The following is a 65,168-nucleotide window of genomic DNA, read 5'->3' on the forward strand; positions in this document are numbered from 1 at the left end:
GAAAATTTAAATATTCAGATACAAAAGAGGCAAAGGTAGAATCTAACGGCTAATTTTTCCTCATCAATTGTCATCATTTGAACCATATCTCACAGAACAATTCACAGGACTTTCTGTCACCCGGGTGATGGTCTTGGAGGTTGAAGAAATAGATCACATAAGATGAATAAATTCCATGATAGCTAGACTAGTACCGATACACATTGTTCCTGTGGGCAATTGTTTCATCATAAAAACGAGATCTTTTTGCTATTGTTCTTCACTGATTTGCAAAATACTATTTCTTTAACACACCCCTCTGTTTTCATAGATGTAAACGAATGTGACAACAGTGTGTGTCAGCAAGTATGTGTTAACACACCAGGATCATATGTGTGTACTTGTGATACAGGATATCATCAGCTTGGAGGTGCAACTTTATGCACAGGTTTGTTTAAAAACAATATTTGTCAGTGTATTATGTTTATGCAATGGGAACATGGTCATGTATATAAGAAGGAAGGGTAAAGTTCCCAGGTCAAGTTGTTCATATTATGACTTGTTTTGCTTACATATAAATGCGTACGTGCACCATGCACATTACATATTTTATTCCTTTAACTTTAACCCACTTTTTCAGATATTGATGAATGTTTGCTGTCCAATGGTGGATGTGCTCATGCTCACAGCACGTGTGCCAACACAGATGGAAGTTTTGTATGCAACTGTAATGCAGGATATCATCACAGACAACAATATGACGATAAAACTTGCTTCGGTAGGTGACTTTGAATATGAAGTTATGCACTATGTAAGATAACTCAAAATCAGGTTATTGACACTTGTAACTTCGATGAACAAATTCAGGCGATGCTTGAAGTGTGATAATTTACATGTACATTTTGTAAATTTAAACATTCTGGTAACAGATTTTAGGGATGTGGATTAAACTGAATCAGTGTGAATGGATAGTATCACAAGCTAAGAAGGTGACAGATATTGGAGTCACAGTCAACATGCTACATATAGATCTAGACCAAACCATATGTACATGTGCACATTGTGTTGTTGTGAAAATATTTTCATACCTGCAAGTCAAACTACAAAACTGAAAAAATAGAAATAGTCAAGTGTGCTCCTTTATTTCATGTTATCAGCCAACAATGTTATTTGTGAATTGCATGGAATTTCATGAGCGGGAAAGTGTGTTGTTAAAATTACTCTCTGAACTTGAAATTACCACACTCATTTTACTTGCAACTACATCACTAATACATGCATTACTGTTTTTTCTAGATATAGACGAATGCATCGATGATAATGGAAATTGTGAACAGTTATGTGTCAATATGCCAGGGACCTTTGATTGTCAATGTTTTGCCGGTTACTATCTGCTCAATGGACTCTGTACAGGTATTTTGCTTTACATGATATACACATGACAGCTTTTTTTTAGTCTTAATTTAAGTTGGTTGTATACGTGTCCGTGATAAAGGTTATATTTATATGGAAACATTGAAAGGATAACTAAAATGCTTTTAATACCGAAGGCAACTTCGTATGTGAATTTGTTCAACATGCATTTCATATGTTCTGTTATTGTTTGATAGTGTATTTGAAAGTTACAGTATGATTAGTGTATGTAAAGTTATGAAAATAATATATACTGACAAACAGATTAAGACATTGATTATTTCAGATTTACTTTGCATTATAGTTTCATAATGGTAGATGTATAAACTACGTATGATCTAAACTTAATACCTCTATTACGTAATTCATAGTAACATACTTTTAGTCTACTTTCTTGTCTCCTTTTAATTCATAAAAATAGTATGTTTTCTCTGGGTTTTATATTTTATAAATGCAATTATGCTTTTTTAGTACAACTGAACTGAGGTTCAGTAGTGCTATAGGGATCGCCCGGCGTCTGTCTGTCTGTCTGTCTGTGTGTGTGTGTGTGTGTGTGTGTGTGTGTGTGTGTGTGTGTGTGTGTGTGTGTGTGTGTGTGTGTGTGTGTGTGTGTGTGTGTGTGTGTGTGTGTGTGTGTGTGTGTGTGTGTGTGTGTGTGTGTGTGTGCGTGTGTGTGTGTGCATGTGTGTGATGTGTGTGTAAACAACTTAAAGTCAAAAACCGCTGAACCGATTGCCATGATATTTGGTGGGTCCATTACCTTGGGTGTCTAGTTGGGAAATTGTTCAAATCAAAATGATCGCATCACAGGTGTGTGATTTGGGTAAAAAAATGTGAATTTTGGTCAAAAATCTTAAACTCAGAAATTACTGGGCAGATTGGGCTGACATTTGGTGGGAACATTCTTAAGGGGGTGTAAAGTAATATTTGTTCATAACATGATGATTCCATCAGTGATATGCAAATTAGGGCTAAAAATGTGTCTTTTTGGTTAAAAATCTATAATTCCAAAACTACTGAGCAGATTGGGCTGAAATTTAATGGGAATACATCTAGGGATGTATGGATGAAGAAATATTAAGCATACAATGATTCCATCAGTGATATGCAAATTAGGTGTACAAATGTTCATTTTTGGTCAAAAACTTATATCTCAAAAAGTACTTGGTCACCAAGTGTGAAACTTGGTGAGATGATTTTGAAAGTGTTATTCTGCAGATTTTCTTCAAAACATTTTGACAAAATTGGCCCTAGCGACCATGACCACGCCCTTAGCAACAACCAAATAGCAGTATATTTTGGCCAAATAACATCTGGTAGGCAAATGAGTAAACATTCAAAAAGTGTATGCAAATACCCTAGCAACCATGACCACGCCCATAGCAACAGCCAAACGGTCGTGTATTTCACAAAGATAACAACAGGGATTAATAGACAATTGAATAAACATTCAAAAAATGTATGTAAATTTGCTTAGCAACAAGATCACGCCCATAGCAACTGCCAAATGATCACACATATATTGCAAAGATAACAACAGGATTAATAGACAATTGAATAAACATTCAAAAATGTATGTAAATATGCCTAGCAACAAGACCACGCCCATAGCAACAGCCAAATGATCACATATATTGCAAAGATAATATCAGGAATTCATACACAAGTGAACAAAAACATACAAAAATGTATGCAAATATATCTAACAACATGACCACGCCCATAGCAACAGCCAAATGATAGCATATATCGTAAAGATAGTTACATGGTTGGATAGGCAACTGGATAGTCATTCAACAAATGAACACTTATTGTTAGCATGGACTACCATATGGATAAACATTTTTAAAAACTGTACAGTTGTGCTACAACGCCATTGGCGGTATTTTCTGATTTCTTTGTGCCACAGATTTCTAAATTATGGTATAAAAGATTGGCAGATCAATACATTATATAATAGGCTGCCCTGTTTTTGATATTTTTGCCAGCCTGAGAGGTCCTTTTTACATGCTGGGGTGAGTGACATCAGCGAGACTGTTAACTATAATGGATATTTTACTTTCAGACATTGACGAATGTTCCGATGAACATCATCATGGTGGATGTGACCAAACCTGTGATAATGAAGAAGGAAGCTTTCTCTGTTCGTGTGAGTTGGGCTATCGTCTTGACGCAAACGGAAAAACATGTTCAAGTAAGTTTGAGTACTGTGTCTGAATACATGTTAGCATTTATTAGTTACCATATCTTTAATAACATCCTTAAGTAGCCTGTTAGTTCTTTCTTATACCTTTCTTCAAGTGAAACCCAGTTTAAGACAACATGGAAAAAAAGACAATGCAAAAACATTGTATTGCCCAGAAAAGAACATACACATTTAAATATGCAAACATATCTGTTCAGATAATGCAACCTTCATGACATTAAGAGTTGTATATAACTATTGCGTACCCGCTGTAGGTGCTGTTTACATTAATGTTTGTAAAGGTAAAAACATCTGAAGTGATATAAAATTCTAAATGTTACTATTATGTCATTGTTTGTTACTAAGAGTTTATTTTGATGTTTTAAACTTGAACTTCTGTACAGCTCATAACCCATGTGATGATGACACTCATGGATGTGAGGATATATGCATGAGTGAAAGAGGAGTGGCCAGTTGTTTATGCTCTCCTGGATACAGCCTACAAGCTGATGAAAAGTCATGTGAAGGTATGTATTTACCTGTTTTATATAATCCTTTGACATAACCGCTACAAGAGAAAAGTCCTCTGACACTGCCAGTTTGCTGCAAACAACATCATTAACTTTTACAACTCTGCTGTCACTGAAAATTCAGTGACTGTATTTTACGTTGGTCAATGATGCTTTTAAAACAAGTGGGAGGGAACAGAAGGGGTTAAAGTACACAGGCAAATGGTAAATGATTATATTTGGAATGTTAGGTAGATGCTTGATAAACTCTTTAGGGTATTGAGGAAAGTGTTTGAACTTTGAATTTTTTTTTCATTTCCTTTTAGATATCAACGAATGTCTGGAAGGAAGTCACGATTGTGGTCAAATTTGTAATAACATAGATGGGACTTATACTTGTTCGTGCCGGCATGGTTACATCTTGCTTGGGGATAACACTTGTCAGGGTGAGTAACTGTCTTGTTTATTCAAATGTTATCTTACTTTGAGACACATGAATCAAATCAATAATGGTTACATAATGAGAAATGAAACGATATTGTGTGAAAGTATATAACCAGTATGGTTCTAAATTTTAAAACAGTTCTGTTCAGTTATGATAGGGTGGCTTAGCTGGTAATTATATCGTATCCCTAAACTCTCACACCTATAGGCCAATCTGATTAAAATCTGATGTGGTGAAAGTGGCTGAGATGCCTTCTATTTCCATCGTTTTGTGTCATTTGTATGTTCTGGGTGATCACCGCGTGGGAAGGTGGCGATCACCCAGAACAAAACAAACGATATTAAACAATGGAAATAGAGGTAAATGAAGGCATCTAGCCGCTTTCACCACATCAGATATTAATCAGATTGACCTTCCTATTACATGTTTACATTTTCCTGGTTGTGGTCGCCTCCTCTACCAGGAAAATATAAACATCAGGTCACTGAATCAAGCAAAAATACTGAGGTAAAAATAACAATGAACGATTAGCCGACATCTAGATAAGATTTTAATCAGACTGGGGGGTGGGGGTGAGGGTAGGGGTGTGTGGTGGACATTATGAGGTAGGAAGTTCCAAAAATGATGTATGGAAAAGACAATTGAATTTGTTGCTGCTGATAAATACAAAATAATGAGGCGAAGTACAACTGGGACAACTTTTGAAATGGCAAAACCTGATGATATATTGGCTGTTAATTTATTATTCTCAATTGTAGATATTTGTTCCCCAAATCCATGTCACCATGGGGGTAGATGCTTAATTAATGATGACGATAGTACAGCATGCGATTGCACAGCTACTGGATATGGTGGAGAGCATTGTGAAAATGGTCTTATAACACTATCAGACATGTCCTCATTGATAGTCGGAGAAACATACACCTTAACAATTAGAGCTAAACCTGACAAAGATCTAACCATAATTCCAATATCTGAAAATGTTTTGTTTAATCCTGAGAGTGTCACACTAACTTCTCCTGAAACATCCGTTGAACTAGAAATTACAACATTAATGTCTGGGCAGTTACCCATCACACTGCAAGTATTTGGTTCAAGTTCTTCAGCCTATCAATCTTCTCGCGTTGCATCGGTCAAAGCTTTAACGACTCATGAGAAGTTTGAAATTGCAGAATTTACTTTGCCAACAGGCTGCTATGAAGAAATATTATTCCAGTGCCCTGCAGCATTATCCCTTAGTGTATCAATTTCATCAACATCAATCTGGTATGCCTTGAAAGGAAATCCCAATGTAAAATTCACATTTGGAATATCGTTTATTGAAATCAACAGTTTGAGTCTTCCTTTATCTTTGAAGGGAATACAAATAATCAAAACAAATTCATTCAGAATTGCAAGTATAACCTCAAGTTTCACCCCAGCAGATGGTATCGAATTATCTTTACCACTTGTGACTGGAGATGACTGCTTGAAAGATGAACTTACATTGTATGACATTCAGGAGTTCATTCGAACAAATTCATTCGTTAATGATATTTTGCATGAATTAGTCAAGCTATTGCCATCTTGGATACAGATAACCAACTCAGAGTTTGAATACTTATCATTGCATGGTATTGATACAAGTATTGTGCATGGGGAAGAACTTGAAGAAATAGATAGTTGTCGTGGGGCTCCAGTCTTTGATTCAGATTTATACGCTAATTTGCAATTTCACACTTCAACAAACATATCAATCTTTGGCAATGCTGTTAAGATGCCTCCTCCGCTAGCCGGTAAACAGTTTTGTCTGATCATTGACCTATGTAACAGTATCTTTGGAACAGTTATTCTAATGTTACCAGAAGGTTCGCGTGAAGTGTTATCCCAGCTTCAAATTCTACAGGTGCTTTCAGAGAAGAACATCGATATTGAGGTTGAAGGGATAGGGTTGTCCTTCAGTAAAGATTTAAAAACCATACAATCCAAGATAAAATTGTGGAATGGCGATGGTCACTTTTTCTACAAACAACCATCAGCATACAATGTTTGGACAAGGGTGTATGTTTCAGTGAGTGACTTGTTTGATAGCAGTGATAAGATCGGGTTTTCCATGATGGGTCATTTAGATGTTATGCTTTCTATACAAGACCTTCAAAAGGTAACATATTTTGGTTTATATGCCACACCTAATACAAACAAAAGTTGGTAATTTTGACACACTATACTATAATTGTCTATTATCTATAGCTATCACAAGAAGATTAACCGCTTTGTATTAAAAATATATAACCACAGTAAGACTTATCACTTGAACGTTCCCTTCATTATCAACCAATGAAATAGTCATGTATACATGTGCACGTATGTAATAATATTGACATGAGTGGAACAATCATCAATGAAACATATAAGGTGATCAGTGACATGTGTTTATACTTACATTAGTCTTATCTCTGATGTTGTTTTGAATAAAGTGGGTAATTAAGCTACATAAATATAAGGTGTATATAGTCCATTTTTTTATCATGGAAGAGAAGTTTTTCTTGATTAGCGTGACATACTTTTATGTAACAAAATATTTTTCATAGGAAATCATAGTATAGCCCTGTTTTCAAGAGAAGATAATTTACATTGTGATGTTTTCTTATTATCATTACAGGTTCTTAGTCATGTCTTTGCCACACGTTGGGATGCATTGATAGCATTTGAAAGTGAGGTAGATATGGAAATACGATTCCGTGTATTTGGTAATGTGGTCAGCATTCATCTGAAAGGTCTACAGAATGATGTCGATGCATACCTTTCCCTTGGAGGTAGGATTCTCTATGAGGAATATATATGAATTTGTAATGTGTATTGTCATCATCAAGCACAGGTCGCATTGATTTATCGTGTGTGTACAGCTACAAAAATATTATTTTTAGCCACAAGTGATGCGATGTACAATAATTTGAGTAAGTTATTCATGTACCTAATAAAACATTTTTTTTAAAAAACCCAGCAAGTTCAGATTTAAATGTTTAGTATTAACATATTCTACAATCATATTTTATAGGATTTGATAGACAATGGTGCGGTGTAACAGCTGATCCACCAGGACTGTTTGCCCGTGTCAATTTCCATGGCAATCCGTTTGAAGGTTCACTGCTTGGAGAGTTATTTAAGGTTCACATTGATGTTTCGGGATACATGTTTCTAAATTACGATGTTTCTACTAAAATCACTGGTCGACCGAACGAAGCCATCGTTACTTTAGTGCAAACACTTGTAACAAGTGTATCAGAACTTTCAACTGTAGTGGAGAACTTCATCGATGATAGCATTGATCTTGTGTCAGATGCCTTTGAGGAGAGTATTAAGGATTTCAAACGCATGGTAGGTGAGACCCGTCAAGAGGTTCGAGATGCTGAAATTGCCATTTCTAATGGTATTTTGAAAGGGGTTCCAGACATAATAACACCTGCCAGGAACTTGATAGTAAACTTGGAAGTACGATGGAAAGATCTGAAGGGTGATATGGCATTGCTGCTCAAAGCACTACATGTTGGTGTCATTACACACATCGATGATAAAGTCAACCAAATAAGAAAAGATGTGGACAATATTGTCACAGCTTACATAAAAGATGTTTTCAAAGTAAAAGCAGATTACTCGGCAGTGGGAATAAAGTGTGTTGTGGATTTGAATGTCGCAGGAATATCAATTGCAGATGTAAATATTGAATTAGTACATTCATCGCATTTGGGACAATGCAGTCAATTCAGCAATTTATATGAAATCTTTTTGGAGGAAGATGCAACTAGAGGCTTCTTAATAATCTCATTGCCATTTCAACTTGGTACTTTTGTCACTTTACATGGTGGTGGAGAATTTGCATTTGCAAGTGAAAGTGCAAAGTTCCTCTTCCGGTTGACAGCCTCAGTTAAAATCCTTGGTATAGTGAACACTGGTGTAAACCTGTTCATTAGTGAACAATTCATTTATGTTCAAATTGATGGTCGTATTTGGAATGTTTGCTATGCAATTGTTTCTTTGCGAATGCCAGTGACTGTACCATGGCCTGATCGTAAATGGATAGCTGCTGGTGAGTTTGGATTCGGAGTCAAATCCTATCCCATGATGATGACAGATGCATTGATACGGGGTGCGAACAGATTTGGACAGAACGCGAAAGAGAGACTCTCCAGGGCTCAAGATACTCTTACAAAGGCCCAGAATCGTGTTGAAAAGGCTAAAGACTGGTTGGACGAAAAGAAAGCAAAGGTTGATGAGGCCCAGGTAGTGTTCGATAGAGCTATTGCAGCCCTTCAAAAGGCCCAGGATAAAGTAGATGATCTCAAAGAAGCAGCAGAAGATGCAATTGACTGGTTGAGACAAAAAGAAATTGACATCGACAAACTTTGTAAGATTAAAACATGTAAATATTTATGCATACCAGGATTTAAAGGGAAAGGTTTGAAACGGAAATGGGATGGATGTAAAAGAAAAATATTAAATCCCATATGTGTAGTTGCTAACCTACCATGTCGTGTACTCCGAGCAGCTGCTCTGGCTGTTCTCAAATTAGCACAAGTTGCTGTACAGCTTGCTATAAAATTACTTGATGGAGCTAAAGTTTTGCTTCAGGGAGCACAGGTTGTTGTTGACAACTCAAGGATCATTCTTGATGTTGTGAAATTTGCATTTGATCTTGCCAAATTAGGTTTGACAGCTGTTCAAGTTGCCCTGCAAGCTGCCAAAGTTGCACTTGAGTTAGTCAAGATTGCTGTCGCCGCTGGAGTTGAAGCATTCAATTTCATTGTCAGGTATGGCATAGGTTCTATTGTTGATATACGCCGTGCACGGTTTGAAATTGAAATTTCAACGCATGATGTGTTTGTCTTTGAGGTCGTTATTGAGGTAAATCTTTTCAAACTTGGATTTAGAAGTGTCAAGGTCAAAATCAATTTTAAAGACATCATTAGAAGCATTGCGTCTACTGCAAGACAACTCATCCAGAGGTTTGCTAAACAGCTCCTGCCTGGTGGTAGAAGAAAGCGATCAATAGAAGACCTGTACTATAATGTCACTGAACAATTTAACAACATGAATGCTGAAAATGAAACTCTGGATGTCATTGAACCCGAGATGGAATTTTTAAATTCATCAACTATTGAGGTTACTGCAGAAAATGAATTACGAATCATGTGGTTTGAGGAAATGTGCGCAAGGTCTACCAGGTTAGCAAATTTTCTGGTTGAAGCAATGACAACACTTAATGATATTGCCATGGATTTTAGCACTGCAGTAGACAACATGACAGATTCAACTGTCGATTTTGATGATATGATCATGAACATAACTACACTAAATGCAAGTAAGAGTGAAATCAATATAACAGAGGCGTACGTAAGCTACAATTTGACTGAGGAAGAAATTGATGCAGTGCTGACAAGTACGAATCTTACCGAAAATCCTGTGATAAATGAAACCATAAATCTTCTGACAACAGCAAGAGATGCCAACATCGAGGAAATGAACATTGCGGCTAATTTTGAAATTGTTCCACCTTGGATACAGGAGATGCATAACTTTACCCAAGAAGTATTCTCTGAAGAGGAGTGTGCTTCTTTTGAAGATTGTCTATTCGTAAGTTTTGATCAACTTCTTGAGCTTTATGAAAACATTGACCTGCCAAAAATAGATGAGGTGAAGGAAGTCTTGACACGTGCTAAATCGCAGTTCTTTGCTGTGGTCGACAACAGTACTCTAAGATTAGAAGACGCAAAGTCTATATCATCAGAGGTCCTGGAATCGTTACAAGAAGCAGAAGATTTGAAGATATTCTGTGCATCCCCACCAGTGATTGAAAACCATCCCTCAAATATGACTGCCCTTAAAGGCGAGACAGTGATTTTTGAATGCAGTGCTGTTGCAGATCCTAATCCGTCGTATTGGTGGTACAGAGATGGTTTGGTGGTAGCAGCAGCAAACACAGTCAGTACACTTGAAATCACATCGGTTGATGAACAGAACCGAGGATGGTATGTCTGTAAAGCTGGAAATCATATCGTGAATGTAACTACAAACAAGGCTTATCTTGATGTCCATGAGATTCCTCGCATTATTCACAACTTAGATGGAGGTACTGTACTTCAAGGTCAAGAACCTGGACTGGTATTCCATTGCAATGCATCTGGCTTCCCAAAGCCAAGAATCCACTGGCACAAGTCCACTGATCGTGTGGATTACAGGGATCTTGACATAGACTCGGAATCTCTTGTTCTCACCAAGCCTCGTTTAGGTGACAGTGGTTGGTATAAGTGTGAGGCTGTTAATATTGTGGGAAAGGACACTGCCTCTGAAATGGAGTTGACAGTCCTTGCTATCTCACCTGCAATTCCAGTTATCAGTCTGTCATTTGGTTTTTACAATTCCCTCCTTGAACCAACAATTAGTGATATTACTAGAAATGTAAGAAGCAGCGGCGATGAGGATACACCTTATGACCTGAGTGATGAACTGGTTGGTGGGTTAGTAAACCTACTGCATATTGATAAAAATAGATTTGATGTCATCGATGTGAAGATTTATACGACTACAGCAGATAACATTGACGGCCTAGGAGTTGTAAATGTCATTGGACTAATAAGGTCAATCACATCAATTGAGAGTGTACCATATGCTGAATTGGAAAGAGCCTTTAAAAGCTCACAAGATAACCTGTGGTCTCTGGCCACCTTGATAGAATATGCTTCATTCGAAGAAGCAAGATTGTTCGAAAAAGATGGACTGGTTGTCAACTTGAAGAGTGGATCTATCCAAATATCCATGGCTGACTCGAAGTGCCCAGCTGGATACGGTGTATATGATGAAAAGACATTCATATGTGGTAAGCATAAAAATGAGCTTCGATATTGATTATTTTGTTAATTCTAATGAAATTGAAGTTGGTTTGTTGAATCAACAAGTTGAATTTATAATCAGAATTTATTGTAATTGACATGATTAAGAATTACTACTTTGTATTCAGGGAAAAATGTATAAACTTTAGTTATCGCTTAATATTTGAAGATATTATTCTATGTTACATATTGGGTATGTCTAATTTAATTTAAATGTATATATGTGCAATGACATTCTTTCAGCCTATCATTCAAGAACCCCCCCAAAAAAACAAACAAACAAAACAACAACAAACAAACAAACAAAAAGAACAAAACAAAACCAAAAAAAAAAAAAAAAAAAAAAAAAAAACCCAAAAAACCCCCAAAAAACAATAAAAAAACACACCACATCTTCAATCTCAGAATCAATGCATATATTTGGTGTGGTAATTATGACTATAACTATACATGTTTTACTTTTCAGTTGCATGTCAGCAAGGGTACTACAGAAGTGATGGTGACAATTCCATGGAATGTATGCCTTGTCCTGTAGGATATTACCAACCCGAAGTAGGCAGTTCACTATGCTATCCCTGTCCTGATGGTTTTACAACGACTGGTGGTGGATCAAACAGTCTGAGTGAATGTAAGTACCCATTTAGTTGGCCACAACCTTGATTGATTGAATAAGCTTGCTCCAGTAGAGTTAGTTGGAGACAGTCACTAACTGACTAAATAAATGGTGACTAGAGGAATTGCATCTATCAATCTACTTTGTATATGATGGCTGATTTGTTGGTCATTTTATAGATTGCAAGGAAAGCATTGTCTTTTCAATTGGGCTTCTATCTAAGCTGCAAATAGCATTACGTAGAATACATGGTATGGATTTTCATCTTTGCCGCATATGTTGGCTATTGTGTTTCCATCATTTAAATTTTGCTAAAGCTCATGCAGTTTTCCTCTTTTGTGGATGGATTATTTTAATAGAAAACTATGACTTTTATCTAGGTACTGTTGAAATCCCAGCTCCTGAGATTAGTATCTCTTCTCTCCCTGTAAGTATATAATGTGTTTTGCTTCTATATGTTCCACTGCATTTGTTCCATCATTGGTTTTCTGTGTGTGTCATCAAAAACAAATGACATGTGTTTTAGATGAAAGAGAGAGAGAGAGAGAGAGAGAGAGAGAGAGAGAGAGAGAGAGAGAGAGAGAGAGAGAGAGAGAGAGAGAGAGAGAGAGAGAGAGAGAGAGAGAGAGAGAGAGAGAGAGAGAGAGAGAGAGAGAGAGAGAGAGAGAGAGAGAGAGAGAGAGAGAGAGAGAGAGAGAGAGAGAGAGTATGTGTGTGTGTGTGTATTGTGTGTCTGTGTCTGTGTCTGTGTCTGTGTCTGGTATGTGTCTGTGTCAGAAATGTAACACTATTTTACCTCCAGATCTTTCTCCATCAAAACAAACACATTACCTTAATTAGAGATTCACATTCTTATTTTACATTGCAGACTCCAGTGCATGGGAATAATAATGTTATCATAATAGCAACTGTGAGTTGCATAGCATTTGTGTCAGTCGGTAAGTAGTTTTTTTTTAATTGTTTAACCCCTTTATATATTAGTAGCATCATCCAACAATGGATGGCGATGCGTAATGTAATGAAATGGAATGTATGTGATATTCCAAGGCAATTGCACTAAAGTACCGGCGCTTCAAGTGAAGTGTGAGTCAAATCAGTATACGAGTTCGTAGATGATAGTGAATTCATAATGAATGATTGGAAATGTTAATTAATACTTCATATACAATGGCTCTGTACATTAATTTCGATTGTTTGTATTGATTCATAGTCGGAGTTTCTGTTTTCATCATCATCAAGAAGAAATTATCCAGGAAACACGGGAAAGTATCCCCTCCAGAAAACTATCAAGGTGTAGAAGAATTGGTTTCTGTGGATGACCAGGCAGGTAATCAGACTCCGGCTGTTGAGAGAGATATGAAACTGGCTTGGATGACTAAATCAGATGAGACAGAAACTTAAAGAGCTATTGACTGTGTCCCAATATCCCTTTTTGTAATAAGATGATCTCAACCCGCTACCCAAAATAATCTTGTTAGTTAGTGTCTTGTTCAATTATAAATTACAGTGTACAATTTTATTATTTGGAATATTTGTACATGTATAGCTAATCACTATATGTGTGTTTAATACTACACATTAAAAAAGTTTCTCAGAAATTTCCTCAGAAGTAATTTGATATAACACTGCAGATGATCACATAACATTATCATACACATTTACTAACATTTTATATGATATAGTTCTATTGTTTACTAGAATTGAACAATTGGACAAAAAGAACCGTTCATTGTTTGATTGCAGTCCAATCCAATTTAATACATTATTATATCAAGTTTACTGAGCTGATGATGCTCTGTGCCAAAACTATTCTCAGTCATAACTTTTGGAAAAGCTATGAATTTGGTTTTGTTGAGACCATCCAGTTTTCATTTTAATAGACAGTGGTATTAATGTTTATCCAAGTCTTCAAAGTTTGAATCAATCAATCAATCAATCAATCAATCAGTCAATCAATCAATCAATCAACCAACCAATCAATCAGTTAATCAATCAATCAATCAATCAATCAATCAATCTATCGACCAATCAATTAAATCAATCAATTAATTAATCAATCAGTTAATCAATCAATCAATCAGTCAATCAATCAATCAATCAATCAATCAATCAATCAATCAATCAATTAATTAATTAATTACAATACATAGTTGACTCTAATATGCATTCATACTTAATCTGTCAGTCTCATGACAACTTAATCCACTTTTTCCCAACTTGTAGTTTTTAATTTGCAAACAAATTCCCTCAGGTAGAAAGAGGATTAATCTCACAAGATTCTGAATTGAAATGAGTTTTTAATGTTCTTCTTTTGGGAACAAGGGTTGTGATTTGTTTGTATTGAAAACATCAAAAAAACAGTGAAAACGCTAAATAATTTGAAGGTAATTACACAAATTTTGTTAAAGATGGCGAATTTTAAAAGATACTTTTCTTGACCTTCATGTAATGTATTTTAATAACTTTTGTAAGTACATGTCATCACTCTTTGTTCAAAGCTTTGTCAGTCAGTCAAAACAATGGAACAATTTTGGGATACATTTAACAAGTTGCATTGATGAGTGAATGCAAAATTCAAATTACATGTAAAACAAAATTGAACCATGAAACTGTGAATTGTATTTTCAAAATTGCCATGTTTTTTTTTTGTAGTTAAACATAAAAAGCATATGTTGTGTGTATTCCAAACCAAATCATCATAAAAATATGATGAGGCATTTCAATAAGCAAAGATCTACACACTAAAAGATGATTTAGTCACAGTAGCTACTAAGTTTTTTATGATACTTTAATAATCACTCAAATGAGAATAAACATAACCAAGTATCCATATACTTACCATTCATTCTTTGTTAAAAGTATGTAATATTAAATTTGTCTTAATAATATTTCAAGTTTACGAGGGATTTAAGGTTGTCAAGATTTTATACCATATCAACATAACTAAACTTATAACGACAGCCCCAGTCAATGTTGGGACAGATCTAGTCTGTATAAAGTGGCACAAGGTGTGTTTATAAGCTATTCAACTTGACTGAAAAGTTACAAAAAACAAGCATACTAGTAAAATAATGTTAATGTCAATGCATGCCTTCATTATGGGTACTGAAATCATACCCTGGCATTGTTTGCCCACTTCACAGCATAATAATGACCTCCCTGACATATTTAGTTTATGTATGATAAATTACTTCATCGAATCATTTATGAATTATTCATGAGTACCTGGTTTGAGTCAACAATAAGTGATGGTTAAGTATGTTTCAGTAATTAGAATGTGACAGGTAGCTTTTAAGCTACAGCAAAGATTACACCCCACAATCCTATAAACTCAGCTTGTGCCCTTTTAACTAGAACTCTGCATGAGTGTTGTGTTTGTGTTTTGAAAAAAAAACTAAATTGTTTACTAATATGAGGGGTTGAATTTACATGACAAATTTGAACTAATACTATGTGTCTAAATATGACAGTTCAATTTCTACAGAATGATGAATTACATCACAGACCATTTCCAATGTTACATTATGTGGAGTGTGAAACATAAAAAGGGTAGAAATAGTCTGGGGGAGAGAAATTGTAATTCCTGTGCATTGAAGTCACATCATGACGAACGCTCTCAAGTGTGCAACTTTAGTCTAAAAGTCAGTCGGCCATTTTTTTTTTTTTGCAGTCATGATGGGCTCAAACATTATTGTCCTACCTTACATATCTGAGACATATGTGACACCAAATAATAGTTACACCGAGTTATCATGGTTGATTCATTGTTACTGATTGCCCTTGTAGCTTTCCTAAATTGCAAATTGAAATGTGAAATTCATATTTACTGTATGCCGATTTTTAATGAAATAAACCCATTGTCCGAGTCATAATATACTAATATGAGAGAAGTAACTCAAAGAAAGCACGTTAAGTACCCTGTGATTTACAAGATATTTTTGGCACTTAAGCCTGTATATATTCCCAACTACATATTTCAAAGTATGAAATATTCATATAATTCGTCATGATGTGACAAACACAGTGTTATGAAAGTGTCAAATCTCTGGTCAAACCCTGTCATAATATTAACCAAGCAATGTCATTTTTGCTGATGAATTTATTGGTGGAGGTGATGTTTCCTTTATGTCATGTTAATAGATTTTATAAAATTACTAATGTGTAAATTGAATAAAAAGTTCTAACCAAATGTTTTATTCTCTATCATTTTATTCTTCACACAAATTTCACACATGACTAACCAAATTGCTTGGACTGACACATCACAATTTTAATACTGTGAAATACACAATTTTCATGTGGGTAATATTTGCAGTACCATTTTCAGCCCCTTAAAAAGAAAATACTTCATAATTAGACCTACCCTGCTATGTGTAAACTCTTGCTGCCATTTAAAGCTGTATTCTAGTATATAAAACACAAGGAGAGATAGCAGCTATTTGTTTTAGTGGAACAGGATCCAATTGAACTCACAAACGACAAGAGAAACGTCATATTGCTTTGCCTTTAATGAAAAACTTCTAGACCTGACACAGGTTTGTACTTGAATTTCCATTTGAAGGTTTCTACTTTGCTAACGTCAAAACACATCTTGCTGATCCTCAGTTGTGCACCATTGTACAGCAGGCTCTGCACCTTACACACTTAATTGAAGATGATTGCAATCCACTGGGGTCAAAGTTGAGAGCCACTAGGTCAAAGGTGAAATCCGTTGGGTTGAAGTATGACATCATTAAAAGAAGACAGATAGTCATAGCAATAACAGACTAAAACACATATAGTATACACAAATCATACAAAGCAAAAACACAAAGAGATTTTGTTATATTAGTTTTAACCTTTATTATAAGATCAATACAAACACTGTCACCTGTAGAAAAATATTTCAAAAGATAATAACATCTCAATCAAATTCATTTGGCTATTTACAATATATCCGAAAAACACATACACACTCAACATACAATCGGTGGATTGGTCTCTTTTGGCAGATTTATATTCAAACAGAAAATTTCACCCTGGTTTCACCTAGCAAAACAAAACAAAATCAATTTGCTTTCAGAAGTGTGGATTTAAATAAATCTTCACATTTTGATGTGCAAAAGTATAGAAACAAACTTTTGTAAATGGCTATACCCCAAATTATTATCATTTTTAGATATGCACGTACAGTTTTAATACAAAAATCACATGGCTGAAATCAGAGTGGTATTATTTCAAAATTTGGACTTGAAGACCCAGTTTGGATTAGGATTAGGATTAACATCTAGGTGTGAAAAAAGTTGTCTGACAAAGCTATAGAAAAAGTTGGTCCAGAACAAAAGAGAAATCCTACGTAACTCTTATATGGTTTCACTGATATCATAACACTAATATGAGAACCTGGGATTGAAACATTGGCCTTTAACACAGCAAATGACATCACTGAAGAACACTGAGTCAAATACACAGGGACATGTTTCTCTAGTCTGTTTTTGAACCATAACAAAATGTAGGAGACAAGAAACACTGGGATTAGGGATACTATGTTGATGACTTTTTACTTGAGGCTTTATCCGATGCAAATCTGTGATCATATGAAAAGCTTGGTTAAGTGTCCTTCAAGTGTGTCATAATATATCTGATGGTGATTACACCCCCATAAAACTTAAAACTCTAATAAGGAATGGACTTTGAGTACAAATAAAAGGAATATAACATTATCTGAAGAGATAAATATTATTTGCCAATATAATGAATTATCAAAACATACTTATTATGTATCTTTAAATTTTAGCATTTTTATGTTCCAGTAAATGTTCACCGATACTGAATGAAATTGCATGTAGTGTTCATATAAGTCACCATCATACCAATACTGCACTTTCAAAAACAAAAGTCACAGAATTTGACCAAATGAACTACAGAGGGCGGTATTCACATCGGTGATTCGACATCTCTGTATGGGAAGAAGCAAGTTTGATTACATCATTTGGCAATTTGATCCTTATATAAGACAGTAAAGTATCTGTTATTAACATAATTTTACAAAATTGGCAAGAGAATTTACATATTTACAATACATAATTTGGCATTTAAACTAAGATGCTACCCAGTAATATGCACATATTAATACTGTGTTTACATTCAGAAAAGTTATATTAAGGCTATATCGGTTCGATATTAATACATTTATAGTTTGTACAGTGCCACTATAAAATATGACCCCTGAATATTATATTTGTTGGCACCACATTAGAAATATTTACATTAAATATGTATACATAAATGGCTAATTGCAAAACACAAATTTTGTCTTTCATACGTACATGAAGTGACTTCATCTTCCAGAGAATCACAAAGTCTCTCTTGGGCAATATCCCCAATTCTGATTCTCTACACTAATTATTCAAATTTTCTTTCAATATGCACTGCTTTTAAATTTAGTGATATTTAAATTCTACCACAGTTCTCCCCCTGTATATCACTTGGATTAGTCTCGGTTACCCAGACAGACTCTTGCCGCTGGGGGCTCTGCCTATGAGACCTCCCCCAAGTGAGAGTCCATTCAGGAAGCACCGATCAGAGCAGTGCATGCTGGGAAATACTTCATGTGCTACATTGTAGACTAAACAATTTAGATACTTTCGTGACAAGTTATCGCTTCTCAAGCATCATACATCTAAACTACAACAAACAGGGTTCGTAAGCCCATTGTTTTATGACTTGGAAGAAATGTACTATGTGATGGTTTCCCCAGATTCTCGTCTGGGTGGTCTCGTAGAAGAGACCTCCCAGCAGCGAGAGTCTGGGTAACCGAGACTAGATTCGGATTGAAAAGTATCACTCTTGTTTACTTCTCTATTGCAAATATCAATTTTTCCCCAAATTCGAAAAATATAAGTCACAATTTTTTAACAGTAGTGTTCCCCCTGTAACATTTTTTCCTGACAATTCAATAAAATGTCAGTTTATACATTCTAGTCTGACTTAGCACACAGGTTTGTTTGATATTTTGTTCACAGAAAAAAACAGACACAATCTTCAATATCACGAGAATCAAGTATTCCAACTACTTTCCAAATACTTCCCCCCCCCCAAACATTCCGATTGCTATTTTAGTGAAAATAAATTTTTGTGAAAATATTTAGTCATATGCATTCTATGCATCCCATCTGTTATTAGATAAAATAGACAACAATAATCTGTTATTCCAAATTTCCAAAATTACAATCTCTTTCCGATAAAATACTTCACAGAAGCTGGTTCTACTACTGTACAATATGAGAAATTTGAAATGTACATATTTACATTGTAAATCTATTTCTGACAATTTTATCTGAGATTTGATGGATTTTTTTTTTACCTCCATCTTGAAAATATTTGATTGAATGATGACTCTAAGCAAGTTCACATGCATCAATCAACCTTTTCTTTTTCACCTGACATAGACATATTATATTTTCAGAGATTCAAGTTCAAAGTTATTGCTTCTTAACATTACTAAAATTCAGTATGCTACATCTTGGTAGTATATGAGTCAACCATTGTAGAGACATTTATCAAGTTCATCTGTATAATGCAAAGTTCATCCGAGTTCACCAACTAATTGACCGAATATTGAATTCAGGGAAGTAAACATCGAATTCAACACTGAGGGCGCACTTCAAACATTGGCTATTGCTGCAGGTAAGATTGGTCAGCATCTGTACTGTACGTCTAAGTGTTGAAGTCCCACACTTTACATTTGTTGTCGTACGATGCACTGACTATCTTAGTTTCATCAAAATGAATGGCATTTACTTGACTGTGATGACCTTTCAATGTGTGAAGACTTTTGTCCCTGCAAAAAAATCAGAAGGTTACGTTGTTGTGAGAACTCATGTTTCCAGCAAAGAACATTTCACTCATTATTGTGTATGTGTATGTGTGTGTATGTGTGTATGTGTATGTGTGTATTTGCATGCATGCATGTGTGTGTTTGTGTGTGTGTGTGTGTGTGTGTGTGTGTGTGTGTGTGTGTATGTGTGTGTGTGTGTTAATTCATATTACAGGTGATATCGACACAGGTACTGCCACAGGTTTTGTCAAAGGTACTGTCATTGTCATGGTTGTCCTATCATCTGACTATCATGAGATACAACATTATACCATAATGTCCACCTACTTTGTAATATCCCAGTATTTCACCATTCCATCTTGTCCTGCACTCACTATAGTACCTTCAGGCTTATCTGGGTCTGACATCCTCAACTCCAAAGCTTCAATTCTGAAATTATACAAATCATAAAAATTTTAAAACTTACCTCCCAGAACAAAAATCTATACTTTGTAAGTACAAGATTTCATCTGATCATAGACAGTGGAGAAGAAACCTCCACTGTCTATGATCTGATATACTGAGCCAAATGATTTAAATACAAGAATTTCATAAACAGAGTGAAAAGAGAATGTTACATTGATTTTGGATGACTATTTCAAAACAATAGCTTTTTGTTGCAAAAGTCAATTTTTTGATATCCTGGTACATAATCATGAATATGACTATTAAAGGGGCACAAGCTGAGTTTACATATTTTGGGGATGTACTTTTTTTCTGCATATTAAAGGTAATCAAAGTATTCCGCTGACTGATGTACATTTAAGAATCATCAACTGTTCAAGTACAAAATTGACACTTACCTCTTTTCATGCTCTTCAAATGTTCTAACACAGACAGCTGTTTCCAGTTTCCATAGCGACAACAATTCTCCCACTGCACAGGCAAAGAAGCCTTTGTGAAAGCTGAGAGCCATAATGGACGTGGTTTGACTGGCCCAGATGATTTTAGTATGTTTACCAGTCTCTGTACTCCAGATTCTAATACTCTGAATACATGGAAAGGAAAACAAAATCTGGTTAGAAATTTTCAAACACGCTGTTTTTTAAAAAAAAATCTCTAATGTATGTCACAAGAATGAAACAGTTCTAACATTCAACTGTATGCATTTGTTTGGTAATTGCATCCCTCACACACATCTTTCAGAATTGAAATACTGTACTTGAATTTGACCTGAATGCCTAAGTATCAAAGTCAATAATACAGAAAACACACAAGTACCTAAGCTCAAAGTTAATTTACAAGTACTTCAAAAGTAAATGTTTTACAAAATTTGACTTTCTCTATGTATCAAAGTCGCTAACATTCTTGACAGACAACATGGTGCTAGATACACTGATCCCCTTTTCTGCAAGATATACAACCACCCTATCTGAAACTGCAGACATTTTCTGACATTTGTCTGTATCATAGAAGTGATAGTACTCAAGATCTGCCCAGATAAAAATACTCATACGGATACAAATAACAGAAATAAAAGCATGTATCAGAGAGTGAAGGTTTAGATAGATTGTAATCATCACTATACCCTATCAGCTGATCCAGTTAACACTATTTGACAATCGTCATCCATATCAATACAGAACACAGCCTGAGTATGACCACGTAATGTATGCAGTAACTGACATCGACTGATATCCCATAATTTGGCCTGAAATACAAACATAAAAGAAACGAGTCACATGATCTGATGTATCTTTATAATCTGATACATAGATTAATGTTACTACAATAGCTAAAGTTCTGATTCTAATTCATCATGAATATAAATGTATCGTAGTTAGTTTTTTCCAACATTTTGAACTAAAGACATAAACTAACTGATATATATGTAATTGTATAAATTTAACATGTAATGGTTAAAAGCAGAAAATGACTAATTTTTGGTAAATGCATATACCATATTTGGGTCAACTATGTTAATGTGTATGTTGTCATAGCAACACCAAATATCTATGTAGTTATCACTGGAATGTAAAGTAACTTGTATGTCAGTATTGAAATTAATTGAAACATGTCAGAATTCTATATACTTAAATAACTAAGTATGATAGAACCACTGACTGATAATCAAAACCAACACATAACATAACATACCTATCTGTAAAAAACACTTAGAAACACTCAATAAATATTCCACGTTCAATGCTACAGTAGAAACTGTATTCCAGGAGAGTAAACTTTATAAAACAATTATCTGACCAACAAAGTATCATAAAATACTTACAGTTCTGTCTTGAGATGCGGATGCCAATAGGTTCTGTTTCCTGACGATAGCCCAAACAGCGCCCTCATGGCCAAATAAGGTACGGGCACACGTTCCTTTACGTAAATTCCAGACTTTGATAGTACAGTCGTAGGATCCACTAATGAGAAGATTACGAGTGAAGAAACTCAGACACCAAACTCCTTTCTGTTAATGAAATCAAATAACTTCATATAACTACAAAAAAAATATTCTAGTCTCTATCAATATATACAAACTAAAGGTTGGCAGCTTGGTCATTCATTCATCTTACACCACCAAGTCATTCTAGTTCAGTGAAATTAAACTAACATTATAAACCAAACTTGTCGTGTTATCAGTTACTGCATAATGAATACTTGAACACCAAATAAAACCACTTTATGTTATAATGGTGAAATAAAAGCAATTTCAGATCTAAAACTTAACTTTCATCCTGATTGAATAAAATACATTTCATTAAAGGCTCACCTTAGATTAGGATAAAAATTCTAGGTGTGAAATATGATTGTTTGATGACAGACCTGTTGAAAAAGTTGAACCACAGCAAAAGAATGATCCCATGTAATCTTTATTAAGGATAACACTAATGTGATGACCAGGGATTGAAACATGGCCCTTTGAAGAAATCACTTTAACTATTATCAAAGTTCTGTTCTCACTATATTTCTTAGCTTCTACCTCTAAAACCACAGTAAACACATTTACAATGGATGCTGACTTACAGAGTGTCCCTTGAGTGTTTGGAGTTGATTTCCAGTCTTGGCATCCCATATCTTAATTGTTGTGTCTTTACTACCACTTGCCATTCGCCTTCCATCAAAAGTCACTGACAACACCCTGCAATAGAGATAACAAATAAAAATTGGGTTTTTAAAATGAATTTAATGATGGAAATTTTGTGTTTTTGTTTCACAATTCTGTTTTGTTTTCTTAATTTTAATGTTTGATATGAGATGTATATGTGTGTTTTAATTCAAATAATTGTATTTTTGTTTTATTATTCAAATTAATAATGTTGTCTTCTGCATTTGTCTGTTCATACATTCACATTCAACAGGCTTTGTCCAATTGTCTGATTGTTGGCTTTACCGCTGGGTGGCAAAGTGGTAATGATCACCTCTACAATCATGTCATTGCCACTACACTGCCTAGCGGTAAAGCCAACACAATGACAGTTTGACAAATCCAGTCCACCACAACAGACGAAGCATTACTTGTAACTAATTAGAACCCCTGGTCACGATACAAGAACTAATTATTACTACTGCCTAGTTACCATTCTTGTGTAGAATCAAAACTAAGATAAAAAAAAATTTGACTTTGATTAGTTGTATATGGTGAAAGCACTTGACTTACTTTCCTGTATGACCTTTCACCTCTACTTCCTTGAAGTGACCAAGCTCCCAGTTTAATTTCAGATACATGTTATCCTTGTAGACATTTTTCCACTTCATATTGGCAGTCACTGGCACCTCTGGAAAATTAACATTGGGAAGTATGTTCATTTGGAATGAAAATATGAGGATAAACATGCTGTGAAGGAATTGATACACAACAGACTATGATGGATGACACAAGTATTATTGACTCATTTAGCTTTCCATAACTCACCACAATCTGAATTAACTCACCTATTTCAACTTCATCACATTTAGCTTTCCAGATCTCATCACAGTTAGCCAGTCTTTGCCATATTCTACTAACTTGACAAGCAACTAGCAGTTCCTTGGGTGACAAACAATGCAATACCCTCAGTGCAAGATATTCTGGTAGCAGTGCTATGAAGTCTCTGTACTGTTTCAACTGAAAAATAAAATAGAAACCGATGACATTTCTGGCAGGAAGTCAAATTCTTTACGTAGCACATTCTAGGACATGAGTACTTGAATACATCAAATTATTTCATGTGTCAAATACAGCATTGAAATAAACATATGAATTACAACATTCGAGTTAGTGTACTTCAGTCATGGCATGTACTGTACATCACTTTTACTTTAATGTAATACTGTTTTTAGACTGCATTCTGCATTTGCATATGCTTACAAACAAAAGGTTTACCAACAATTAGCCATTGACATAAACATAGTAATGACCTTGCTAGCATAGTATAAGGTAGTAAAAGTAGGGAATACTTGTGATGTGATTTCAGGGGTTCATGATCATTACTATTTTTAGGAAAATATATGAAACATTTGCTCAATGTAATTTTTGCAAAATGGCATTTGAAGCCTTCAGCTGTACTAGGGTAAAATGTAGAACTCATTGCCCACCATGAATCAGGATACATAATCAACAACTTAGTGTTAATCAAGTTGGCTTACATGTTCAGATTGCACTAATGAAATTAAATCATTCAGGCAACACTTTCCCTACACTATGACTTGCGTCATATGTGTGTTAAGTCTGGATGAGTCCATGGATATCACTGTTCTGCAGGTAAAAACTGACCAGAAGGTGAAAACTATTGTCAGCTGGTGAAAACTAATCAGCTGGTGAAAACTTTTGTTAGCTGGTGAAAACTGATCAAAAAGTGAAAAATACTTACTGAGAGGTAGCTTGAAATGAAGTACATCTGTCTGGAATCTAACTTTCTCATCATTTTGTGAAGAAACTCATTCCTTTGAACGTCTGAAAAAAATACCTCATATTATGAGTGTGGTTTATTCTGTAGTATTAGAACACTTAATTTGCATATCATGTGATTATAGTTTATGTGATAATATAATTCTGTAGTATCATACTAGAACACTTAATTTGCATATCATGTTATGTATGAATATCAATTCTAGGGCAAAAACATTGCACAGAAAATTCTTGGACAATATAAAAACGAGAATAGAGAGCAAAGTCTTAGTTTACTATAACATCATTCAGATCACATTTAGGAATAGACTGAAATCTGAAATGTTTGTCACTTTTACGCTTCACTTACATCGTGCGAACGACACAAAGGAGGAGCTTAAACAAAACAAATCTGTCAGTCTTAACAACAGTTCAGTACTTGTACATTAGAACTTGCCATTGCAATGCATCACCATAGTAACTAGAGGTCACAACTAGAGGTCATATATTGTCAGTTGTCATGGTAACCAGATGTGACAAAATTTCGACTTACCACTCCAGCAATCTTCAAACCAGTGATACAACTGCAAGCCTTCAGGAGGGAGTTTATGAACAGAAAGTTGGTCTTCTGGTCCTTTGATAACCTGTTGTAATTAATGTAAGAGAACCAACCCTTTTATTCTGTACTTACATGTAAACAACTGATTCAAGTAAATGGATTTGACATTTATCGTTTTAGTTGAAAACAAATTTTGTAGTTGACTCTTATCGTCTGATTTAGTCGGCTGTCAAAAGTTTTAGTTAGCATATCCCATAATACAAGTACTTTTCATTGAATAGTTTTGTGTTGAATACAGCCCATTTCAAGTGACCGTTCACCAGACCTGTTTTGACACAACTGCATAAAAACCAATAAGAAACTGTACATGCTACAGTTTAACAATCTTGCAACACTTTCTTGTTACATTTTGTCTAAATGAAATGAACTGAGGTGCCACTATGCAGACATAAAATGCAGACATCAAAACATTGGTGCTAGCATGTCTGCATCTAGTTGTAGTATGTTTATATGGTTTAATTCATTTAACACAAAATGTAGCAAGAAATTGTTATCTTACTATCTTAGTGCAGAATATACAGTTTCTTATTGGTTTCTGTGCTGTAGTACAAACATGTAAAAAACACCAGTGTCTTTGATTGAATGAACTGAGCTTAGAAAAGACTTCACACAAGGACAAAATTTGGTAAAACAGCAAAATAAATGATACAAAAACAACAGAGGGTGCCTATGATGTAGGTTTTAGGCAATGCTTTTATCTGTATGTCTTATATCTGTGGAAATAATAAATGTAACACTAACAGTTGTACATTATAATGTATAGCATTCTATCAGTAAACAGAGTCGTGAGATCCCAGCTCCTTTATGCTTTGATAAGATACAGCCACTAATTATATTGTATGTCTTTGCATGAACCTTGTCTCTCATTCCTGCTTACCATGAACAATCAAATGCACTGGTGTTTTTTCACAGGTTGTAATTAAACACAGCTTGTGAAGGGTAACTTTAAACAGGCTATATACCAGATATATGTACTTACTGGTGATTTCTTTCCCCTTGTAATCTCAATACTACTCATAGACTTCATAAGTCGTTCATCTTCAACCACTGGTTCATAAATTAGTTTACCATCGCGTGGACTTTCACTTTGTAAATGACGTCGTAGAGGAGGAAGACTAAGTGACCTGTGACAATAATAACAAACAAACAAACAGGTAAATAACAATAAATATATGTTCAATAGGAATGATTTGTTTACTGATATTCCCAGGTAGTTTTAGTTTCAGCATTAAAATGAATATTTACAGTTCTTGTACGTAAAATATACCTGTAATTATGACATCTCAATATTGTTCCCCCCTTCCCCCACTCTCACTCATTTACTCCCTCTTCCCTCATGGACATCTCATTACTCTTACAAGTACCATCAAATGCCTTGGTAATAACCAATGTAACATTCATTCATGTAAACTTAGTAAATAGTTCACCTCTGCTAATAACTTACCTGGCTAATAATGGGGCTGACTTGGACTTTGTAAGTGAACGAGGAGAACTTATCCGACTTTTTGGTGAAGTTGGTTTCTTTGGCAAGACTGGTAATTTTCCGGTATTTCTCAAGACTTCTGTCCATCTTGATTTGTAATTACTGTGATTGAAAAAATGTCAAAGTTAAAAAGCCTATTATATCTGGAGTTGTACTTGTTTTTAGTTAGACTTTATGTATACACTGTAAAGTATGGATAATGCACATATACCAGGGATATTTAATTGTAGACATAATGGATTTGCACTATACGAAAAGTCATATCTTTCCACTGGGGTAAATCTTTAGCAGAGGATGTGTAATGTTGTGAGTATGAGACAAAGTGACACCTTTTACTTAATTCACCCACGGTGATCTCTCCCCTGGGGCTGTAAACAGTCAAAAGTTTCACTTTGTCTTGTAGTATCCCTTGACAGAGATGGTAGTTAGGTGGGTCACAGGTAGGATAAAGGTTGGGTAAAAGTGGGTAAATTTGACTTATAGTGTTGTTACGAGTGATAAACGCATGTACAGTTGGTAAAATCTACCAAAGTCCCCATTTTTTAACTGGGGTTCCCTGCTAAAATTATAGCATTGAAATCTATTTAAGTTTTACCAGGTTTCCTCCCCTTGTTACTGAGAGATAAATTGATGTGAATAAGATATACATTTGTAGTAAATTGAAAAACATCTGCAATACATAAAGGTGAGTGACTTTTTAAAACAGACATACTTCTGTAACTATGAGTAATGCTGTTTGATCTGTTCTCAAAATGTTGCCTTCTGTAGTGCTAGTATTATTCAACTCAAATCTGGGACAATACATAACTCTGCTCTATTTCTCGCCATGCTTCCGCTACTACACATAGTGTTGGTATAGGACTGCCTGTACATAAGTTTGATAGTTTTAATGAATCTATTCCATACTTACAGTATATGGTCTGAAAGTGGTTCTTCTTCTCTATGCATTTTTGGCTTAGGTTCAGCTGTATTGCACTCCATCACATCAGTTCTGTGTTGAATATAGGCACTGCAAAACATCAAACAAAAGTCAGTTTTAGTCATTTATGTCCTGTTTTGTTTTTAAACTTGACTCTTGCACACTGATAGAACAAGTACCTGAATCAAGAGAATAAATGTTAATTTGTAGATACTTGTGAGTCTTAACTTAATTGTAAAATACTAAAACTAAATGATATCATTTATAAATAAATCTTAAAACGTACGATGACATTGCAAAACTTAATTTATGATTAATATGGAAAGTGATGTAATAAATTACTAAACAAATTAATTTGACAAAAAAGAGAAATTGCTTGTTTTGCAAGATTTTAGCAAGGTAACGTGTTATAAATTTATCTACATGTAATGTGCAAAGTATTGTCACTGGGTACTAATTTCTGCAGAAAAAAACCCAACATCAGTGAAATGTGTGCAAATGAATTCTAAATACTGCAGCCTAAGTATTCTCACAGTAGATCAATTCCATAAATATCACTTTTCCAATTTTGATTCTATACAAGGAATTATATATTGGGGAGATGTCAAAATTTATTACATTTTCATACTAGCACTAATTTCTATGCATATATATGGTTCAGAATGTTACCATTATTATAGTCACACAAAGACAAATCTTCTCCTTTCTTAGCCACTGAAACCAGGTGTAATATTAGGTCCACAGACAGACAGGCAGACAGACAGACAGATCGACACAAATGCAAACAAACAGACAGACAGACAGACAGACACACAGACACACAGTCATAACTACCTCCTTCTTCCCCTTGCTGGGGGAGCTTAATATTATTCACTACAGTTAAAAGGACTATAGTGTCTAGTACATCTGTACTCCCTAGTACAAATTATGAAAGGTATATTAATATTTGTAAGAAGGCCATTATAGAATACTGAGTATGGAGGAACTGTCATTGTTAGTAATTCAAAGGCAAACATTTATTTCATTCACAGATAAATTGGAAGAGCAAACAAAAGGAACTGGTGACCTTTGATCCATTGATTAAAATCCTTTGACAACCATTATTGACTGACATTTGTATAATGGATGTGTCTTCACTGTTCATACAATCTTGTCTAATATCACCTGTCTCTTTCTCATGACAATTTGATCTTTTAGACTTTATATTTGTGAAAAAGAATTGCTGGAATTTTCATATGATATAATGTTTAAGTGCGGGAACTGAGATATCAAGTGTTACAATACTACTGTTCATATAATCTTGTCTGCTGAGTCATCTGTCTCTTTCACATTACAATTTGATCTTTTACACATTGTTTGTGACCGTCAACAGGGTTTTGGAAATTTTCAAAAATTAATTTTTTTGCTTGATAATTCATATATAGTTTATGCATAGTACAGGTATAGGACTGTCGAGACATCAAAATGTTACAATTATACTGGTCATACTATCTTGTCTGCCGAGTCATCTATCTCTTTGAAATGAGTTTGATATTTTTGATGTTATATTTAAATATTTTTCAAAAAAATGAAAATTGTGAAAATTTCCACATGAGGTGATATTTAAAACTTAAGTTTTTGTGATGATCTATTTTATATGTGGTAAAGTGTTACAAATTTTACTAGATAATAAATTCCTTGATAAATCTGATTAATATAGGATGTTTTTTGGCTAGTTCAATTTTTCAAGTTATATTTTTGGCTTATAAAACCTTCTCTGAATTAACCATTTGGGGTATTATCTTGATTGTTGCCCCAAATGAAGCCCCTGAAGGATGAGGATGATGTAAGGAAATAACTTATCAGATGGAATTGAACAACATAGCCAGCCTAGTCCAAAGACTATATGGCTTGAAAAAGTAGTCCACAGTATATCAGTCAGAAAGACAAGTCATTGGCCTATATACCAGCCTAGATTATCACATTCCAGTTAGGTCAATTCCTCAGGTGGATGGTTTTTTTTTTACCCTGACATACTTATTTCTATTCATAAGTACATTGTCATATTAAACATACTAAACAGAAGAGAACTGCATTTAGCACAACAAAATGCCAAGTTGTACAAAAAACACACTGATTAAAATCTGAAAACTACAAAAAAAAGAAAAGAAAAAAAACTTTTTGAAAGACCTGGACCCAGAACTCTTGTCTATTGAGAAGCATTGATAAAGGTACAAAAAGGTGTACAATACACGAGTACACATATCAAATATTTATTGTCTGCATAACTACCAGATTTGTACCTGATGAAAAAGTACTGTTTGATTTTCCACTCAAAGAATAATAAATATTGTCTAAATTGCCTGGCTACAAACTTTTATTTGGTTGTCTAACACCATGGTATGCATACAGCCATGTACATTTTTGTATATACCTTGTTACTTTAAGTAAGACATAGATTTTATACAATGTCGACTCGCAGTAGTAGGCTATCTGTGGCTTCAAATCTCAAGATCTGTCTTTCAAAGCCACAGATGTAACATTTACACTAGCCCTCCAGATACTCAGTATCAGATTTTGGGTTTTGATAATTTTACAAAACCCACAGATTTGTGCATCTAAAGGCCGAGTATGCTGACAAGTTTCAGCTTGAATTTGTTACCATTCTACTAAGCATTTGAAGGATAAATTTACAGACGTTTGCAACATTTACAGTCTACATTTGGTGAAAAGATGTTAATGCTTTTAACACATGTGTGAGGTTTATTTAATGTAATAGTGTTATTTGACCAATCTATTAATAGTTCAACTAATCGAAAAGACTCGGTTATTTGGTTTGTCAATGTTTAGCCTACCTGTAGACTTGAAGGACTATTGCTACTACACTATTGCACTATGCTAACTGACATTTTGAGTTTTGGAATTTTCGCTGTCCTTCCAAAAAAAAAATCAATCAGAATGTCAGTTAGGACAGCAGAATATTTAGTAGTGTGGTTGTGATAGCCCTTCAAGTCTGCAGGTAGGCTAGTCAATGTTTCTGATGACTGGTATTATCTATAACGCCTAGAGTCCAGTCATGTGGGCAGTTTTTGGCTCTCACTCTGTACACATGCATTTCAATATGGCATTTGTCTTGGTAGATGAGCAAAGTGCAAATGTACATCATATCGGTACATGAATTAAAAATTCTAATTTTGTTACTACACCTAAACCCAAAATGTATGAACTGAAGATGAATTGGAATCATTTGAGTGAACATCAATATTGATGCTGCGTGGTCTTTTTTTTGATGAGGTTTGATATCACAACCATTACTGAAATTTAAATACATGAATTTGATGCAAAATTTGATGACAAAGTATGTTAAAAAATATGAGATGACCCTGTCAAATTTAAACAAATGCCTGTAGACTTTACCATAACCTTATCACTATCATGATCAAGAAAATATACCAACCTTTTAATTCTGTGAAATTTTTTCTTTGTTTTCTTCTGTTTCTTCTCCCTGCTACTGTGCGTACTGATGGGTGTAAATTTATTTTCTGGGAAATTTTGTTTGGAGGAATACATAAAGTCTCTGTGTAGTGCTGGTTGAAGTGTGGTCCATAAAAACTGAACCTGGTTGTAATTACTTCTTATCAATAACCCTTCAAGAACTTTACATCTCTAAAAATGAAAAACAACAAAACATTTTGAGAAAAATTATATCAGATAATGATAGTGAAATACAGTCACTTTGGAGTGATAAATTAGAGACATACATGTGATGATTTGATTCACCTACGATGGACCTGGACCTCATGCAGTTATTCGTTAATATCCTCAAAACTGGCAGAATAATATCGTGGTTACATATTTTTCTTTTGAAAGTTTCATAATTTAATACATTTGCATATATCATTAGATATTGTTTTAGAGTAAATGAATTTTTTATTGTTTTATATTTATTTTAAGATCTGTACCATTAAAATTGTTGGTGTTAAAGCAGTTATCATACATAGAAATATGATACTTGGCATCATGTACTTTTAGGGCATCACACGCTTTTAGGGCATCATACACTTTTAGGGCATCACATACTTTAGGGCTTCAGTCATGAACAACTCTACGTATAAAACCTCATCACACACATCTTTCTTCTCCCCATTTATTGTTTAATCTCCTTCTCTAACACATTAGAACTTGTTGATTTTTCAATTTCTTATTACACTTTGACTGAATCAACCAATATATAAACGCACTTACAACAAAGACTGCTCCTGAAAAACACTCTATTCAACACTTGTCACAAAGCTTGTCTGAATTCATGAACCTCAGTATTACACTTGTAAGTTACTGACGTACAAATGTACACGCTTCACTGCTCTTATTCTTAGAAGCCAGAACATATGAAAGGAAATGTGGCGTTTCCTTCCTTCTCTTAATCACATTTGAAATGAGCCATAAAATGTCTTATAGTTTTACACTAATATCCAGGTGTACATGTTAATTTCACAGGAAGACTCAATATATTACACATCAGGTACTACTATAATTGCATAGTTTTTGCTAGTTTTTCGTTTGTTTGTTTTTTTGGTGGGGGGTGCCTAGTAACAGAAAGGTAATAACAGCATAATTCATATAATTTGTCTAAATTTAATAACCATAATTTGTTGAACTATCATGCCAAGTACATTTTAACAACTCACAATATTATTTTTCATTATTTTTTTTCATCACAAATCACATACACACGTAACACAGTGCAAACAATTTCCTGTTCTAGTAATAGTATGGCTTCTGCAGAGTTCTTTTCAGCACAGCTACATACTGTACTGTGAACACATACTTATAAATATAATTTCCTGTACCAGTACTATTTCTACACATCCTGATCAATACGTCTACACTGAGCACAATATGATTTCATTTCTCCGATATAATCAAAAGTCAGTTAATTTGTTGAAGACCCAGGGTAAAATTACAACAACTACGATACTGACCTATACAGCAATGTACTTGCCATTTTGCAATTATGGTAGATTCACATAATGACTGACTACAGATAAGTTGAAATTCTAACTTCTGTTTTACAGAAATTGAAGATGGGGTGAGAGGAGGGGGTGGGAGTGGGGGAGGACACAGGCAAAACTAATTACAATGTAATAATACATAGAACACTTCTTTGACCTGCGACGTACAATGGAACGTACACACAGGTAGGTGTGAAGCAGGTTCATAGAAATTTCAGGCGAAGGAAGACATTTTCTGAATAGCAAAAACAACAAAATTGTATGAATTCCTTTCAAATGTTAGCAAAGAGACAATATTTAAAGTGATAGACAATGCTGTTTGGCTCCAAAACATTATGTTGTCATAGCAACAACAAACTGGGCTATTTTAATAGAAGTTGATGTTTTTTTTACAAAAAGACTCACTACATATGTGGTATGGAAGAAAACGGTGTACACAATATTTAGGGTATTCAAGGGATTTGGGATTCTTAGCATCAGCAAATAATTTTATTAGTGTTAATAATTTTGGGGCTCATACCGATTATTGTAATTGTACCAAGATAACATTATTGCTTGGTACCAATAGTATTCCAGGCTTTAATACTAACACAAAGTGGGACAAAGTAAATATTTACATATATATACACTGTGGTAGAATTAGTGAGCCATTTTCACAAGTCACACTACCTTGTTATGTTATCAGTGCCAAAATAAAACTTCATCTTCATAAAAACAAACAGAGCAAGAGATACAATGACGTAGACACTTACATGTACTTTGTTAAAATGAAACTTTTCTGTTCTTTACAGAAGTTTGAAGGGAAACTGACATTATTTGTGAGGTTTTTCAAAACAATGCCATTCTAGAATTTCAGAATCAAATGTCTGTGCATTAATTGCTGCAAAATAATTGATCAAATCTTTGGGTTAATGTATGATGTCACTCTCTTGGATACATAAATTTTTACCATTTTAGTGTCAACAGTACTATAAAAGTATGTGAAAACTTACTCCAAATCTCTACCACATTCCATATGAATGACATACATATACATTTCTATTCCTAACTATAGTATATCCTACTACACTGGGTATGTTCTTTACACACCAATGGATGGCCAGTCAAATGTATCATGGTATCACTTACAGTTACTATGACAACCAAGCTATTACCTATCTGAGGACATTCACAGACCATTGATTCTTTGTCCTCATACATTATCCAATTTACAAAATTGATGTAACTCCATTCATTTTTCAACTTTTACCTTAATAGTTGATTCCACTTCATTTTAACAATATTTGAACACCAAATTAATGTACTCATGGGACCTCAGTGACTCATGCTAAGATGAAGTCATGCTTGATAGACCAGAATGTTCTCAATCAATAGCTGTAGACAGTTTGCTGGGCAAACCCCCACATACTTAGTTTTGATAGCACAGGAAAAGACTATAATGTGAAACAGTGATGCATATACAGTATGCATAGTCTGGCTGGGTCTATGCAAGCTGTAAATGGTAGTGTGCACCCAGTAAATTATAGTCTTGGTCAAAATATGTAGAAAATAGTACTAAAATGTAGTCTGGATTTATACAAGTTGAAAATGGTAGTAAAATGTAGTCTGAGTCTAAATAATGCAAGTTGGCAGTATTGTAATCCAGGCTTACAGACTATGATGCAAATACAAATACAAAAGTATACAGTACAGGACTCTTGCCCCAAATGAGTTGAAAATGGTACCAAAATGCATGTTGACAGTGGTACAAAAAGGTAGTCTGTCATACACACATACTCCAATACAAAACTATAGTGTTGGCCATTGCATGTACATTGTACACAAATATGGCATGAGTCTGCTTTACAACACTGGTATTCTTTCAATATTATTTTTACATGCACATGTACATGTACTGAAAATGTTCACAATTTTATGTGATTTTCTTCTCTCTGTCAATGAGGTGCCCATCCATTATAGTGGAAAACACAACACTGAAACATCTTGTATAATAATAGTGTTTACAATATATGGAAGACTGGTGTGGACAGCAACTTGTGACCTGATAATTACAAAACTGCGACCTGCGACTTACAACTGCCACTTGCGACTTGTCAGCCTTGATGGCGGTTCATTAGAATCAAAAGTTTTCTCATAATACTAGAGATTTGGGTATTTATGTTGTCGACAAGGGCGAGTTAGTCAATTCGAATATACCACTGCAGTTTTGTGAGGACACGAGGAAGCCTCGAAAAGCTTTCTTTATTACAACTCAGTGAACTATTTATCGCACTGTTCGTACTCTTGTTGAAGTGATCTGTGACTTAACTTCAACTTCAGTATACATGTATGTTTTGGTCTTTCGAGGTAAACAATAGTAGTCGGTAGTCAAAAGTAAACAATAAAATGACTATGTTATGCGTACTACACTCAAATTTACATTCACTTATGAAACGAGTTGGATGATGCAGACGGCAGCCATCCTGCTTTTTATTCGGCGAGTCATATCCTGAGTATGCACGCAACTGTTAGCTTACGTTATCAAGAACCGTTAGCCATTTTCATAGGAAATGCCATCTATGGGATTGCTAACAGGCTGTATCTTGAAAGCACCCATAAAAAATACTAACGTACAATATAACAATTAAGTCACAGTTTTAAAGGTCGCAGTTTTCAAGTCACAGTCGCTGTCCTCACTGTTCTTCCATAGCAATGCATGTTTTGTGATAGGCATTTTTTAGGGCTTCACACACACCCACTGAAGATTTGTACATTGACTTTTTACTACCCATTGTACTGTTTTATTGTTTGTATGTTTTAACACTGGGTAATCTATAAGTGGTGTTGTGTTGTGTGATTTTCTTATTCACCGGACTTCCAGTGAGTCCATAATAAAGTTTTCATAATAAAAATGCCCAAAAGACGAGATTTTTTATTATTAACTCAACCCTTGGAATTGGCTAAATTTCAACTCCCGACAACAAAGTTCAAACTTCTTAATTGCCTAAGGAGACAATACTTTGACTGTTGTACTGAGGCTGAGGTATTAAATAGTGGGACTCCCTAAGCACTGTCAGAGATGATTGATATACGTTTGTCTGTTAACAATTGACAAAATGCAAACTGCATAGACTACTATAGAGGGTGTGTTAGATCATTACGGTCTTTTAGTTCCCATTCTGTGTTGTAATACAATATACATGTGGAATGGCATAATGGCTGGATATCCATGAAATAACAACGGACGGCTATATACAGGTCATTAAAACTCCCACTGGTTGTTTTGTTGCTGTAAAACGATGCATGCATATGTGTGTACACAATACTATTGTAGTAAGCTACTGTTACTATGGTAACTTATATGCAGGTATACAAATTGCAAGTTGGGGAATGGATTTCAATTACTACATACAACCCATAACACCAAAGTAAAAGTGTTTTCGGTATGTACCACAATTGTGTATAGCATCCATATCAAGTGTAATAGTATACTGTTTCATTTGTTAATTGACCACATTACAAAGGCCACATGCTACATGCTAGGCTTGTAAATAAACCAATTGATACGGTAAACTTTCACACTTGATATCAATGTTATAAACTAGTGTAGCACATAGAGAAAGTGCTTTACTTCAGTGTTACTCATTGTATATATGTAATGGTAATTTTAAGAATTATCCAAAGAACTTTAGGTACACACCACAGTTGTAATTTGGCAAGAGTGTGATGACACTTGGCTCTCATTTTTCATATAGTTCGTTCGTGTTTTGTTTTGTTCATTTCCGGCGAGTGTTGCCATGGGGAAAAAATGTTACTTATTCATCTATTAGCTTTACTGGTACCTGCCTATGTCATGTGTTATCGTGGTGTTTTTCCATGGACATGTTTAATTAAAGGGCATTTTATACCATACACGAGCTTAGTTGAACATAAAATAAGGAATATACACTCTGATCATTCTACGTCGAGACAACGTGCATCTATGTCACAACAACGTGTGTCTACGTCACTGGTTCTGCTGTGTACCAAATATAAGTGAAAATGTTCAAAATTGTCATTACTTTCCACGATTTTTCTTTGATATTATTGGCACTGGTATAATTATGTTATTCTCCAACATTTTTCTTTATTCAGCCAGAAGATACTCATGACCCAAGGGTTGTCACTACTCATCTAGCGACTTGTAGTGAAAAAGACCCTCTTACTCTTACATGTAGGTCAACTCATATTTTCCTTGGCTGAACAAAGAAATGTATTGAGGGATAACATCTAAATGTTTCAATAATCACAGGTTCACACATAGTATAATCTTTTTATCAGTGAAGTCATAAGGATTACATGTAGCTAGGATTATTCTTTCGTTCTGGACCAAACTTTTTCTATAGCTCTGCAACAGAGGGACAGTGGCTCTACCAAATGAGTATTTGTCACACCTTGATCTTAATCCTTATCCGAAACAAATACCAAGAAAACAGAACAGACATGAGAAAATCAGCAGACTAGAAACAGCTGTCACTTTTTATGATGAATTAATTATTGGAAGTAACTTATTTATGCAAGTGTTGCTGAAACCAACACTACTCACTTTGACCAAAGATCATTGCAATATTATACTGAGACAGACATTTGGGATAAATCAGTTGCTTCCAAATTTTTTACCTCTTTGAGCAGAAATTTTCATTCATATCCCTACATCTGTATGAACCAAGAGTTCGTGAACATTCATTTGTGGAAATTTCAATGCGTCTTTTTGATATTGCTAAATCTTAATATTCAAATTGACATAACATGATGACCTTTCTGACCTTTTGTTACATGACAAATCATAAATGTGCATGATGAATGTTAATATCACTCTGTGTATCTGAATACTAATGAATGGTTTTGCTATGTCACAATATCTAATGAGGTACATAATTTCCTTGGATACCACGAAATGTAACTTAATTGGTGAGCATTCATTGTATTATATTTGCTTGGACTCTGGAATATACACATTAAATGCAAACTAAGAAAACAGTGCTTTAATAACTTCAAAGCTAGCTGGTATTTTATCTAGCATGTCTCTGCAAAAATAGTCAACTCTTTGGGAGTTTTGTTTCCATGCAGAGATAACAAGGTTTACATGTAATTGAACAGAATTAAGAATAGCATGTCACTTTTATCTAATATATATTTTGCTGATAAACGTCATTTTTATGTGATGTCATTTATGTCACTCTGTTGTTCAAAACTTTATGTATCAGAAAATGGGTTTCACTTCAATCTCAAATTGTGTGGAAATTCATCCCCCTGGGTGTCCTCATAAATGCCATAGTGACTGACTCACCGTAAACTTTCGCACTTTCGCGGGAGACTGCTGTGCTGTTCATGAATTGATATATTCCATAAATTCAAGACTTTCATTATTTCTCCTAGTTTTACATCTAAAAAAATTCACTATTAACTGATTCCTGCTCCAAGCAAAATTCTTAAGTTAATAGATATTAATACAGATCTCAGCACTTAATAAAAATAATACATTCACAACTAAATGATGTAATTTTATTTTTAATTGAAATAATTATGTCACTGATGATTGAATCCAATCCAATCCAAATATTTGATTAACAGTTGAGCTTTTTGTTAGCAGCTAATTTTGAGTAGGTATGCTAATTATACATGTACTTTTAATGGTAATAATACTAAAAGCTCTTCATATGATACTGTTGAAAGGGAACAGCTAAATACTAATGCAGAGTTAAGGGTGGTAAGGTATGTAAAGCTCTTTCATTCACATTTTATACCCCCCAAATGTTTTTTTAGAAACCAGTTTTATCTTATCCCACACTTTTTCAGTTACTGGATTTCTGCAATTTTTTTTGAAAAATGACTGTCAATATGTATTTTGTGCTAACGAGTGATAATTCTATCTGAACAAACAGTAAATATATTATGAAAATTTCACATTGTATAAACAGTTGGTTGCAGCAACATTAATAGTTGTATTATTTTGCCAAGATTTAAATATCTTAACCTATTAAGACATAAATTATAACAGTTTAGGATTAATTATATGACATATGACATAGTGTCAATATTATTTCTAAATATCTTGTAATCTTATTTATTTTCTCAATATTAGTAAACTCATGGTAAACTGATTTGGTTGTCTTTTGTTTACTCAATAGTATTTGTTATTGTAGTTTGCTGATTAGTTTGTATAATACATTGGTCTGATCGGCTCAGTTGGTTAAATGGCTCTTTTTTTCAATATACTTAAAATAATGCACAGTATTTTTTGGTTTACGACTTGCACACAACAAGTTTTTAATGTTTCAAGGTGTAAATAATATACACCGCAGCCAAAATAGTACATTTGTATCAAACAAAGTTTGGTATTGTTGTTACACACTTACCTGCTCATGGGACCATCCCTCAAGCCACACCGACAAATGGTCAAGTTGTCGATCAAACTCCACGCTGTTTTCTGTGAAAGGTTTCCGTCCTCTGCCGAAATGCCATAGCCTTGGTACCTCCGAAGCCCCATTATGGCCCTGTCCTTCAAGAATCGTGGCCATTTCCAATGTTTGTATAATCAGATCACAGTTCGTTACAGTCAGCTCATTAACTGTGATACGCAGCGAAGCCACTCAGCGGTGTCTGGTCCCTCTGTCACTCCGACGGAGGATTTACAGATCCTGTAGCATCTTGATTTGTTCACGGACGGGTAAAATACTCAGATATACAGGGCAATGGACCTGGGTAACCGTCACAAACTTCACGGAAATCTCCAGAGCGGAGAACGACCCATCGATTGAAAGTTTATGACATGTGCATGTTGTGGTAATTGGCGTGAACAAACTACTATCATAGAGGGTACGATGGAAATTTTGTAGAATAAATAGATACACATTCCATTCACTGATGCGTTAAATTTTATATGGTTCAAAGACTAGAACGTTGATTTACTCATTCCATACCTTTCTTATACTTTATAAGTTAGCTATTGTGAAGCAACATTTGTTATATCAAATACGAACACCCCTCTATAAAAGTAGTTGATTCCGAGATAAGCGTTTCCCCTAACTTAGCAACAGAGCGTTGTTATTGGCTCATGATTTATTCATAAGGTATTGACACATATTCGAGCCATGTTTGCTATCCTTGCTACATAGGACATGTATTATGCAAGTTTCTCTTCCGTGTCTAGATCTGGTAGGACCGCGACCGCGGGGCTGGGGCCGTGGTATCTAGGACAAGTCGAACCCCCCCCCCCATTACCACATTTGCCATCGTTTTCAACAAACCTAATTTTAGTTGCAATAATTGTAGCGTCTTGCTGCGGTTTTGAGGGCTTTTCGCCCGTTTTGGTGAATTTTTAATGTTTTTATACTTTGCAACACTTGTCCGTGGGCATAATATCAGTCGATTTAAAGAAATGAACAATATTTTGTTTCTTATCTATCTATCTATCTATCTATCTATCTATCTATCTATCTATCTATCTATCTATCTATCTATCTATCTATCTATCTATCTATCTATCTATCTATCTATCTATCTATCTATCTATCTATCTATCTATCTATCTATCTATCTATCTATCTATCTATCTATCTATCTGTCTGTCTATTTATCTATTTATTCATTTATACGTCAGTTATCAATTATCTTCAAATGCAAGTCCCAACAAAACCAGTAGGTGTTTCCAGTAAAAACAACAACCCTGTTACAAGCGCTATATAAAAAGACTGATGAATTTACAAATGTAAAAGTAAATTTCCCTAAATCGCCTCAGTGTCATTCTAGTTTCTGAACATAGTATCTGGTATCATTCCAATTATATTCCAACTATAAAATAAAATAGAGTGAGCCATTTCCACACACTAATTGTCATTCCACTGTAAATGTTGTAATTTCATCTTCTAAACATAGTATGATTCAGTTAGTTGTCATTTGTTTTTTTTTGTCATTTCACTGATTTGTCATTCGATTTAGTGTAAACTCTTTTTGGATGATGGGGGAGAAAAGGCAACATGAAATGTACATGTAACTGCAATCATCAGAATGAATTTGAACATGGCTGTATAGATTGTTGTTTGAAATATTCAAAGAAACTATTTCGAGTAGCTGCTGACACAATGTGTAAGGTACGCCGTGACGGGGCGCCCTCACACACAACGGTACAATCCCTTGGCCCATGACGTATCTTACAGTCTACTGCCAACCCTATGCAGAGCTTCTATGAGTGTAACTGGCACATGAGCGCACGAGAATTGTGTTTTATTGAATTTTAGTTTGGCCAGATGGATGAGAACTATGTATTTATTTTAGTTTACGATGGTTTTCTACTTCAAAAAATGAACTCAAGTTGAACTGCGAAAAACTTTTTAAAAAGTAAAAAAAAAATGATATTGTACGCCAAGCTTTTAAAGCTCACAAGACTCTTGAAGTGATTTGTAGACAAACTTTTGACTCACAATTTTTAGTTTTGCTCAATAATAAGTCACATACATGGACTTGGTCTGCGTTGTTTTAAATAATTTTTACACAGTAGAAAAAACATCATTAATTTGTTTTATCAATGAACAAGCCAAAATAAATACCATTCCTTACCCATATGGCCACTTTGAATACGGCGTGTGTCATGACGTGATTCTTTCACTGCCTGACAGCGTGTTTACTACCCAAGTTCAAAACTGGGATGTCCAGTCACAGTCACAGTCACAGTCAGTCACAGAGGGCGTCATTTAACATACTAAATGTAGTAAATGTTGTCATTCCACTGCTTTCACAGAGCAAATTCTACCATTCGGTTTCTGTCATTCCTGTTGTCATTAGTTTTAGGGTCACTCTATTAATTGGAGTCAGACGCTCACAGAGGTTTAATAAAACAGCGCCACCAACGACGAATGTTTTATTCGGAATGAGATGCGAAACATGACATATAATATACATGTAAACTGTAAGAAATCAAGGTAAAAATCACAAATTATCACACTCTTAAGATAATTGGATTACTTTAAACATTTATAAAGTCAACAGATCGCATGCAATAATTGGTATAAACTTGTATAAACCGTACATCTGACATATATCACACGTACCATCGTCCGATAACTTTTCTATATTTATAAATACGTTTTAGACAGAAACCAACCGCACGTTACTACTATAATTTATCAATGATGTAAATAAAACAATAGTTTAATTCCATAAAATTTTGAGATTTATCAAATCGAAGATAAGTCAACATCATTCTTGAGCCCTCAGCGGTAAGAATGGGACAGGGAACAAGTCGAGCGATTGGTCAGTCTCACTCATCCTGAATACACGAATCAAGTAGCTTTGCTATTAGTCTACCGAGTGCAAAAATATCTTTTCCACATTGTAGCTTCCTTTCTCCGTTGTTATCATTTCTTCTTTCAGCGTACTTGGAGTGACTAGCGTCAGACAGAAAGGCTTCAGCTACACTTCCCTGTGATGAGATGATGGGTAAATAACATTTAGTAAATTCAAAATAAACGGTTATAGGCCCTAAGAACTAAAATAAAATGGACCAAAATGCATGATAAAATATGATCTTACATGTAGTTTATTCCCCAGGCGCTTAAAGAGGCCATATGGATGACACATGTGTATTTATATTAGTATGTTTTCCTACTTGAAAAAAAAATAATGTGAAACAGCACCGACCAAATCCATTTTTGTAACTCAATACATTACAACAAGTTAAACTATGTAAAAAGTTTGTTAGTGTACGTACAAATGAAATGAAAAATGAAAATATTTGAAACATTTTAATGTTTTGCAATGTCTTGAGTTACAAACAAGTATTTAGTATACTAGTATTTTGTTTCACATTGTTTTATCAAGTATAAAAACACAGTAGAATTGTTTTGTTAGAATTGTAGAAATCCAAAATAAATACCCATTTTTCATGCATATGACAACTATTTGTCAGCTTGCATATTTTGGGGAGTCGGGTTCTGCATAGTCTTACATCTGAGCTGTTTCTTAATTACACTCGTATACTATGATACAATGAAACACAATCGTAAGTTTATCGTTAAGATTACATGAACAAGTATAGCCTTGGCATTAAGTCTTTTCATGTCTTCAGGAGACATCAAAAGTGATGATATATTTCTATAACAAATCATATTTCCGGTATTAAGAAGTGCCGATGAAGGTAAGTTTGTTAACGTACCCTGTCATCTATGGTTACCAGAATGGTGTCCAGACGTACAAAGCCATGGACAATATCCTTTGTGTGGAGAAAGTCCAGAGCTGTAGCAATACCAGTTGCAATTACGTATACGTCGTTAACCTTCAGAGTTGTCGAGCCAAGGTGGGTGGATAATGGTATGTAATTGAACGTAGGTGGAGGGATGAAATGACTTGAAGGCATGGTTTCAGACACTAATATAACTGTGGATTGAGAACATCAAAGAAACAAATTCAATAACGATATATAGATATAACGTCACATGAAATCCGTCAATACCAAAGGTGCACGCACACGCACGCACACGCACGCGCACGCGCACACGCACACGCACACACACACATACACATATTTACACATACACAAGCACGCACGCACACATACACATACAAATATATATTATGTTCACACACATTATATATATATATATATATATATATATATATATATGTGTGTGTGTGTGTGTGTGTGTGTGTATGTGTATGTATGTGTGTGTGTGTGTGTGTGTGTGTGTGTGTGTGTGTGTGTGTGTGTGTGTGTGTGTGTGTGTGTGTGTGTGTGTGAAGGGAGCTCCCGAGTTTTGATTCTAAGGAGCTGCTTCCATCTTTGTTAATTTAAGTAACACAAATGAGATCATACCAACGGACCTCTACATCTTGTGCTTGGACAGGCAATCAAATGTCGATTTCTTGTACCTTAAAAGTTGCAGTTATAAACATGTTTCACACTTGAAAGTGAGAACACAGGCAGGCCAGTATACGAAATTAAGTAGTCGTGAAATACCATATATATTAAAGAAAGAAACGTTATCTTTTTATAGTTATAAAGATGCTACATATATTATTTGAGGAACGAATAAAAACTTAATAAAGGTCAATAATACTTACCTGTCTGATCTGTGGCTTTGTCAGAAGTATTCTTTTGATCCGTCTGGATAGTCGATTTGGTATTGATAACTGATATCGTGTACAGTATAGGGTTCGCCGCTGAATTGACAGGCAAGATAAAGACCGCTGTCCAAGCATACACATCACCTGGAATTGTGACTGTATTGGTGAGTGCTAACATTCCCATAACTGTAATCGGTACCCAGCAACAAAAATCCGTCAAAACAATCAGCGTCATACGTTTGGCAATGTCAGCTGCTTCATTGCTCTTCTTGGTTGAGCGCATGCCAGAATTCTGCGCACGACGAATGGCGACGTACATAGCCGTATAACAGGCAAAGATTATGAGAAAGGATAGAAAGTTGAGAAAGAGAGAAATGGAGACAGAAAATTCCCATCCGGGCGTTTTCTCATTTGTGAGATGTAATGACAGGCAAACTGGAGAACGGCCATAGAAGCTGTCTCCGAAGTATTCAATGCCACTCAGCGGAAGAAAACTGACCACAGCCACAGTGACCCATCCACAGATGACGGCAGACACAGCATGCCTACGTTTCAAACGGATAAACTTGAGTGGGAATACAATGGCGAAGAATCGATCCAGTGTTATCAACGTTAAAGTGAAAACAGACACCTCACTGGATAACATGGCTAGAAAGCCAGCTAAACTACACAGGATACTTTTTCGCCATACCTCATCAAACCTGACGTAAACACCACGGTAAAACATGTCGGCAGAGGCTATAATCAACATATATAGACCCATAAAGAAGTCGGCTATAGCCAAATTCCAAACTAGCAACGAGGGCACTTTCTTTAGGTCGTTTTCTTTGATTCGCCAGGCAACAACAAAAATGTTGCCGACCAAAGCTAGCAAGCCTAAAATCCAAACAAAAGCTCTCAAAACTTTATTGGCCATAAGGTCTTCACAAGAGGAAAATACATCGACCCCTGGAGTGCAGATTTCTACTGACTGATACTTTGTGACCATACAGCAATATTTGTAGGAATCAGTATACCTGAAAATAAAATGTAAACAAAGGAATTTAGATTCGCTCAAACTGGCATATAAATATTAATGACCATAAGTTGCATTTGAGACGACTTTGGGGGTGTTATTTTCGTTGTACATTAAAAGTTACTTGTGGTATTCAACTTATAAAACATTCCTAACTGTCAATTGTTATTTAGGGAACTCAAACCTGGTATTTAGACCTAATATATAAATGATTCGACTGAAAATTCAGCAACAGTTTTGACAAACATTTATGTGGAAACTCCAGCAGATGCCATTGAAGACATATATTACCATTAACAATATACTAAGTTCATTTTTTTGGCTTTTTAATGTAAATATTTTGTAAACCCCTCTAGTAGAAAGCAATGTCATCTTTCACGTACATTGGACCAGGTGTTAACATCACTCACTAAGCCAGTGAGTGGTGTTGATTCTCAACATAATAATTAACACCTGTGTTCCTAGTTTATGTTAATTACTTCAGTCTGCTGATGAAGTCCTTAGGGAGAGGACGAAAGCTTCAAGAGTTGGTTGTGTTGGAAATTGAAAAGTTCACAAGAAAAGACAGTGTTTGTATAAGTGGCGAAAATTAATATATATTCCCATTCGGCCACTCTGTTTCGACATGCATGCTTACACTTAATTGTCATAGCAGAAGTGAAATTATATCTCCAAAAAGTTATATGAAAGATAAAATAAACAAATGGGGCAATACTCACATATACTGCAACTGAACCATTGGCCGAAACAGTACATCATTGTCTACATCAAATAAGTTACCAACAAGACTCCTGTTGTTAAAGAATAGAATGCGTGAATAATTAATTGATTTAATATGAAAGGCAGTTTACATATTCTTGACAACAAGTTCAACACCAAGATAAAAAAAATCAATCTTTTTGTCATATCTATTTGCGATAAAAAAGTAAATCAACTTTGATCAGTATATCCTATGAAATCAAATACAGTCTCTTATTAAAAGGTAAGTTTCGTAGATTTGACCGATTGTACAGTATTAAATTTAGGCCAAACGATGTACATTCTGACAATCTTGTGTCTTAATTAGTTCGACTGTTGGTCTAAAATGACGTTTACGAAGCTACTTCACAACCAATTCATTCTTAACAGTAAATAGATTATGTGTATTATAAAGGTTGTTTCAACTTACAATAATTGTACACTTCGTAAACCTTGAAAAGCTTCATCTGTGATTTTACTTATTCCGTTCTGAGACAGGTGACTAGGTAGTAACACAAAAAGAAGTTAGAATATATATAATATACAAACTTTAAACAGTTTATTTACAAGGCACATTCTAAGTTAAGATATTGCCTATTGAAAAAAAACACTAATCATAGAAATATAAAAGCTACATCAACAAGCTTTGTAGGATAATATTGCATTACCATAAACTAAATTATATGATATCAGAAGTATACATTAAGATATAGACATGAAGACAGGCAGACAGACAGACAGACAGACAGACAGACAGACAGACAGACAGACAGACAGAGCTATAACGTACGTATAACCTTCCCTTGGGAAACATATAGACATATAGATATTACTTAACTTACAGTTCTTTAAGTTGAACCAAACCAATGAACGTGTAGTCATTCAGATACGTAATGGCATTAGAATTAAGGTTACTGTAAAGAAAGTTTAATTCAAGTTGTAGGTATAAATCAGTTGTGTAATCACACGTACTATATATATATCGAAAACTAGCCATATCTTTCTTTGATTCTGAACGTTATGCTTATGTTATGTTTAGGAAATTCTAGACATTTCGAACAAAGTTATGTTGTCAATGACAAGATTTGACAACTGCTGATGGGTGACAAATGGTACATTGCGATGTCAATGTACAAAAGGATTATTTGTCAATTTCTAAGAGACACTAGCACATAGACTTGGGATTTCAACAGAATATAGTCGTGGCAAAACCGGAGAGAAGGGTAATCGCAAAACACCTTATACTACAACACATTAGATGCTAAATGTAAAGAAGGGTCTAGGTACGCGAGGTTGATATTTGTGATGGTTTTACTTTATACTATTTACAGTCATTCCAAAGACGGTATCTACGTTTCTGATTATGTGATTTGAATCCTGAAAGAATAAAAAGTTAACACTATCACGAATTATAAACAAGGAAACATTTATTGTTCTGACGATGACTTCACATACTTACAGGAGGTAGAGATTAACAAGAGGGTAGAACTTCATAGGTTGAATCTCGGTAATGGAATTATTTGATAGGTCCCTAAAAGGAAAACAAATGCACGGATGTCATAACTCGATTTTGATTTTTGCATTTCACACCACTAACAATACACGCAAAGATAAAACAGATGCTTGAAAATATATTCTTACTCCAATGAACAGTCGTTACCCCAATCAACTATCTTCAATTCATCATGTGGGAAAGGTTGTACAAATTAGATACTTTTCACAAACTAAATATCGAAGTATTTTTTTTGATCGTCAATTTCACTTAAGTAAATATGAACTCTAACTTCGCAACTTAATGCTGCACTACAAGTGCTGTTGAGTCTTCAATATCATACAATAAAAGGGGCATGTGTACATACCCAAATCACGTCTATGTGAATGGCTCAACAGAGTGTTTACTTACAATTCTGCAAGCATCTTAAAGTCATGAAAATCCACATCAGACATCGTTAGATTATTGCCAGTGAACACCCTATGAAAAGAAGAAAAGATAAATCAAATAAATTATAATTATAACAATTTTTATGATACAAACAAATCCCTCATATATAATCCTTTATATTAATATTTAAAACAATAAAACAGATGTATACAAAGAAATTATGACATACAGAAAATACTTATTTACTGCTATAGATATGTATAAAAATTGAAAGTCTACAATAACATGAGTAAAAACTTAAATACAGGTGCATGTATTTATTAAAGAGACAACACATAGAGATCATGCTGAACATTTACATATGTTCAGATTATTCACTTCATAGATGGTGAAATCAGATTAGTACCAACTTACAATTTTCTGGCATCTTTATGTAATCGCTGTGGTAAGGCAGCCATTTGGAGACCGACACACTCAAAAGTTAATCCATGGCAAAGACAACCTGGTGGACACTTGGTATCTGGAGACATAAATAAGTGTTGATGGGAGTTCTGATGGAACATGACTTAGATAGATAGATAGATAGATAGATAGATAGTTAGATAGATAGATAGATAGATAGATAGATAGATAGATAGATAGATAGATAGATAGATAGATAGATAGATAGATAGATAGATAATGTGCGTAATATCTTATACTACACTAGTTTCAAGTTGAACAGCATACCAACTCACCACACAGTAATTCATCATCTCCATATTGACATTGTTTTATGCCATCACAAAGTTCAGATAATGATACACAAGTTTTCGTCGCATGGCACTGGAAATCACCTGGACAGCTATACGACTCTAAGATACAACAGTGTTGATTAATGTCAAAGTGAAACTTGAACGACTATCTACAGATACAGGGAAGTGACCTTTAAATGGTTCGAGAAACAAAAGAAATTCTCTACAGATATATTGATGGTTTAAAAAAGAAATTCAAGTTTAATTTACAACAAACTGTCACCAAAGCTAGACCATTTTCATCTACAGTGTTGTCATTATATTGAACATTTCGTTTCAGTGACTCTTCTGAATTCAGGACTCCAAATATCACTCAACTGCATATGAATCTCACCCACAAAAAATTACATACCACAATGCTGCTCGTCATATCCATCCGGACAGTCCTTAACATTATCACAACGTCTGTGCAATGGTATACAGTAAGAGTTTGGACATTTGAACATGGCTACTGGACAAGTGAAGAGCTCTACACAGGTTTAAAACAAAACGAAAAATAGTCTGTCAAATTAGTTCAAAGATTGTCAAATAAGTTCAAAGATCATAAGAAACCTAAAAACGGGTTTCTTGGATATTAAATAGATGACGTTAAACATGACGCTTAGTCGTTTAAACACAATAAAAAGTTAACATAAAGGACACCTACCGCAGTTTCTTAGATGTGTTACGTCACGGCAACCGACTTCATAGCCATATTTGTCAACATCATATATACACATTAGTTGCCGGTCTATACAATGACCATTGGCACACTCCAACTCGGCAAGCTGACATTGTCCAATACTGTCGATCACATCACAACCAATTTCATCTTCTCTTTCGTTTCCAACACAATCTTTTTCGCCATCGCATTGGGTGCGGCTCGGCAGACAATCGCCATAGTAACACTGGAAACCCCTACAGGAATCTACAGAAACGTGGAAAAATCTTACAGATTTGATAGATTCGAAGTCAGGGAAAACATCCATAAAGTTTCATTGGTTAAAATGTGACTTTGCAGCATATCATTTAAGAGATACGGAAATCAGCAAAACGTGTATGTAAATCATCAAGACATTTATGCAACTCATAAAAATATACACATCAATCTCTACGTAGTATATGAATGTATACACGCTCCTAAAACTTCCGAAATATTGGAAGCGAATTTGCAATTCATTTATTAATTCATAAAAAAAACTCACCACATGATAACTCATCTGAACTATCGAAGCAATCCTCGACTAAATCACACTTCTGCTGGTTGTCTATACACTGGCCGTTGTTGCATGTGAACTCTGTAGCTGTACAGTTTCTGTAGACTGAAATGGATTGAATATATAGTAACAGCAGTAGTTTACACTTATCAGAAAATAATGAAGTTTTAGCCATTTTGTTACTGGAGTACTACAAATTGTACTATTAGTAGAATATGATTCATATTCAACCATCAACTTTCCAGGGCGATGTTGCTACACTAGAGTTGATAGAACAACCTTTGAACAAATGTAGGGAGCCGTTGATTCATTAACCTTTATCAGGTTAACACTTAATTGCAGGACACCACACTATGTCAAAAAAAGAGTAACCGATCGATGACATGAAAATTAGAACATCTGGTGAAATCTTTCTCGACTGCTTTTACCATTTAGCATATCAAATATGAATTGACAGACTGGTAAAAAAACTTCAACCATTGCTTATTGCCAATAGTCACACAAGAAAACAAATTACATCATACCACAGGTCTCTTCATCGCTATTATCACCACATTGGTTAATGAAGTCACAATAGAAGGACATTGATATACATTTTCCATTTGAACATTGGAAAGCATTGACGGGACACGCTGTATTTATATCTGGAATGTAAAAATGAAGAATGCAATGTTTATAGAGAAGAAAATGAACACCGTTCTTAACGAACAAGTTCATATAAATGTCTGGATATCAAGTGAAGAATATGGAATTACATGTGCCCAGTTGAATAAACTTTATTAAACTCACAGCTTTGGAGATAGAACTGTCTTGAGATCGAACTATCTTGAATAGGATCACGTTACTCTGACAAGTGAAATCTTTTGTTTATATGTATAACGTATGCTTCTCAGGCGAACACATGGACATGAGCCTAAATCTCAAATGGCGATAATTCTTATTACCAAATTCTGTGTTCAACATTAATCATTCGAAATGTTGATAGCGGACGATTCACAGGACAGTCCAATTCTCTTTTATTCTCTCTTAAGTGTTGTTGCTGAAAACCCTGATGTCCTATTGTGTTAGCGTAATACCTCAGTAATATTCTGTACAATCAGTGCCATTGTAATAGAACGGTAATTGTTATTTTCATTGTCGCTATAGTAATACTTTGCCAGAAAACTTACCACAGCCCATTTCATCAGAGCCATCGGAACAGTCATCTGTGCCATCACATACATACACGTCATGTATACACACGCCATTACCACACTGATAAGTAGCTGAATCACACGCAACAGGCTTTTCTGAAGAAAACAAAAACGATTGCGTCGCTAAAGGTAGGTATCAGAGCGCATTTAACGTTAAGGTTACGACCACATTCCCAATAGCTAACGAGAACTAGCTAATAGTGAAGGCTAGAGCTTAGGAGATTTTACTTAACGATCTCTACACTGTAACTTTGTATAGCTGAAAAGTTAATAAATTAAAAACCCCTCAGTACAAAATACGCCATGTAATATAATAGGTTGTCTTTCACAAGCCTCTTTATGTATTGAAATGAAAACAAAAATTGAGTTCAAAAACGTTCGACCAGATGCACCTCAGTGGGCTTTTTCAAGAAGTTTGAGTTGAATGGTTTTCTTTTTAACATCTCCATTTTCTGATAGAATCAAAAGAAACTTTAAAAAGTATAGTCTTACTTGAAAAGTAGGACAACATTTTCTTTAAAATTGTGTGTCCACACACAGTGTGTCTGATATGAGGTTTCTAAATTTCACGACGAATCTTAAAAGATTCATTCCTTCCTAAAAAGAAAAAAAACCATACCCAATGCCCGCTTCTTGCATAGTATTGAAGCAACTGACGAATGGCGGCAATTCAGCCAAACCCAGGACCAATCTGATGTATTAAGAACCAGGCATACATCCGGCTTGTTCTGCCAATCAATACTTCCACCAATACTGGAGCTACTTGAGAGGTCCCCCATACCACTCCCTGTGATGTCGTCAACTGAAGCTAGAGTATCATGAGTAGAATTCATTTGCCATTGAACTGCTATGTATTCTTGCAGCAACCAAACATGACTGGAATAATATTTCAATGTGTCAAGTTCTTTTTCTGAAGAGGGATCGGGGAAGGAATTCCCGAGGTTTTCACAAACGGTTTCCGCAGAACTGATGGTGACGGGTTTGAAACAGTTATCTTCGTAGAGTCTCCATGATTGGTCTTCACATTCTAAAAATAACCAAACAACACGCATGCATTTGATTTTTAATTGAATTAGGTACACATTTGTTTCCGTAACTTCCAGCACACTTTGATATGTTTTTTTCTCTCGCAAATTTCTGTAGATTTTTTTTTCAGTTCCCCTCTCCACATCTAAATTGACAGTATTAAATAAAGCAAGCTATAGTTTGCAACTAGTATGTTGATTACTAGATACATAACTATACCATGGATTTGGGCATTTTTAATGGTCGTCTTCACTTTCAATAATGGTGCAGCTACAAAGCTATAAATAATGTATGTACTGCTACGTGCAAACCAAAGTCACTAGGGTTACACATAATTCGTCATCGAGGCGCCTTTCCCTATATATGACTCGATTGCTGTAGAAATGCAAGAGTGACGACACTGAGCTATTATTTTTTTTACCTGTAACACCATCTAAAATAACACTTGATCAAGAAATATTAGTTTTTAAATTCACAGAACTATGATAGTTCGCCTTCGGCTTGGGCATCATCAAAATTTTGTTAAGAGTGCCAACGCTTACGCTGGGACTAAATCGTGATATTGATCTCGCTCGCATGTGTTATAAAATATATACAAGCAAGTTTTATAATTTGGCCGAATAAAACGATAATGTGTTTCCGATAATTCGAGCGACCCTAATTTACGGTGCCAACCTAAACATTTGTTTTGCGTTCTATTCTTTCTTAAAATAGCGAGAAGTTATCCATACTATTGACATGAAAACTGTAATTTTCGGTACAAGACTGTGAGTGAAAATCTATAGCCGTATCAGATACTGTATTCATGGTATGTTGTTGCTCAGGCTGTTTGTCGCTCTCAGAACAAGTCGATGACGAATTTATATCTGGCATACTACCAATTAAATATGTCGGTCTAAGTTTACCATGGATTATGATGAACTACCTTATTAGGATAGAGTTTATTCGGATGAAGATATTTCAGACGGTAGTTCACACGTGAAACAAATTCTACTATATTCTATACGATCCACGAACATTCTTAAGAAATTTCTTGCTGCGACCTGGTATAACAGCTGGATTATGCAAATATACTTTTTTCTCTGACTTCAAATATCGTATCTGTCTTTCATTTCGACCTGTGATTGCTCGATAGTTTGTTTTATTACCATGCCATGACTGTAAACTTTAGACTGTATTTTGAATGTAAACAGTATAGTCTTCAAATACATAACTAAAAATAAAATAAAATTCCAACCTACCTACCCTATTTTTTTGAAGTCATGTAATCTAAAATGTAACAACTTTTTAATTTTTGCCTTAGAAAAACAGACTTACTATATGTCGATATGCCATCGTATATTCTTTGTGGAGATTCTCCGACATACATCGCAGGTTGCTTACATATGAACTGTCTTACTCTGTTTAATGCACACGTGATGTCATGCCAGTGGTTGCTATTATGGACATTTGTCAGTTGAATGGCAGTGCATTGTTCAAAGGTGGAACCATCTGGCTGGTTGAATTCATCTGCTGTTTCTGATATCGCCCTAGAATACAAGAAGAAAATATATATGCCAATGAGAAATACCCAACGATTAACGTCAACTGAAGATACCTTAGATCGCGTATATTTTATAAGCATTTCACATAGGTCTCACCATAAAGTGTAGACAAAGTTATTGAACTAACGTAGCCTAGACAACAACCATAACGTGTTGCTTAGTTGTACCACAAAGTAATGAAAACAGTCTATTTTATGCGCTCAAGACAGCATTATTGACAAATACGTCGACAGTGAACAAGTTAGCGAAAAGTGAACATGGAACTCGCCTCGTCAATTGCTATGTAAAAATAAAAAAAGACATGGCAGGCGATATCTGCACATTTATCGAACCTAGGTCAACTCTTTTTAAAGATGTTTAAAATTCATCACAGCCAGTTAACCTCGTACAATGTATCATTCTAAACCTAATGTAACGTAGTAAAGACACGTAATCGAATAAAGAAGTATCACAAAGTACATGACAGGAACTTGTTTTGTAGATGATATACATAAACATAGACATATATCATAGAGTCATATATGCTAAGGGAAATATGTAAACATATAAATACCAGTCAGAGTAACTCATTGGGTTGCTATCAGTCCAACGATAATCGCCTTCTTTGTCTTGGTCCGTCAAACCTTTGGATAAAACAATATTTTTGCTTTTCATCGAGTGAAATTACCATTCAGATCATTCATCGATCATATCCCGTTTTATATTCATTCATTCATTCATCCATCCATCCGTCCATCCATCCGTCCATCCATCCATCCATCCATCCATCCATTCATTCATTCATTCATTCATTCATTTCATTCAAAGCACCCCTCTGTCGTATGTATGTATGCATGCATGCATGCATGCATGCATGCATGCATGCATGCATGCATGTATGTATGTATGTATGTATGTATGTATGTATGTATGTATGTATGTACACACACATGCATACATACATACATACATATCAATTCTCCAACATATGAAAATATTAACCTGACCAATAACAAATGTCATACCTATGTACGTGACCGTTTCGCCATACCACCATAGTCTGGCCAGGGCAAAGGTCACGAAGATTGACTCCTCCTTGTTTAGAATACTAATCAAATGGGAATTCTCATCAACACAATGCTTTTCAGCTTCGCTCCATTTCAACCCGTTTTTCTGTCTATAAAACTTGTAACAGTTATTACCATAGCGTTGCCATTCAGTTTTCTGACACCTGTAGTCTGGATAAAAAACAAACAAACAAATAATATTGGGTTCATTCCATCTATTTACTTTATTCATACTTTTACATAGATTTAGGTTACTCACGTCTTATAGAGCTGAATTCATATATTCAAATGTCACGTAAAAAGATAATCGCTTGGAGTGAGCTAAAATAACCAACATCACATCGAAAATGTTACCAACTTTTGTTCCATGTTTCTTATACTCTGATTCATGAAATGTTGCACAGTATTGAATAACAATTTAAGACGCACCACTATTGAAACTCATGATCTTGACCCAGGTTAGCTGTGGGAAAGATAGTAAAGCTTTGGAAGTGGGCAAATGGACAGACAGGCAGACAGACAGACAGACAGACAGACAGAACATACATACATACATACATACATACATACATACATACATACATACATACATACATACATACAGACAGACAGACAGACAGACAGACAGACAGACAGACAGACAGACAGACAGACAGACAGACAGACAGACAGACAGACAGACAAAGTGTCTGTTTGTCGGATAGATCACTATATAAATTGGGATTATAAGATAAATGTTTCGCTTACTAGGATCATACGTCTGGTTCAACTGAATTGTCATCTCATATGGGACGGCAAAATACTGTGCCAGAAAGCCGACACCATCACCAATGTTTCGTCCGCGAAATTCAATATGTACTTTTGAGCTTCCTGAAATAATATTTCCGGGACTTTTGTCTCGACAGAATGTGCCGTACAGAAACGCTTCGACAGGAGTCTCAGAATTGTACACTTTCACATAGTTGTTGATACAACCAGGATCTAATGCATTTCCCACGTTGAAGTCCATGAACACAAGATTGATCACCTTATCCTCGGCAACAAGAATGGTCCACCTACCAACAGAATCCGATGGGTTGGGGTGTGGGTAACCGATTGATTGGAAATATCCACATTCTGTAAGACACTCGTAATTAGCTTCCTGTTCAGTAAATCCAACGCCGTATCCTGGACATTCTGTTGTATAAATTACGTAAAGAGAGCTTACATTTTGAATTTTAATTTTTACAATTTGTGTAGAGTAGACAACATGTATCGAGTAAAAGAACATGAACCTAGATTTACATGTACATACAGTGCAAAGTGAAATGTGTTAATATGTTTTGTTCTTCGAAAATGTTAAGGTAATATAATGTGTATATGGTATTTATTTGATATTTTATCAAATTTCACAATTTACATCTTTTAAAGCGCAATTTTTAAACGATTTAGTGAAGGCAAACTTGCATCTATGGTCCACGAAAAAATGTGTTATATGATAAATTATGGTTTTCGGGCAAAACCCGCAATATTTTTATCAAATAATTATTTGAAAAATGCTTGGCAGTTGAACGGACGTAATACGCCGTATTCCGGTTATCGAAGAAGCCCCGAAAAGATAAAAGATATGATTGTTTGGTCACTAGGGGCGCTGTTTTAGAACCGGAAGTGAGGGCCAGAATTGTAGAGCATTGTTGCAAAGCATAGAGTCTATAGGCATCGTAACCACTGACTAAAGATTTTCTGTCATTCCCCGTAACTTTACGCTATAATATTGCATTATCGCCCATCAAATAACGAAATAGCAAATTAACCTCTTGTTCTCCTAATATTTCGCGTAAGTTTGGCTCTGCAATTCGACCGTGAGGAAAACCCAAAAGTAGCAACATTTTGAAACGGGTAGTACACTGACATCTCACTCACGTTTTCAGTGTGACCTCGTCCATTTGCGTTACCGTTGGAGAAATTGTAGCGATTGCTTCCAGTCAAACATCGGAACGGAAAAAGGTACAAAAACAGAGGAAAGAACCCTCAAAATCACAATATACGCTACAGTTATTGCAGCTTGTATAAAACCAATCTGATTAAAATCCTATGTAGATGTCGGCTAATCGTTCATTGCTATTTTACTTTCGTTATTGTGCCTGAATTGACCTTCGTGGTACATGTTTGATCGCCTCCTCTACCGATCAGGACAAAAACGTAAACATGTACCAAGAAGGTCAATTCAGGCAAAATAACGAAGGTAAAATAGCAATGAACGATCAGCCAACATCTACATAGGATTTTAATCAGATTGGTTTTATACAAGCTGCAATAACTGTAGCTGTTGCTGGAAGCTGTTGTCAGATTTGTAATTTTCTAATCGTTCTTTTGTCAAGCAACAGACACCAGTAAGGTAAAGAAATATGTTTATCATGTATACATCGGGTATATTTCGAAGGTCCTCCGTCCAACTTTCAATGTTTCCGCTGTCGATTAGTTCTATATTTTGATGCTTGACATCCACTATTCGTCTCCTCTTCCGTTCTCTCAGAAAATTATCATTTTCTAGTGTTTCAAGACCAAGGTTGACAGCATTTCTGGCGATATCTAGTAGATTTAGAAGTAGTAATTTTCCACTCTTTTATGAATGCACGGAGTTCTTTTACGCCCATTTTGTTGACAGCTTCATACATCGCCATACTATTAGATGCCATGACGAAAATTCTGGCCCTCACTTTGTCAGATATGGTGCGCCCTCTCGCGATACTTTCCTGCGAAACAACCGGAAGTTCGATAACCGGAATACGCCGTATTAGGTGGTTATTACTATTGGTGAGTAGTGAAACTTCCAACATTTGCACCCAAATAAGGGAACTGCTATTGAAGACTATATACAGAGATAAAGAATACTTTTCAAATAGAAATGAGTATGATGAAGTAAAACTGATAAAACTGACCTGCACTGTAATAATTAGCCACGAAACCTCTACCAATGGTTGCATCATCTGACGAGAATTCAATCGTCACCTTGTTACTTACTGACGAAATCAGAGGAACTTCTGATCCACAGAATGTATTCATAAGATCCTGTTCATTAGATGTTGGAGCGTTATACAAGGCAACATAACTCAGACACTGTAAACCGCTAATGGTAGCCATCCTCGGAATGTCAAATGTATCAAATGATAGGTGAATGAAATTCCCAGTGGTGACTATAATGGTCCAAGTACACAGGATGTTTGGATAAAAATATGTTGCTCCTGTCGCAAAATTTGTAGTGTGGAAAGAACCTTCGTCGTCTGTTAATTGACTTGGTGATCCACACCCCGAACACTTATCGGAATTACAGTCTGTACACAGATAGAAAAGTAGAAATTACAATACAGTCTCCATAATTTCATTATAACATTTGTAGGAATATAATACTTTGCGCACCAAAGCACCTTTCGCAATAATTATTTTAATTTTGTCGTATTTTTTCATTATCATCAAACCTCAAAGGTACAAGAATGGTGTTCCCTTCACAAAATAATGACTAAAAGTGTATCACAGATTTGCAACCAATCACAGGAATCCAATTACACATGATCAGAGCGCTAAATCACATCGAAATAATCTAGAATTTTCAACAGCCTAGAATTTTCAATAGCGGGGTACATTTTACAATTAAAAGAATATATTATCTAACATAATCAAATAGTACTCGCATAGCGCATTGGACTTACATTTCTCCAATGTTACAGTTATAGGAAGTCTATATGATCCTTTGATCGCTTCCATTGGTATCACTCTTTCCTTCTGAAATCCATCGATCGTAAGAATATTATCACTAGAACACTGTTCACAGTCAGCGCAGCCTCTCTCCTTTTGGATAAAACACTTACCAGGACAATATAGGCCTACAAACAAGATAAGCAATTTGCCAAATATACCATTTTTATCATCAAAATATTTATCATCAGATACAAAAGCGAATAATTCTTTATATTATACTAAACAAAAGAATGTGATTAGATGACCACCTTGTAACTATTCTCTAAATGTATATTCAGTCACTGCTAATGGCATACTAGATCTAATAATAAGATATGTACCTGCTATACTATCTAAGTAACTATCTAAACCTCGTAAACTCGTAGCGGTTTACGAACTTTATAAACGTAAAGTAACTTTATGTGTTTACCAAACGTACCAATAAAATCACCAGGTTGAAAAGACAGTCTTTCTTTGACCGGTACTTCAATGACTGATCCATTCATACCATTGGTCATTGATAAATCATTTTGTCCAATGAGAACAAAGCGCTTTCCTTGTTTCCGTCGGTAAATACCCGGATGTAGTATTGTAGTGTTGTCGATGAAGGGAAGGTGAAAGTGCCACCGTTTGATTTTACCAAGGCATGGTAATTTCAGTACTCTGTCGATGTAAGTGACTGGTCCGTTTTCTTCTGTGATATCGGTTAGCCCATTATCGTCGTGACCTATCGAGAATGGACACTGCAGTATATCTACATTGGAAAAAAAATCACATTTAAAAGTCTCAATGCTATCATGGCAAAGTTAGTTTTTTTAGTGATAAATGCAGTGTGTGTGTGTGTGTGTGTGTGTGTGTGCATGTGTATGTGCATGCGTGCATGCGTACGTATGTGTGCGCGAGCAATGTTTGTTTTTCTTGCGTGCACCAGGTCAATATACAATAACTTAATATCACTTTCAAGGATATTATAATTATTTCTATGTTGCCAAATGTAAAACTAAACCTAACCATACAGTTAAAATAAATACTTTATTACTTACCCGTAGGTATGAAAACAATCTGGAACGTATTTCGAAGATAAACTTCATGTTTAGTAACCTCAACCAAAATTTGATTGTGTCCGCTATATACTACCTGTACACATAGAAGGAAAAATCATATTTGTTTAAGAAAGGGGATTATAGAAACAACATGAATGTATCTAAACAATTACAATATTTATTAATCGTAATAATAGCATTTTTAAAGCACAAGTACACGTGGTTATATATAGTGTAAGATTATGCCAAGATTAAGCCATGATATGTAACAAACGTTATCCAAAATCCAAATCACACGTTCCCGTTACAACTATTGCACCTTTAAGGTTCTCTTATATACATTTCAGTGTATGAATGGTAAACTTACACAAAGATAAACATATTATGTGAGTTCAATACCTTACTAGGTTTAGAGTCGTCACCACATATAAAAGCAAGCCTGTCTCTCTCAACATCATCTTTATCATAAATTGCCAAGCTGTCAACAACACAATAACGCTGAGGGCAGTCTCCAACCATGTTAGAATATTCCACAACAACTATAATGGTTTTACCTGAGTATTTATATCAAAGTGATAAATTTTAAAGTAAGTATTATTTATTGTTCGTATTTGTATTATCAATTCATCTTCAAAGAGAGCGAGATAAAAGTGATCTATCTCGAACTTGATAAAGAGGAAGCAAGATAACAGACTGAAGTAAAGATAGAACAAACACCAACAGTTATTTTTTTAAAACTTCCTGCTGTGCATATAGTGTTGTCTCGAAAAATTCTACGAGTGAAATATTCATTTAAAATGACAAGAAAATCAAAGCACTCTATCAAACAAACTACGATATGAACGCTATCTTTTGTAAGTCACGTATCAGTCAATTTGAAAAATAGCGTATCATATTCTTGAAGACGATTGTGCTGTGGTGGTTCTGATAATTTATAATAATATTATCTTTACTGTTTTACCTTTAGGCACGAGTACCGTCCATTGACAATTCAAATTCTCCGAGGGTTTGTAACTTATCATCGCAATATCTACGGCCTCTAGGTAAATGACGTCATTGGAGCCACAGTATGAGCTGTAAACTACAAAATATGGACAAAATAATGGTTTAATGATATTAAGTACATAGTTGTGGAAATCACAATATCTTATAACCTATACTATAGACTTGTAGTTGATTTGGGCTATTACCTGCAGTTTAGATCATTTCTACTTACCAAAACAAGAACTGTTTTTGGACTCGTATTCGACCCCACAGCCGCAGTTGGATGATAAAGCATTTTTAACACAGACTTGATTGCAAACTTGATAATCACCTCTGGTGGTTGATAGACAGTCTTCGATGCCTATAGGAAATGATCGAAGTGGAAGGAAATGCCATTGTCAGTTTTTCAGACATAATCGTGTTATGAGTTAAAGGGTTAAGGATCATAGTCTGGTGTACAACTCAAAGACATTACACGTGTATTTTGGGGGTGTTGTTATATTAGTACGTTTAATTGTGTCTTACTTGTGATTACACAGAAACGTGGATTGAAAATTGTGTACACAATGCGATCTGCGTTGTCACCTAGGAATCGCCTCTGAGGTGACCACGCAATGTTTACAGACAACGGCATTCTATTTTGTGTGTACTTTTAGGCTTATAACTTTTATGTCGAATAATGTTCGTACTCACTTGAGCAATTTGTATCAATAGAAGTTTTAAGGTCATATGTCCTTTCACAATTACAGATTAAATGTCCCAATCTATTGCTACATATATAGTCACAGCCAGTATGGATGGCGGGAACAGTGCAGTCAACATCATCTAGAACAAAAAAGTACATGACATACAGAGAAACACGACCCTTTTAATGAAACATCTGTTTTTCATCTAAACAATATTAGTATTATGTTTTGCTCCCGTAAGTGGTGCTATTTGAATACCAACATCGGTATGCTAGCATGCTATTCATTATGTACATTATGGTGATTTATCATCACTAAAAGAAATTAGCTCTAATGATTACCATGAATAAGGTGTGCTGAATTCCTTTACATTTGAGCAAGGGTTTGTTGAGATACTGACACAAAGAAAGATCGACACAGATAGACAGACAAACAAACAAACAAACAAACAAACAGACAGACAGACAGACAGACAGACAGACAGACAGACAGACAGACAGACAGACAGACACGCACACAGCTATCTCAACAAGTATGACATTTATAATGTTATAATGTTCATAATGCTTTTAGTTACAAAAGTAAAAAGGTCAGAGGTATCTCACCTGTCACCTGACATATATACATCATTTGCGTACTGCAGAATTCATCATCCCAATCATAATACGAACTTCCTCCCCTGAGAGAAAGAAAGAGAGAAAGTGAGAGGGGGAGAGAGAGAGAGAGAGAGAGAGAGAGAGAGAGAGAGAGAGAGAGAGAGAGAGAGAGAGAGAGAGAGAGAGAGAGAGAGAGAAGTTCAACATCATTACATCATTAAAATAAAATATTAACGTGATCTGGAAAAGGTCACATGAGGTCATGGATGAAAACATCTGTATTATGTATGAAATGTTGGTCTCACCAAAGCTGTAAACATGGTCCGTTGTCACTTGGTTCACCGCCGACGTAAGATTCGTAACGCATCACATGACCATCGCTAGTTTCCACGTGATCGCCATTGACGTCTCTCCCGTCAAACCAAAAGCTATGCCCTTCGAGAAAAGCCGAAGCAATGAATATAGCCAGTTCTCGGTGTAGGTCTTGGTCAGTGATCTTCACCAACCTCATACCAAAACTTTCGCAAGACAGTATTGCATCATAGTGGTTCTTTTTTGTTTCAAAGGTAGCAAACTTTGCAGCTCCTGAAATGACGCAAGGTAAATGCAATAGGGCTAAATTATTGCACTTTTTAAATGGAAAATCGAGTTTTAACATTGTGTTCGCATCGGAAATAAAATGTTTTCACTTTTGCTATTACATGTACTTTATTTTAAAAATATCAAACCCATTCTCATTTGAAACCAAGAAAAAAATCGAGGGTAACCGTACACATTTTTTAAATAGGGGTCAAAATATTATCAGAATTAAGAATTAAGGAACTGCAGTTTCCAATATGGACTCCCAATACAGTGTTACCCTATTGGAAAATAAAACATTTTCGTTCTTTTATTATTCCAAAACCAACAACATGCTTTCATATAATAGCGTTTGGAGATATTATAAGAACAGTTATTTTTAGGGAATCTGTCCACAAGGCGCATTTTACCTGAAATTTCTTTTGTAACATTTGATTCACTTTACACAATACCACGAAATGTTGCCTAACTTATTTTGCGTGATAGCATCCATAGAAAACAATCGGAAAAAGCCACTACCACCATAAAAACAACCAGAACCTCTCCATGCAATCTAAATAGGAAGACGACGCGGAGAAAGTAATATATCTATGGAACAACGTAAGTAATATATCTATGGAACAAGTCCCTCATCAAAAATAATGACACGGAGAAAGTAATGTAGGCGTATATAGTACAACCTTAGTCCATCATTTAAAATTTCTAAATACTATTCTCCAGTGTTCTGAGACACAATACCCTGACGATGACAACACACAAATGCCGCCATGTCACAAGTTGCAGAGAACTATCACTTTGCGTAAAGTGATATAGTAACAATTTAATAGCACACCCATTAATTAAAACAACAACATAGAACCCTTTGGTTTATACTCACGAAGACAAGTTCGACCATCGTTATGTAATCGATATCCGCCATGACAGTCACAAAAGTAAGAACCTGGAGTATTGATACATTTGTGATGGCATGTAGAGTTCTTTGTACGATGCAAACATTCATTAATATCTGACGAAGAAAAACATTTGTGAAGAGTAACGTTTTCGAGGTAAGTTCCAAGTTTCGGCTCAAGAGTCCCTCTACTACAGGGAATGTGCTCGACTGAACCACTGATACCATTTAGGTAATGCGAAATGTTGCCTAAATCTTGGGTCTGTTTGCCATGGAATTTCAGAGGTTATAAGTTTTAGTTAGTTTACAGCTCGAATTACAGTCTTAGATAAAACAGCTCGAATAATATAGTCTTAGATAAAACGGTAAATTTGAAAGAAAAATATTCATTGTGTCTAGCGAACTTTTTCAAGAAAAGGTAGTACCTATTTAGATCACGGATATGGAAATTAGAAGCAGATATATCTTATTGTTACCAGAATGAATTACATACCTGTACATGTCATATTGTCATTCATTTCATAGCCAACACAACATTCACAGCAACTAACATTTAACATTGGGTTGCCTAAAGACAAAGTTCCAACAGAACAGTTGCTGACATCTGAAAAAGAAACATTCAAATCAAAATATGTTAGAAATGAGAAAAGAAAAGTGACACGTGTAGGAATTTAACCCACGTCCCCTAAACACTGCTCAGAGTGCTTTAACCAGCTAGCTGAGCTAACGTGCCAGCAGGTAGATACCGTGATACCGCGTTGACGTTGGCGTTGATCCCTTTATAGATTCACAGGTCCCTCAGCCTAAAGGGTGGCCAACTTAGGAATCGGTTATTATAAAGAAATGAGGACCACAAAATGATGCAAAGGCTTGTTAAATATTTTTTTGGGGGGGATTTGCTATAATTTCAAATCAGTTATACTGTACACAATATTCGGCGCCATCTCCTTCTCTGTCGAAGGTAATCCATTTTGGGCACAATGTGATACGATTTCATTAGAGAAGCTGAGGAAGCGAAGTACAATGATGGTAAAATCTAGTAACGAGATGATTCCACGAATTGTGTCATTGTTTATAAACAAACAGTAAACAGTACGATTGGTTACATATATGTCATGGTGTGTTTGCTACACATTGAGGATCAATAAATATGTACAAAGACACAATTTTTTTTTCAAACGAACAAACGAACGAACAAACGAAGAACGAATGAATGGTCAGTCAAATGTCTGATTCGACTGATTAATTTGAATATAAATCTACGGCAACAAAACTACGCCTTGGAGATGTAATTATTGCTTACTTTACCTTGTCCGAAAACCTCCACTTCACAAAGCGTCAGAAATTCAGATCTGTCAGTTATTTGAACACTAACATATCTTCCAATCTGTCTCAATTCACAGTTCACCACTTGTGTATATCTATTGATGGGACCAATAGGTTTTCCACATCGAGTATTTTGACCAATTTTAACATGATTCCCTACGCGTACCTCTGCGCCAGTGAGACGATCACCTGAATGAATAGATGAAGAAAGGATTTTGTAGAAAGAACCAAATATCCCAACTTTAAAAAGTGAACGACGACAAGACTGATTTCATCTGATCGACGAGCTGCCCTTTTTTATTCTGAGGGCGCCCTGAAAATTAAATTTTACCAACCCTACATCATGCGATCTCTCTAAAAAAAATATAATAGAGTTACAAAATTTGGCAAACGTGTTGTTTCAAGGAGTTGTGTTTTTACCAATTTACTTCCTATGTTACTAGGTTAGACAACGCCTTTTGTACATTCGGCTGCGGCATTACGGAAAATACATAAGTTGGGAGCTTGAAATATTAGAGCAATCATCTCAGCATTGTCTCAGAAAGGATGCAAGAGGCGTGGAACGTCTGTTTACTTACGACAGCAGTCCTCTCTATTTGTGATGTGGACACTGTAAATCTGATACTGTCCATCCAAGTCTACCACCCACCATGGTTCAAATTCCATACGTGTGTGTGTGCAACTTAATCCATGATAGTACCATCCCATCTTGGTTCCATCAACTGCCCGTTCTGGATAGCCTATGTCATCATTAGTGCTAACTTGATATACTATCTTGCCAAGTGCTATGTTGTTGGGAGTGTCTGCAATGATCACGAACAATGTGGTAGAGTAAGTGTTATAGGTGTGACGATACGAGTGATACCCTGAAAATTGACTGACTGGTGTCACTTTCCACTTCCTACCTTGTTCTAACAGTATCTCAGTATTATATATTCATCACAGTTTCGATATATATAAACACAAAACAAAACGCAAGACAAAATATATTAAAGAAAACACCGACCTATGTACCCTTGTATTTGGTAGATAATAGCGATACTTATTTTTAGTGAAGTCACTGTGGTTGGAACTTTTACGATAATCATGTGAGTATGGCGGAGTTTCCACCATCAGTTTCCTCAATATCTTTTCACCATCTA

The 65,168-nt window shown here is 35.1% G+C and overlaps 2 protein-coding genes across 2 annotated transcripts; both read right to left on the reverse strand.

The window, feature by feature from the left end:
• Positions 1-18,738: 18,738 nt before the first annotated feature.
• Positions 18,739-39,436, reverse strand: LOC144437811 (uncharacterized). The gene is made up of 15 exons (XM_078126837.1): positions 39,071-39,436; positions 31,139-31,347; positions 27,694-27,792; positions 26,745-26,885; positions 26,280-26,424; positions 25,235-25,325; positions 24,665-24,747; positions 23,748-23,919; positions 23,473-23,590; positions 22,839-22,953; positions 22,096-22,281; positions 21,397-21,519; positions 20,672-20,856; positions 20,157-20,258; positions 18,739-19,832 (listed from the first exon to the last, which is right to left on the reverse strand). Exons 1-15 carry the CDS (start codon positions 39,230-39,232, stop codon positions 19,709-19,711), a joined length of 2,055 nt encoding a protein of 684 aa, XP_077982963.1. The 5' UTR covers positions 39,233-39,436; the 3' UTR covers positions 18,739-19,708.
• A 2,495-nt stretch (positions 39,437-41,931) lies between these two features.
• LOC144437958 (uncharacterized) lies at positions 41,932-60,584 on the reverse strand. Its single transcript, XM_078126992.1, has 27 exons — positions 60,476-60,584; positions 59,928-60,047; positions 59,366-59,520; positions 58,967-59,060; positions 58,363-58,677; positions 57,896-58,069; positions 57,128-57,520; positions 54,954-55,382; positions 54,165-54,377; positions 53,714-53,783; positions 52,934-53,145; positions 51,333-51,617; positions 50,567-50,686; positions 49,922-50,041; positions 49,386-49,502; positions 48,848-49,108; positions 48,554-48,670; positions 48,145-48,261; positions 47,822-47,927; positions 47,429-47,497; positions 46,985-47,056; positions 46,368-46,439; positions 45,956-46,027; positions 45,507-45,578; positions 43,770-44,788; positions 42,865-43,085; positions 41,932-42,132 (listed from the first exon to the last, which is right to left on the reverse strand). Exons 1-27 carry the CDS (start codon positions 60,582-60,584, stop codon positions 41,971-41,973), a joined length of 5,286 nt encoding a protein of 1,761 aa, XP_077983118.1. The 3' UTR covers positions 41,932-41,970.
• Positions 60,585-65,168: the final 4,584 nt, after the last annotated feature.

Source organism: Glandiceps talaboti, chromosome 7 (assembly GCF_964340395.1).
Source record: "Glandiceps talaboti chromosome 7, keGlaTala1.1, whole genome shotgun sequence".
In the NCBI taxonomy this organism is placed as follows: domain Eukaryota; kingdom Metazoa; phylum Hemichordata; class Enteropneusta; family Spengelidae; genus Glandiceps; species Glandiceps talaboti.

Bases quoted from the DNA above. Each gene is read 5' to 3' on its own strand.
- LOC144437811 (XM_078126837.1), bottom strand. From the start codon at position 39,232: ATGGCCACGATTCTTGAAGGACAGGGCCATAATGGGGCTTCGGAGGTA. The intron at 23,920-24,664 runs GTAAGTATTTTT...TTTATTTTTCAG, and splicing joins TCATTTCAAGCTACCTCTCA to TTGAAACAGTACAGAGACTT. The intron at 21,520-22,095 runs GTAAGTATTTTA...TTTGTATTTCAG, and splicing joins CCGCATCTCAAGACAGAACT to GCCAAATTATGGGATATCAG.
- LOC144437958 (XM_078126992.1), bottom strand. From the start codon at position 60,584: ATGCCGTTGTCTGTAAACATTGCGTGGTCACCTCAGAGGCGATTCCTA. The intron at 50,687-51,332 runs GTATTGATTGGC...TGTTTTCTTCAG, and splicing joins TAGCTCCAGTATTGGTGGAA to AAAAGCCTGTTGCGTGTGAT. The intron at 47,498-47,821 runs GTAAGTTGGTAC...TTCTTTTCATAG, and splicing joins CATAAAGATGCCAGAAAATT to GGTGTTCACTGGCAATAATC.